At 45.7% G+C, this 72,089-nt stretch overlaps 1 long non-coding RNA gene and 1 other non-coding gene across 2 annotated transcripts; both read right to left on the bottom strand.

Moving 5' to 3' along the window:
• Positions 1-3,820: 3,820 nt before the first annotated feature.
• On the bottom strand, positions 3,821-3,948 carry LOC125115352 (U6atac minor spliceosomal RNA). The gene has a single exon (XR_007132063.1). It is a non-coding gene; the product is annotated as a U6atac minor spliceosomal RNA (small nuclear RNA).
• Positions 3,949-23,961: 20,013 nt separating this feature from the next.
• Positions 23,962-54,785, bottom strand: LOC125115062 (uncharacterized). Its single transcript, XR_007131975.1, has 6 exons — positions 54,153-54,785; positions 52,776-52,931; positions 46,312-46,453; positions 46,028-46,117; positions 36,237-36,300; positions 23,962-24,569 (listed from the first exon to the last, which is right to left on the bottom strand). It is a non-coding gene; the product is annotated as an uncharacterized LOC125115062 (long non-coding RNA).
• Positions 54,786-72,089: the final 17,304 nt, after the last annotated feature.

Below are 72,089 nucleotides of genomic sequence, written 5' to 3'. Positions count from 1 at the left end.
TGTTAATTTCTGCTGTACAAAAAAAGTGATTCAGTTATAAATAGACACATATTCTTTCTTTTTCAGATTCATTTCCCATACAGGTTATCACAGAATATTGAGTACAATTCCCTGTGCTAAATAGCAGGTCCCTATTGACCAAAAAGCTATATTCTGTGAAGGCTGGATGTTAATTTTTCTTGCTCATTTGTTCTTTTACAAAGGCATCAGTGCTATCTTACTGAACGCATCTTATTATTTCTCTGCATGCTGGTCATTTCTGCTTGTTTAATCTGTCAAGAATAGAGAAATACATTAATATCTCCAACTGCTATTGCGTGCCCAATGTTTTAGCGTTTTTTAAAATGTTGTCTTTCTATTTAATTAAATTAATTTATTGATTGCTTTTTTTTGGCTGCACCCATGACACGCAGGGGTTCCTGGGCCAGAGGCCAAAGCTCCACCACAGCAGTGAAAACACTGGAGCCTGAACCCACGGTGCTATTTTATTCATCTCGTGCGTGTTTGTCACGTTCATCAAAAGCAGTGAACTTTTGCTCCCCTATGTGATTTTGTCTGAAAGTGGGGCTCTGATTCTTCAGGCTTGCACCTGTCCTTTCTTTCATTTGAATTCGCCCAAAGTGCTCTGTCCAATATTTATTTCACTTTCAACATTCTGCCTGCCTTTGTTGGGGGTCTTCTCGTAGAGAAAGTGATTGGCTGGGTTTGGGGAAAACCGCTCAAGAGTCTTTGCCTTTTAAGAGGAGCACTTAACACCAGTGTTTATTAGCACAAAAGGCCTCTTTCGTGTTCTGACATATAGTTTTATACTTTAAAAATATTGTTTTGTGCCGTTTCATTTGTTACCCCTATTTGCTCTAGGCAACCTGTTTGCTTTGCTTTTCGTTTCTTTGATGTTTATCTTTGAATATTTCAAAAGCCCTCTTTGGCTTTGCGTGAACTCACTCTCGAGAGTCAAGAAGGAAGCGGTATGTTGAGGACATGACCCTCGTTCTCCTCCTCCTCACACGTTTCAGTTTCTGTGACTATTAGCTGATGTTTTCAACACATTTCTTTTCCCCCTTGAAATCATGAATTCTACATTTTTCTTTGCAAGGAACCGATGTTTTGACTCTAGGTTGATTTTACCGCTAGATTTACATTTGTCCAGGAGAGAATTAGATAAACATAGGCCATGGTCTCCCTAGTTTTTCGTGCTAAATCCAACACCTTTATGGAAAAGATGACTCTCTCTCCCATTTTTTTTTCTTTTTTTCTTCTTCTTCTTCTTCTTCTTTTTTTTTTTTTTTTTTGCTTTGTAGGGCCACACTTGCGGCCTATGGAAATTCCCAGGCTAGGGGTCAAATTGGAGCTGCACCTGCCTCAGCCACAGCCACAGCCACAGCCACGCCAGATCCAAGGTGTGTCTGCGACCTACACCACAGCTCAAGGCAACACTGGATCCTTAACCCACGGAGTGAGGCTGGGGATCGAACCCGCACCCTCATGGATACTAGTCGGATTTGTTTCTGCTGAGCCACAAACGAACTCACTCTCCCATTTTTAAGCTTGAAATATTTTACTATCCTCCAGTCGCCTGGAGACAATCTTCCAATAATGGTTTTCCATGGATCTTTTTCAAGCTCTGGTTTAATAACAGTATCTTTTAATTTCCTCTATTTATCAAAGACAACTTATATCTCAGTAGTTTGGACCCCACATTCTATTGGTGTTTCTCTGTTGTCTTATAGTTTGAATGCTGCAGAGGAGAAGTTAGCGGCCAGACTGGTTATTTATTGTTTTTATTTTATGCATAACCTTTTCTTTTTGGTGGAAGACTTTTAAGGTATATTAATCCGTTTAATTTAAACATTGCTCCAGAATTAAATGAACATTTTCATGTTGTTTTGCTTAGAACAGAAGCTTGCTTTCTGTATGTAGCTTTTTTTTTTTTTTTAATTTAGAGTCTTGAAGATGAATTTGTATTTTTTCTTTGGTAATTACTTGGGCTTCATTTCTTCCATGCTTTCCTCCTTCGGCCTTGGCTCGTGGTCCTCCACATCTGTCACTTCCTTTCTCATCATTTCCTTTTGGATCTTTCCCTCCCCATCCTCTGCATGGATTTAATTTCTTTTGCAGTATCAATTATGTTTCTCTCTCTCTCTTTCTTTTTTTTTTAACTCCCCAAAGTATAATTTCTAGCAGACATTCGCCCAGGGCGGCTCCACTCTAAAATTCCCCCTGCTTGTGCTATCTTGATCTTGGATTCTCATGAAGAAAGAGAATTTGTGGCCACTCCAGCCCCCTGGCTCTGCCCATCTCTGTGTCTTCCTCCAGTCCTTTCTGTAGCCAGATGGACTCTTCTTAGAACAAACACATTGCACATAAGCAGCCATTTCTATCACTATCCGCCCCATGCTTGCACAGACTCAATGTCCAAGAAGGTTTTAGAAGGACAGAGGGTGAAGTGGGATGAGGGGAAGGACACAGCTGTACTCCTGATGCCCCCACAAGAACCTCTTGTGTGCTGTCCCCCCTACCCCCGCCCCAATCCAGGTTTGGGTTTGGCCCAATCCTGGACCCCTGATGGCGCATCTCTCTGCCTTTGCACGTGAAGCCTGTTTCCAGTTCATCTTCACCTGCCTCTTAAGTCCAGAATTCCTCCCAGCGTGACTGAGCATGCTTCCTAGTCACAGGAAAGACCTCACTTAAAACCCAAACCACCCACTGTGCCATCGCAGTGGCCTCCCAAGGATTTGGGGAAGGCCTTTCCTTTTCCTGTCCTTTTCCTACTCCTTGTAAAGTTCAATTACATTTTTGGTTAATTCACTAGATTGAAGTTAGGCGATTACAAAAATGTAAGTATTATTCGTTGCTGAGCCAAGTAATAGACTATTAATACATGTTCCTTCTTTTCCCTCCTCTAAGTTTATAATTGCCTTGTTTTTTTTCATTTAAATTTTTAAAATATATCTCTATTACTGATACTTCCCAAGCTCTCTAATGGAATTATTAAAAACTCTGAATTTTGTCTTTCCACATGCTCAAGGTTTGGTGCTCAGGAAAGCTCAGACATCATAGAAATAATATAATTTGGAGAGAAAAGCCTTTCCTGGTTCCTCAGAACTGGAAATAATTTATTTTTTGAGAATTCCCACTGATCACATGCATTTCTCACGTCATGGAGAACATTCTGCCTTATCAGCTATTTGTTTGCACATCTTCTCTCTTCTTTTTTCTCTTTCTTTACTTTTTTATTTTTTTGGTCTTTTTAGGGCCACTCCTGCAGCTTATGGAGGTTCCCAGGTTAGGTGTCTAATCGGAGCTGTAGCTGCCACCCTACACCACCACCACAGTAACATGGGACTGAGCCGTGGCTGCAATCCACACCACAGCCCACGGCAATGCCAGGTTCCTGACCCACTGAGTGAGGCCAGGGATTGAACCCGCATACTCATGGATGCTAGTTTGGTTGTTACCTCTGAGCCACGATGAGAACTCCTTACCTTTTCTCCTAGACTCTTTTCTCCTTGAGGGCAGGGTCTGTGTCTGATTTCTTGTTGCTTAGTATTCATTGCTGTGCAGTAAAACCAAGTGAAAGAATGAATGGATAAATTCTGTCATCCACTCTGTAGTGTGTTTCTTTCGTGTCCCTGTTGAATGAGTACAATGGGTCTGATGGAGTGAGATTGGATTTCATGGACTTGATCTGTACACTGTGTTGAAACACTTAAGCAAATGTTATATCAATGAAAATAAGGGCTTTCAGTTACTTCTTTAACGAGTGGCAGAACTGGGGTGCAAAGCCAGGTCTGATTAGCTGCTGGGCCCCTTCCACCACCCAAAACCATAGTCCAGGCTCTACCAAGCCCGGGGGGCCACTCCTTAACTCTGTATGTGTTCCTTGGTCACTAAGACTTTTCCCATTTCTACCCAGGAATGCTAGCCTTCTTTTCCTCCATACCACTTCAAAGTCCATCATGTTTACAAATAAACATCCTTAAGTTCTAATAATTCAATAATTCATTAAATGCAAATAATTCATTTTCATGGGCGTTCTGATTCTGTCTGAAAATCTAAAAACAGTATGTTCAGTTTCTGAGCATAGGGGGCTCTCTGTTCACTTCTAGTACAAATTTCCCAAGACCACCTCCTGGATGTGTAAAGGCATGAAAAGATTTCTCTCCGGTGAGGTATGGCCCAGTTCAAGCTTGTTTTCCGTTTGGAAATCCCTGAAGACAAACACCTGCATTCCAGGTCACCCGTAAGCATCCCAGAGCCAAAACATCTCTCAGCTTCTGACAGCTCCCTGCCAAGTCCACCAGCAGAGGGCGCCTGGCCATCAGCAATAGTGGCAGAAACTTTTCTAACGGGGTCGGGGTTTGTTACCTTTTATTCTGAGCTGCCAATTAGTAGCAGAGTGTGCAAACTCTTTTTCTCCACTCTTTGCAACTGTCTTGCATCATGTAAAGGAGACTGCCCCCTTGCAAGTTACACGTGGTGGCCGGGGTTTGAGGCTGGGACGAGGGGCCCCAGGAGAGAGGAAAACAGGTCTTTCCCTGTATCCCAAGGACCAGAAAGGATTCTAGGCAGGCTGTTCATCCTGGCTTGGTGTTTACCTGGTTCATCTCTAACAAGGCGGCCACCGGCGTGTGGCTTTCTCAGCTACTTAGAAAGTCTTGTATGTGAAAAGAGCGAATGTGTACGCCAGATGTCAGGGAACCACATAACCCCAGACTGTTAGCAGGGACTTGGAAGATTCTGTAGGACACCGCTACTCTTATTTATACTAAAACCTAATGCTCTACCATTTGGAAAAGTGGGCGATGTCTTCTCTTTGCTTCCTGCCTAATCTTGTGGGACAGCGGGTGTGGCTAAGCTAGGCGTCAGGGAGCAGTTTGAGAGGGGCTGAAACGGGAAGGCAGTCCACTCATCAAGACCACTGCCCAGCCCCCGTCCCCTCCACACCAAGGGGCGGAGCTAGGCCTGGAGTCTGTGGGTACCAGGAGGGCAGCAGCAACAGCTAAGTCAAGTTCATCCGTGACCTATTCTGAGCGAGAGGCTATGTCAAGGGCTTCTCGTGGCAGGTTTACCCAGTTCCCACAACGGCCCCATGAAATGTTAGTTTAGTGACTCACAGGTGAGAACAGAGCCACAGGGAAGTTTAAGATGCATATCCAGTGTGACTTCGGCGGGGATGCTGCGATTCAAACTTGGACCTTGTACACTCTGACGCGAGTTCCCTTCCACCAGGCTGCGCTGCCAGGGACCCTGGGCCACGTCTCTCTCTAGGCACGGCTGCCTTAGGGATTTTCATGAAACCAAACAAATAAAAGCTCGTGTGTCATCCAAACGGAAGTCTGCCTGCTGGTTCAAGTGTAGGTGATACAGGCTTCATGGTGATGGGAGATACTGCCTTTCTTTACTGTCTAGCTTGGAAACTCATTAGTCTGAGTTTACGACTCCTTTTACTTGGTTTATTAATTTAGCAGATACTTGGTGTTCAGGCTGGATGTCAAGCCCAGGGCCGGACACTGGCAAGAGACGAATAGACCAGGTTGGTACTATTTCGTGCTCTTAGGGAGATGACCATGTAGAACTCTCTCACTGAAGGGAAATAAAGGGAAAATATTTCCTTTCTTTTTTCTTTTTTTTTTTTTGCTTTTTAGGGCCACATCAGTGGCATATGGAAGTTCTCAGGCTAGGGGTTGAATTGGAGCTGCAGCTGCCGGCCTACCCCATAGCTCACGGCAATGCCAAGCCCCCGATCTACTGAGCTGGGCCAGGGATTGAACCCGAATCCGTATGCATGCTAGTCAGATTTCTTTCCACTGCACCACACAGGAACTCCAGAAAGGGAAAGTATGTCATATCTGTGTCACCTATTTTTTTTTTTTTTTTTTGGCTTGTGAAACTATCTCATCCTTAGCAGCCGTAACTGAAAAATGGCTTCTTCTGTCCTGTTGGCCCTGGCCCTTCTGTTCCTTGACTTTTTCTGGTATCCATCACCAGATTCAGAATAAGAGGTTGTCCTGGAGGTGGAGGACCTTGGACAGGGAGGAGGGCAGATGGTAGATTTACCCACTGGCTTGCAGTCCACCCTGAACCAAAGACTGATGCCAAGAACCCTACTTGACAATGATCTTCATGGGACCACCGAGCCGGGTCCATCCATGTTGCTGCAAATGGCATTATTTCACTCTTTTTTATGGCTGAGTGATAGCCCGTCGCATGCATGTACCACATCTTCTTAATCTGTGCATCTACCAATGGACATTTAGGTTGTTTCCATGTCTTGGCTGTTGTGAGTAGTGTTGCAATAACACACAGGTGCCTGCATCTTTTTGAGTTAGAGTTTTGTCTGGCTAGAGGCCCAGGAATGGGATTGCCAGGTCACATGGTAACTCTATTTTTGAGGGAGTTTCTGGATAGCCGGGGAAGTACTTGGAAACTGGGAAGTACCTATCCCGCTTATGTGAGTCAAAAGGGGTAACCACCTTTCCTGAAGTATTGGAATGGAAAATATATGTAAGCACAAAACAAATGGATGCTTCATGAGAATAAAGAATTGAATCTTCAGCTGAAAGAATCACTTTGGGGAAAAATTCGACATACGCAACCAACAGTGGACATATGTCAGGTTGTGCTGACGGAACTTGATGCTCAAGAGGAAAAACTATACAGGAGGGAGTTCCCATTGTGGCTCAGCGGTAATGAGCCTGACTAGTACCCACTAGGACGCAGGTTCTATCCCTGGTCTCACTCAGTGGGTTAAGGATCCGGTGTTGCCGTGAGCTGTGGTGTAGTTCCCAGATGGGGCTTGGATTCTGTGCTGCTGTGGCTGTGGGGTAGATGGGCACCTGCAACTCTGATTCGACCCCTGGCCTGGGAACTTCTATAGGCTGAGGTGTGGCCCTAAAAAAAAGAAAAGAAAGCTATCTAGGAAAAAAAAAAATGTATCTGGAAAAGAAAAGAAAGCTATCTAGGAAAAACTAGTATGCCATTTATAAATCAGAAAATTGTCGTGTTGACCTCAGATTTCTCCTCAAATAACCCTCATTGTCGTAAGAAAATTGAGAAAGGTGTAAAGTCTAAAGGAAGATGTCTGAGCCAACAATATTCTACCCGAGTAAGTGGTTCAAGACCAAAGGTGGGAGCTGTATTCCTCCAAGATGAAAGGATCAAGGAGGGATTTTTGCATCCAGGACCCCCACTTGGAAAAACCCCCACATCTTTCTTGATGCAATTCAGCAACTGGTGATGATGAGAGAAGCTGGTAGCTGCTCGTGCCTCTGGTCAGTTCCCAGACCTAGGAAACTGCTGTGGTTGACTGGTTATAAGACTCTGCCACGTTTTATGAAAACTGTGTGGCACCGCAGGGATGACCCTGCACTTGGTCCCTTCTGTCGCCATCCTACGTGTGTCCAGGAGGGAGTCCCTTAACCTCTGAGCCTTTGTTTCTGCGTTTGAAGACCTTGGACCTCTCCAGAGATGTCCTTTTCCATATTCAGTGAAGGAAATGACCTCAAACATCCCCAAATGATGGTGCCATTTCTGTCCCGCATCAAATTCTGCTTCTGCCCATCACGGGTGGGTGCTCTTTCTAGAGGCTCTCCATGTTAGCGCCATTTGGGACACCCCACAGTTGGTGGGGTGGTCTGGTCCGTTTCCTGCTCAGTCAAAGCTTTTGTTAAAAGCCGAGGCTTATTCGGTCGAGGGCTTGTCTTGCTGGCAGGGACATCATTAATCACAGACTTGGCCGGACAGCCGTGCCAGGACCTGGCTGGGCCCCAGCAGCTGCATCGTGAGCAGGTTACCCCGCAAACTGGGATGCTGCTCCTCTTTCTGGGTCTTCAGCAGAGGCTGGTTGTTCTGACCAAGGGCTTTTCTGCTCCATGGCTTTTTTGCTCACCTTTCCTCGGAAGAGGATGCCTACCGCTCCATCACTGCCTGACTCCCCTGTCACAGCGATGGGAGAACAGAGGTCACCCCCATCGCTGAGCAGCCTGCTTCCAAGATACAGAGATAGAAGCGGTGACAGGGAGGATGCGAGAGTGGGTGATGACACAGCTGCCTGTTCTGGGGGCTCCCCTGGCGTCTCGGATTCTTTAACTCAGAGCTCTTACACGGCCTGTAGACCCCGGGCATCGTTCTTCCTCTTAGCTGTGTTGCATCACTAAGACCCCATTCCTGACACATCAGAGTCCAGTGAATGTTTGCTAAAGAGCTGGACCAATTGATGCCCAGGCAAGGGGAATTGCAGGGGTGGGGTGCAGGTAAGAATTGGAGTGATCGAGGACTTATCAATCCATCGATGCACTGATGCTGGCTACCGAGGGCACACACAAAGTCAGATCCCAGTGAGCCTTCTGCCTTAGAGCTCCGTGCTTCCCCTCACTCTCTCAGACCCCACCAGCCCAAGGATGCATGACGTCCCCAGAGAATGTAGGAAGATCCCTTCCTATGGACCAGGAGCGGTCTGTGTGTGTGTGTGTGTGTGTGACTCTGGGTTCCGACCCAGCCTCACTGATGCCCTGAAGCCATCCCCGATTGCAAGTGCTCAGGTTGCCCTCCAAGTGGCAGCCTGGCCACACGCTTCCCCTTTACCTCCTGCAGTTTTGAGTTCCTGCTGCCGCTCACTTACAGAGCACCTTCTGCGTGCGCCACGCTAGGCTCTAGGACGTGACGGTGGGTGAGACGCAATTTCCGCCTGCGGGGGCATCATGCCAGCTTCTGACCCTGGCTCCCTCTTAGGACTTTCAGCCATGCGTGGCAGGGCCCTCTGGCTCACCCTGCTTTCCGGGGTGTCTTCCATGTAGCAGTGGCATCGCAGGAGGCATTCTGGGTACACATAAGAATATGTGTTGACTATTTAGAATGGCCAGGAGCGAGGTCAGCAGGGACCCCAACAGGCCATTAAAACCCATCATGTAGCTGAACAAGCAGGACCCATGCAGCCACTTTAAGGCACAGAGCTCCAGTTCTCCTCTTCCGAGGCTCATCCTTAGTCTGCGGTGCAAATCCCGTCTACATTGCTCCTTCCCCGGAGCGAGCAGCCTGGGCCATTACTGCCATTGGGACTCCTGCCACCCTGCTCAGGAGGAAGGGATGCTGCAAGGGTAGCCCAGGGTGCCCTGCACATCCTGGGCTTTTGGCGGAAAACATAGGGCGGCGGGTTTACCCTCCGAGGCTGTTCTCCCAATTCCTGCCTCCCCCCAGGTCACAAGGATGGGGGAGGGGCAGCGCCTCCTCTTTTTCTGGTCTTTTCTATGAAGGCGTCGTAACAACCCATTCTGAGACTCCTGTTGACCACTTCATTACATTCCCATCGCCCAAACCTTGAGATTTTTTTCCCCCTCCTCTTATTTAACAGATGGGTCTTCTGCACAGTTCAACCTCCAACATTTATCACCTCGTAATTCTGCGTGAGTTAGATTAAAATATGCTTCCTTCTCAAAACGGGGACTTTCCCCCCATCCCACTTTTCCTCCCACGGTGCTGCGACACTGCGATTTCCTATGATGGGAAACTTCGAGTTTTCTCATCTCTTCCTTCCTCTCTAAGCTTCAGTTCCAGGCAGCCACAAATCTGCCGTATATTCCTTTTTTTTTTTTTTTTTCCTTTAAGGGCCGCATCTGTGGCATAGGGAGGTTCCCAGGCTAGCGGTGGAATTGGAGCTACAGCCGCCAGCCTACACCACAGTCACAGCCACATGGGATCTGAGCCGCATCTGCGACCTGAACCACACCAGACCTGAACCAGCTCATGACCACATCAGATCCTTAACCCACTGAGAGATGCCAGAGATCGTACCAGCGTCCTCATGGAGACTCGTTGGGTTCATTACTGCTGAGCCACAACGGAAACTCCTATCCCTCATTTCACTCTTTGGAGTCACACACTTGCATTCTGGGTTTGGAAATGCCCCCTGGGGACCCAAAGGATTCCATTCTCCCTGGGGCCCAGCCGTCGGCCGCCACACCCAGTCCCGTCCTGTCTGCTCTGATCTCCCTCTGCTGCCCCGGGCACAACCTGCCACCTTCCGCCCCCACCTCCTCAGGACCCAGTGCCGCGGAGCAACACAAACAAACAACTCATATTTATTTAGTTCTAAGTTTGTCTTCAGACTGCATTAAGCACTTTCTCCCATTTAATCCACACACACACACACACACACACACACAAACCCCCTCTGAGGTAGGTGAATGTTTTCTGGAAGGAAACCACAGCGGGCCTGGGCCACTTCCATGGAGACAAAGGCTGTTTTCAAACACCGTTAAGAGACTGTTTCTATCTTAGGCTTTCAATGACCTGGATTGTCCATGTGTGGAGGGGGGGAAAAAAGTGAGCGAGAGAGAGGGAACAAAATAGAAAGAGAGAAACAAAGAAAATTCTAGAAGTTCTTCTTTTAATGCATTGGTTAATTAATCAATGAATTTTGGGTTATGCCCAGGCTGGGGCGTCTCTGTAATTAGAAAAAAAGCAAGTCTTTGTGCTTTGGGAGAATGTTCTGATCCTGGAAGGTACAGGCCTTTGCTGCTTAAGTCTCTCTTTTCTCCCCCAGACCCCGGCCGGCCGTAGGTATTTCAGTGTTGAATAAACAGGCCTGTGCGTTGTGAGCCCGGCTCAGGACACCCTGCTGAGAGCATGTCCTTAATGACAACAATGCCACACATTTATTCTACGCTGACCCCACTGACCCCCAAAAGTTTGTTCCCTCAACTGGGTCTCCTTGGCCCTTTCACGGGCCTGAATTCCCCACACAAAGCGCTTGTCACATCTACAGGCCTCTTGAAACTCAACGGGGATGGGAAGAGAGGGGGGTTTGGCAAGAAGCTGAAAGTAGCCAAACCTTCATCCTCCACCTAAAAGCCAGTGGGGCATTTGCATGTTAAACCATCCAGCACATTTCAGCTTCCTCTCCTCCAGCCCCACCCCCGGCTCACTCAAGCTTTTCTAAAATCCTGAGAATAGTCCCCCCCCCACACACACACCCCCACCCCGAGCATCCCCTGCGGAAGGAGCTGATCAGTCAGCGCAGATGAGAAACCCCACTGGGAAGAAAGCGCTTTTCTCCTCCTTACATTCGTCATTATCCAAAGTTTTCAACATTTATATTCCAAAAGGAAGGCTCTGGGCCGGAGGAGGAAGAAAGGAGGCTTTTGTCGTTCTGGAGGGTCCCCCACACCCCTGTCCCGCCCCGGGGTGTTTGTTTATCTTTGATCTTGGATCTCAAGGAAGAGTGACAACAGGGGCTGTGAAAACATATTTTGTTGTATGCTTTTCCTCATCTTTTAATGATCAGATTCTTCTCTGCCACTCACACTCCACGGCAACGGAAAGGGCCAAAGATTTGAGGATGAATCGAGGCATTTAGAAAAAAAAACAAAACGATCTGTGCTAGTCTGCCTCTTATTTTTCTTTCTGTTCAAACCCAGTGTCACGAGAATGTTCTCCCACGAACAAGAAAAGCAGATCGAGAACTCGGAGGGTACGTTGGTGTTTTCCACACGTCTCCTTGAGGGGAAAATAATTGGCTCAACCAATGCTTCATCACCTCCCATCACACATGAGCCTCTGCCTTTGACTCCAGAAGTCACCCCTGAAGATGTGTCACAGCAGGGGCGAGGGGTTGTGATATTTGGGAGAATTTGTGGCAGAGGTGAATTATAGATTGAAGATGTCTGGTGGACCGAGGTATTTTTGACTTCATTCAAAGTCACAGACCATGGATTTGACTGTTTAAAGGGAAGAGTTCAATGGCATATGGTACCTTCTCAATTTTATGCACACACCACCTCTATCTAGTTCCTAGTTTTCTGAGTGCTTTTATCACAAATGTCATTGGATTGACTTAAATTCTCTTGCTGTAGCATTTGAGATAATAATTCTGTTTTCTTTTCTTTAGTTATATCAATGTGGTTATTCCATTGAGTGACTTTCCTTCCTTCCTCCCTCCCTCCCTCCCTCCCTCCTTTCTTTCTTTCTTTCTTTCTTTCTTTCTTTCTTTCATTAAGGTATAGCTGGTTTACGGTGTGGTGCCAAATTCCAGAAGACATCCAAAAGTATTTGCTTCAAATGATAATTGGATCATGTTTTCCCCTAAATCATTCAATAGCCTTGAATTTTATTTTGTATTATGTTAGTGTCTCCACATTTAATTTCTTTTTTTCAGACTTTTTTTTCAGAGTAGTTTGAAGTTCACGGTAAAACTGAGGGAAAGGCACAGACATTTCCCACATGCCCTCCGCCTCCACACGTGCAGGGCCTCCCTCATCAGCAGCATCAGCACCGGGACGGTCTCCTTCCTAAAACTGATGCATTTTAAGGGACACTTTATTCTCTTCCAAAGTCAGCAGTTCACATTACACTTCACTCGTGGTGGTGTTCATTTCATGGGTTTGGACGAGTACAGAATGACACGTGTCCATTACTATGGTATCAAACAGTGTTTTCACTGCCCTAAAAATCTTCTGTGCTCCACCTATTTATCCCCCAGCAAACCCCTGTCGACCGCTGATCTTTTTACTATGTCCTTAGTTTTGCCTCTTCCAGAAGGTCACATAGAGGGAGTCACACAGTCTATAGCTTTTTCAGATTAGTTACATTCACTTACAAATATGCGTTTACGATTCCTCCTTGTCTTATCTGATTTTGTTTTTGTTTGTTCGTTTTTGGGTTTTCATTTTTTTGGCATCATGAAACCCTTATTTTCAACCAAAGTCATTTTGTTTTAACTGCAGTAAACGTAGCATGCTCTTTCTAAAAACAATAGGATATTCTTCCACAAAATATCCAGAAAAGGCAAATTTATAGAGACAAAGCGGATGCATGGTTGCCTGGGGGTGGGCGGGGCTGTGCTGGGCTGTGCTGGGGAGTTACTGAAAATGGGGATGAGGCTCTTGTGGGAATGTTGGAAATGTTTTAAAATTGACCACTCTTGGAGTTCCCGTCGTGGCGCAGTGGTTAACGAATCCGACTAGGAACCATGAGGTTGCGGGTTCGGTTCCTGGCCTTGCTCAGTGGGTTAAGGGTCCGGTGTTGCCGTGAGCTGTGGTGTAGGTTGCAGACACGGCTCGGATCTGGCGTTGCTGTGGCTCTGGTGTAGGCCGGTGGCTACAGCTCCGATTAGACCCCTAGCTTGGGAACTTCCATATGCCACGGGAGCGGCCCAAGAAATGGCAAAAAGACAAAATAAATAAATAAATAAATAAAATTGACCACTCTGTAGATTCTCTAGAAATCTTTGACTTGTGCGTTTTATGGCATGTAAATTATACCTTGATAAAACTGATTTTTTTTTTTAAAGCCTAACCAACTCTCTCTTTTGTGTGTGTGTGTGTGTGTCTTTTTGCCATTTCTAGCGCCGCTCCTGTGGCATATGGAGACTCCCAGGGTAGTGGTCTAATCGGAGCTGCAGCCGCCAGCCTACACCAGAGCCACAGCAACACAGGATCCCAGCCGCGTCTGCGACCTGCAGCACAGCTCACAGCAATGCCAGATCCTTAACCCACTGATCGAGGCCAGGGATCGAACCGGTAACCTGATGGTTCCTAGTTGGATTCGCTAACCACTGAGCCACGACGGGAGCTCCACCAACTCTCATTTGTTACAACAGATTTTTACGTCTTCTCCCATCCTGTTTTGGATTTGAATTTATTCATTTAATTTTCTTGGAAATAATCTTTCCTGCCTTTGTTACATGGACAAACTTTTCTTAGTGCTTTTCCTATAGTGATCTTAGTTTTACATATTATGAACTTATCTCTTTGTTATACTTGCATGTTTTTGTTTATTTTACAAAAAATGGGATATTAATCTACAGCTTGATTTATCCACTTGATATATCCTGTATGTTTCTTCCCTGTCCCTACATATAGACCTTTCCCATACACTTTTGCATGACAGCATACTATTCTTACGCATCATTTTGGCAAGAATCCAGCTTGGGAAGGAATTAAATATATGTACACGATTGCCACATCTCCCAGAAATCTGTCCCACGGTCTTTGTTTGCAGTAATCTTTCTTTTTGTTTTAATTACGGAGGTTGACGGCATTTCAATTTCCAGGGTGGGCGGGTGGTTTACATGGCTTGTGACAGTTCTGCTGTCCTCAGGAGCGCCGAACCCTTTGGTTTTGGGTAATTAGTTCTCATACCTCCCCAAATGGGCTTGATTCCAAGATTCCCATCCCAGAAAATTCTGTTTGGGCAGGACGTACGTGAATTTGGCTTTCCACGAGGTCCCTTCCTCTTACTGGTGACAGAAGCCATAACAACCCACACCTGCAGTCTTAAGGGTACATGGCAACACTGGGGCGACAGAGTGATACCCACCTCCCCTGGAAGCCTCAGCGTCTATATTCTCATCCTTCTACAGATTGAGCTAACTCTGCCGAGCCTCTGAAACACAGAGCCCCCACCACACTGGGATTAGCTTCTCGCTGCTTCAATCTATGTTGTTATTTCACTGGTTTCATAATAGAGGCCACTCAGTTTTTATACCTCATGTAAACAGCCCAGCGATGGGGACAGTGAAAATAAACACTTCCACTTAATGCCAAAGGTGAACTTCAGTTCACAGCCAATTAAAGGACCTGCAGACAATGGACGCGCTGTTTGCTAAAGAGATAACTTGTGGTCAGTCTCTTTCTGCTTCCCTTTGGCTCCGTATTTGGCGGCATTCCGGGCTTGTCTTCTCAAAACTGTGCCACAGGTGAAAAGCATTTGTCCTTACAAAGTCAAGTCCGTGAGAGAGTCCATTTATTTGTGACCATAATTTCACATAGTTCTTGTGACAGGGACTTCAGAAAACTTTCTCATGGAGTCCTCCTCCCAGAAACTCATGTCCTCATGTCACCCCCAAATCCTCAGCATGATCCCCTGTGGGGACCTCCTAAGCTCACAGTCTTCAGCTCGTTTATGCATCTCACTTCAAGCCCATCCCAATCAACCCACATCCAGACACACCTGCGCCTTGCTCTTAGTTTTCGAGTGAAATGTCACTAACCTGATTAACGAATCCATGTTGCCCGGCAAGACGTCTGTTGCTCTTGTCACCAGCCACAGTCATAAAAAAAGAGAGTTTTAAGACTGTGAAATCATGCTCTGGATTTTCAGCCTTTAGAAAATCTGTTTACTCATCCACTTCATATTTCACTCGCCTTTTAGAGTGCAGAGACGAGTTTATTGTACCCATGGAGCCGCAGCTCGAGTCATAATTCACATGCAGGTGGAAAAATGGTAGATACCATGCCTCGTCCTTCTTTGCTCAACTTAATGTGTAAGATTGTTTCTCAGTCAGGACGTGCTTCATACCTTTACCTCTAGATTATCTCCTCTTTTCCCATCGCTCTTGGTTCTGGAGAGGAACAAAGGGGAAACTTTATGGCTGGACTTAGTCTAGGTTTAATTTAAAGAACAGGTTCTCTGGGGCCATCGGAGACTCGGTTATTGCCTGTTTCAACCTTCCAGGTGTTGTTACCAGGGATCTCTTATCTCCTTGTGGGGTCCGTGGCCCCGAGTCGCCTCCACCACACAGATCAGATCCATGCTTGTCCTGAAGGCTCCCCCCTTTCTGTCCCTTTCTTCCTGGCTCAGATCTCACAAAACCCTCTCCTTCTTTAGGTCCTTCTTTTCCCACTTTGGTGCTTCTCTTGTCTGTTTCTGCTCCTCAGACATCCCAGTGTCCACGACTATTTAGCCGTGATCCAATCCAGGGTGTCCACGGCTATTTAGCCGTCTAGAGGAGGGCTGTTTTCCGTCACAGGGTGACTTCATAGCCACTTGTTTTTGTTTTCTTGTTTAGGGCCACACTGGCGGCATATGGAAACTCCCAGGCTAGGGGTGGAATCAGAGCTGCACCTGCTGGCCTACACCATGGCCACAGCCACAGCAATGCCAGGTCCGAGTTGCATCTGTGACCTACACCACAGCTCATGGCAATGCCAGATCCTTAACCAGCTGAGAGAGGCCAGGGATTGAACCTGCGTCCTCATGGACACGAGTCAGATTCTTAACCCATTGAGCCATAATGGGAACTCCTCAATCTGTATTTAAAGCAACACAGCTTTCCTCTATTACCCACAATAACTCCCAGGCTATGCAGAGCTTATGATGGCTGGTATATAAGTGGTAGAACCCTCACTGTTGACTAGGCTTTTCCTTCCCTTCCCCGTTCAGGAGGGGCTCCCTGGAAGTAGATCTTGGAGGAAACCAAACAATAGAAGAATAGTGAAAAAAACTGATGAAGGTGGCCTATGTCAAAAATTCTGTGCCTTATCATTTGTAAGCAGCATCCTCCATCTCTGTATACAGGTCAATTTTGACACAGTCTTCAGCAAACGACACTGGCTATTCTCACTCAGACAATATAGGGCCTTGATCTTTGGACTGAAGCTGGAATAAACCAAGAGTAAAAAGAGTTGGATTGAGACATTAGTCAACCTATCATTGCTGACTGTGTACAAAGCTCGAAGGACCAAAAGCATATAAGGAGCTGCAAAGGACATTCTGACTCCCTTCAGGACATATATGCTTAATTGAGGAGGTATTTATGGAGGAAAACCCTTTAGCTTCAATGCCATGATTAGGATTATCTAATATTTGAAATGTGTAGGACTCAAAAGGGAAGGTCTGCTCTCTGAAAGAAGAGAAGCTGCTGGAGAAGAGTGCACATAATTGAACTCCTTAAAAGCAAAAGAAATTTAAAAATAGACAACTTGGATGTACACCGACTAAACGTAATTGAAGAAGAAAGACGGCCGGAGCTCCAGGGGCCAGCTCGGGGGGTGAGTGGATCTGTCCTGTGGGTGCGGTCACACCCACACATAAAGCTTCAACCTGGTGACACCAAAGGTCTGCCATCACATGACTTCCCAGCCTCTTAGAGATGGTGCCTTTGCCCCTCTGATTGCTTTTAAGTGGGGTGGGTCTGGTCAGGGTCATTCCTAGCTAGACTCTCAACAGCGTCCAAATTACGGAAATTCTGGGATTGGATGGAGCTCCTGGTATGGATAGTGAAATCAGAGAAGGAGATTTAGAGTTATAAAAGTCATTGGTGGAGTTCCCGTTGTGGCTTAGTGTTTAACGAATCTGACTAGGAGCCATGAGGTTGCAGGTTCGATCCCTGGCCTTGCTCAGTGGGTTCAGGATCCAGCGTTGCCGTGAGCTGTGGTGTAGGTTGCAGATGCGTCTCGGATCCCACATTGCTGTGGCTCTGGTGTAGGCTGGGGGCTACGGCTCCAATTCGACCCCTAGCCTGGGAACCTCCATATGCCACGGGAGCAGCCCAAGAAATGCAAGGACGTGCTGGACCTTGAAGGCAGGTGTCCAGCGAGCGGCAAAGGAATCTACCAGGGCAGACAGCATGTCTGTTAAGGACACAGAAAATCACAGATGCTACCAACCCAGAGCAATCGCTTATCTATGGAGAAAAGGGAGAACTGATAGAAATAACTGTAGGACAGCCAATTTTGGAAACGGGTAGGGGGCAGCGGGCGAAGCGGCTGCTCCGGAGTCAGATGGACAAATGTTTGCTTTAGAGTCGCCTGTTTCACGACAGAGAAGGTACATGAGATTGGTGAATGGGCGGTTTATCAAAGGAGGAAATGAGGCTGGGAGAGGATTTAATAACAAAGAGCTACTTACAAATAGGTCTCTGGACGATGAGAAAGACAGGAAATGAGGGGCAGAGAAAGAAACCTTCTAGAAACTGTCTTTCATCCACTGGGAATGAGAGAGAGAGAGAGAAAACTAGTTCTCTATGGAACCGTTGAGTACCTGTGTATTTGGGGACAACGTAAAACGTTTGATGTGTGGAGTTCCCTGGTGGCCAAGCAGTTAAGGATTCTGCATTGCCCTGGCTGTGACACAGATTCAATCCCTGTCCCAGGAACTTCTGCATGCTGTGTGGCCATGGCCACAGAAAAACTTGATATGAAGGGAGGTTCACCCTAAATTGTGCAAAGAGAGAGATATTCAGATTCTGGGAGAATGTATTGCGATGATCCTAAGCCAGACAATATGAGTTATGAGTTCGGTGCCATGAACTTTTGATGTGGGAAAAACAAACAAACAAAAAAATGTACAACTAGATTCCTTATCCAAGAATCAATGACATTGATGGAATTTGATGAAATAGAAAAAAAACCCCAGCCTTTTCCTCACGTTATTTTAAGTGAAAAGGCAAGTCAATTTGCTTTCTTTTTCTCTCCTGTATTGTCAGCTCATCAATTTTCCTTCACATCCGACAGGCTCATGGTAAGTCGTTTCTCACGATAGCTGAAGGTTATACACGTGATAAGCTTTTAAAAATATTAATTTAGTTTCGAGGGCTATATTCAAGGAATTTTTTTTTCCCTCTTTGAAGATTCTTTGGAACATGTAGTCTAATGAAATCTTTTGTGTTTGTTCCTCCTCCAAACCAATGGTAAAACCTTAAAGAAAAAGAAATTCCTTCATTTTCTTTTGTTACTTCTTAGAACTAAATTTCTTTTGTGATTTGGTCATGCAAGCTTCTTTACTCCTACAATAAGGCTTTTCTCTAAGGGAACAAAAACAATAAAAATAACTTTTTAAATGTTACATGCAAGACATTGAAAATGAGATTTTTTTAAAAGGAGAAAGGACCTGGGATACACAGAACACAAGCCCTCCCAGGGCCATTTGCATCATAAAATGTGATTCATCAGCCATTATATCTGCTTGGTTCTCCAACTGATGGACACTGATTGCAATAACCGGGGGACGTTGCTATTCATGGGGCGTAATGAGCAAATTTCTGAGGCTCACTGCCAGCCACGGGGCAGGCAGAGGGCTGGAATTCCCAAAACCTCAGACCCCTAAACGCCACCACCATCACCACCACCTTGCTTTTAAAAAACCCCACATCGAACAAAAAATGCTCCCTCCTTTAGTCCCAGTTTTATCTGAATTTAGAGAGTTGTAATAGCTCTTACGTCCTTGCTTATAGAATGTACCTTACATAAGCGTGCAGATGATTTCTTTCTCTGTAATGAACGGCATGGAATAGTGGAGTCTGAATGAGATTATCGTAATCCATGAAGAATTTAAAGGACTGAACTCCAGGTCTAACTGGTCCCTGACAAAATTAAATCCTCCAAAGATTAAATACGGTGACTAGTTCATTCCCAACACTGGAGCTTGTCTGCATCACCTACTTTCCTCCCTTCTTCCCACCATTGGCTTAATATCTACATGGTCTAAATACTTCAGCTGGAGATCATCACAGACTCTGGAATTTTAGCAGCACTGAACTGTAGGTGTAGGGATCTCCGTGTCTACACATCTAATTCCGAGGTTTGCTCAGTTTAACTTATGCAAAATGCTCCGTCATTCCTGTGGCTGTAGGTTGTTTTTGTGGCCCTCCATTAAATTTTCACCTTTTTAAACTTATCATAAAGCATTACGTTCACAGCATGGGGCTGAAGGTTAAGAGGAATTGGTCTTCTAATATCTGGTACATAGACTTAGCTTTAGGAGCACCTGTTTTTGTTCCTGGTCCTGGCGAACTACCATGCACTGAGAAGCAAAAGACGTTTTTAATCCGTTTTGTTACTTTTGGTGGAAAAATTCTCCATCCATAGTTGCTAAAGCATCTGTGATAATCTATACGAGAGAAGAATCTGAAAAAGAATGGATGCGTGTCCATGTGTAACTGAATCACTGTTGTACAACAGAAACGATCACAACCCTGCAGATCAAGTCTCCTTCAATAAACCTAAAAAAAATCTGTTGTGAATAAAGTGAAATAGGTAGGTCCCTGACACCTTCAAAATGAAAGATTTACTTGATGTATAAAAGGCATTTTGCAAATTGTTTAAGGTTTTGCAAGCCACCTTCAGAGTGTTGTTCTACAAATACACAGCCAGGCAGAAGTGTGTGTGTGTGTGTGTGTGTGCATGTGTGCCCGCGCGCGCGCACACACACAAAGTATGTATCTGATTACATTAAACAGTCAATTTAGGTAAAGAACCAGTCATTTCAAAGAACAGCTTGACTGGTCTTATATTCTTACTGATTAATAAAAGTTCTTGTTTTAATTAAAGTTGATTAATAAAAATTCTTAAGGGCCTTATTTTGAGAAAAACGATGTGTATTCCTGCCAGCTCGTTAGAAGTTACGGTGCTTCCATCACCTGAGGTTTTTTTTCCCCTTCAATATTTTCTTTTAAGGGTTTTTAAATCAACAGACTTTTCTTTTGCTGGTTTCTATTTTAGCGTCTGATCCTTAAAAGGAAAGTCATCTCCTCCTCTGGACCTCAAAAGCTCACCTCTTTAAGGCGCTGACTGACAGGGCCCCCAAAGGGAGTTTCTGTGTAGAGACAACTGCTCCCCATGCCCCTGGATTTGTTTTTGTCATTATGCAAAGGAAAACATAAAAGAGATGAACGCGTCCTCAGCGCTTTGGGACATTTATTGATCCCGTAAGCCTTGCTGGAGGATGTGCTGCCACCAAGAAGTCATCCTCGGAAGGCTCATGGTTTGTCAGGACCAGATGCTTTTGAATGTGTGCATTAGTCCTGCTTTACCATATGGATGATTGATGGGTTCACTCTGAAAGCACTGGGGGCCCCTGTGAAATTTCTGAGGTCCAGTGGTGTTGGGACAATGGCAACTCTTGGGCGCCATTGATTTTGCCATGAATCGAGTTCGTGTTGCAGTCTGTGCCACGTCAAGACATGGACCCTAACAATCCCCTCGGTTCTTTCAGAAAAATCAGCAAGTCTCCTCCCTTTAGGCAACGCAACGTCACCAGGACAGAGAGAAAACCTTTGCAGGGTGAGCATCCTTCTCCCGTGTAGCCACCTGTGTCTGCAGCACACACATCAGAGCGCCTAGCCTGCCAGCAGGGTACCCATTAATGTGGAGATGCCAAATTCATTTCTACATGGGTACTTTTTTTTTTTTTTTTTGCTTTTCAGGGCCACACTCACAGCATATGGAGGTTTCCAGGCTAGGGGTCCAATCGGAGCTAAAGCTATCGGTCTACACCACAGCCACAGCAACGCCAGATCTGAGCCAAGTCTGCAACCTATACCACAGCTCACAGCCACGCCGGATCCTTAACCCACTGAGAGAGGCCAGGGATCAAACCCACAACCTCATGGTTCCTAGTCGGATTCCTTTCCTCTGCGCCAGGACAGGAACTCCTATGCGGATACTTCTAGTATTTCTAATTCTGATTTATCTTGTATAATGTACCTAATGCCTTGTATCTTGCTTTTCAATGGGCTGTTACAGTTTGATAAGTTCTGAGACGCGTTTTCGGCATCCTCTCATCGCTGCTATAAAGCTATTATTAGGCTCCTTGCTATCTTCATCCTATAATTTTTTGTGTGTGTTCCAGCTTCCGGACACAATTTGGTAACTGGTACCAGACTAGTCCTCCCACAATTAACCAACAATAAAATTTTTACAAAATGTGTGAGGCTAACTGTTCTGAGACGGTGAAAAAGAGGCAATTGTTGAGAAAAGGGGACCCATGGGATAAGTCAGCCCTAGAATTGCCTCGCTTTTTCCCCCAGGACACTTTGCTGACTAAAGCACAGAAAATGGGGCTCCGAGTGGAACCTCGTAGTCTCGCTGAGCTCAGGAAGATCATGTTAGCTTTCAGAGCTGCCGATGTGGATGGAATCTGTGGGTCGGAGCAACAGGGGATGGGACGCTACCAATCAGCCCCCCAGGACTGGATGGTGCGATCTCCTGGAAGTCTTGCTGAGGAATACACCACACGGAGGTCGGGGGGGGGGGGGGTCCATCCAGGGCTTAGCGAATAGCAGATGCTTTGGGGGCTAAGACAGACCAGATACCAGAAGTCAAGCACTGCTGGCAAAGAGCGCCACCAAAGGGATGTGAGATTTACGGCTCTCACCGAGCAGACAGCTCGCCTTTATTCTTCTTTTTTTTTTTTTTGTCTTTTTGTTGTTGTTGTTGTTGCTATTTCTTGGGCCGCTCCCGCGGCATATGGAGGTTCCCAGGCTAGGGGTTGAATCGGAGCTGTAGCCACCGGCCTACACCAGAGCCACAGCAAGGCGGGATCCGAGCCGCGTCTGCGACCTACACCACAGCTCACGGCAACGCCGGATCGTTAACCCACTGAGCAAGGGCAGGGACCGAACCCGCAACCTCATGGTTCCTAGTCGGATTCGTTAACCACTGCGCCACGACGGGAACTCCCGCCTTTATTCTTAATACCTTGGCTTCCGCGGAAAAGCCACAAAACCTCGGCTTTGAGGATTCCAAACTACACTTTGGAATAAAACTGACTCTAAATCCCTGCGCGTCGCGCACTCGCCCGCTGACTTTAGTGAGGCTGCGCGGGATTTTGTGGAGCGTGGGGGATGCTTGTGGATTTGGGGATGCAGGCAAAGAGCGCTGGGGAGGGCCTCAGGCATGGGGTGCACATCCGAGGCTGTAGTGAGGCCAATTCTGTGACTGCAGTTCCCTCCGCAAAGGTTTGCCTTACAGAGAACGGTGATCACCAAAAGCTCTTCCAGAAATCTGGGGCGAAATCTCCTTCTTACAGTACGTGAAATGGACGTCTTCTAGACCCTCCCAGTGGGCGGGGGGGGGGGGGGGGTCCTCAATGACGCGTCCACTCTCCCATTCCAATCTCCCTAAGCCTGGACCCCCCTCCTCTACATGGAACCAAGGCACAGCCAGCATTTCCAGTGAGCTCACTCTGGGCCGACTTTTGGTCCACGTCTCAGCCAACTGAGCAACCAGGGAGAGCCCTCTGCGGCTCCCAGGGTTGCACATTTCCATGTGGAGTCTCTGCTTGGTGAGCCCATATCCATAAGTTCAGCCTGATCCAACTTTATGTTCCTTTCACCATCATCCACTCCCATGCGTGTTCTGTAGATTTCTTCTGTGGCAGTGGGAGTGGCGCACACTTCTTGATGGGTTGTACCCTGTACCCGGCCCTTCAGGAGCTTGCTGGGATGTGACTCTAGTTGCTTATGGGTCTAGAAGCAAAGAGGGCGGGTGAGAGGGGGTCCTGAGGAGAACCAGGTTTGTCTTGAGTGGCAGATGTCCTATGGGGAGGCCATTACAGTTTTGTTGGTGGCCTACGCAGGCAGGATGGGCCAGTGGCACAAGGGATGACATGTCTGACTATGGTAGTAGCAGGTGAGTCTCCTCCACAGAGGTGGAGATGGTACTACCACTGGCGTTAAGGATGCTGCCATCCCTGGAGGCAGGGACCTTGCTTCCTCTCAGGGTGGGGTGGCTGCTTCCACTGGCAAGAAAAGATGCATCAGCGTTTAGGGGCTCAGTAACCCCAGCCTCATCAGTGTCTTCCAACACTTCCATCTCAACGCCTGGGATCCCATCTTTCTCTGTCAACACCCTCACTTGAGTAGTAGGCACTTGGAGAGGCTGGAAGTTCAACCTGTTTTGTCATTCACTCATTTGCAGGTCGAGATGGGGTGTGTTTGGTTTTGTCGTCTTTGTCTCAGAGCTGAAAGAGAACGCTCTGGCTGTTTGGACATTGAACAATGAGGATTGAGGGTTTGAGTCTCCAAGATGAGTTTCCTTCTGTTCATAGATAACAGCCTAGGACTTTGTGTCACATTTATGGCTATAGATGACCTTGCCAGTGTGGGGAGGACTCCCGACTAACTTAGTCCTCTCCTGGAGAGCCAACAGCACCTCCTAACTATGTGCTACCCTCTCCCCCTTTTGTCTAAGGGGCAGCAGATAACAGAGGGGAGGGTTATCCAGCCCCTGCAGCGGGCAACCTGAAACAGGCATCCTAGCTGCCCGCCTCATCCTCCCGACTGACGGACTACAAAGACTATACTCTCTGCTTTAAAATTCCCCAGACCTTTAAAAAATCCAGCCAACTATTTAACTACCCTGTTGTAAAATCTGACATTAAACCACCACCAAAAAGTTTGAATTACACAAGTTTCCATAAAAGCATTTTTCTCACCAAACATTCATTTTATTACCCTTTTTATGGGAAGACCAAAAGAGTCAGATCTCAGGCCCTGCCCGCCGTTCGGCCAGAAGAGTCTGAGACCCAGGTCAAGGTTTATGCTGACAGTGGGGCAGGCACATTTCTTAAAAAGCCCCTTTCTCTGAGTCTCTCAGGAAGCGAAAGGTGAATGTTTGATTCGGGGATGATGGATGAGAGAGTGCTGTGCCTCAACGTCCACCCAGTGGGTATGAGGAGCAAGCAGAGCCTGCCGTGGTATGGAGACGGACATGGGTCAGAATGGGGCGGGGGTGGGGGGACGGGGCACAGGTGTAGCCACCAGAAGGGACTCCATCTGTGGCTCTGTGTAAGGAGGTGAGATGGCTTTCACTCCCATCCCCAACCGAGTGAAGAAGTGGCTGAGTAAACCCAGAGTGTGGACCCTGTGCCAGCCCCAGGCACGTGCTCTCACGTGCATTTTCTCAGTTATGGTAGATGAACCCAGAGGGCTGGGGATAATTTTCTTCCATCTGGCGACTATGGCTGGCATAATATTACTTACTGAAGAGCTGACGAAGACAAGCAGGCCTTCTTTCTCTATCCCTTCATAAAACCTTGTTACAACTCTCCACGATGTGTCCACAGAGGGCCTAACAGATGTTAAGAAAAAAAAAATGCTACATTAGTCATTTTAAGTGGGGGTGCATTCTATTGGAGTTTCCAAGAGTCAGCTGTATGATTTTGACTTTCAGCTTACGGATGTTACAGCTACATCTGAACTTTCCTCTAAATAGCTTCACACCTGTTTCCTTTTCTTTTGGGCTCTGCCAACAGGTAGTTTTGTTTCTGAGGCGAAAGACAGATGTATCTTTTTGGATAGCTCCATCGACATGGGTGAAGATGCAACATCAAGAAGAGGACTAAACTTTTCTGAGAATCAGAAAATCAAAGAGAAAAGCTGGAAGTTTTTACCAACTTCTGAAACTCAAATGTTTGAAAAATAATAATTTAGGAAGACATCACGATATCTAGTCAATGAGTAAAAAAATGCTAGGAGCAGGATATTCATTAAGGTATTTGTAAATTTAAGGAAATTTTCTTGTGACAGATATTCATCTTTTTGGGGGGCCGGCTGCACCTGCGGCATATGGAAATTCCCAGGCTAGGGGTTTAACCAGAGCTGCAGCTGCTGGCTTACACCGCAGCAATGCCAGATCTGAGCCACATTTGTGACCCTCGCCACAGCTTGCAGCAATGCTGGATCCTGAACCCACTGAGCGAGGCCAGGGAGCGAACCCACATCGCTGCGGACATTATGTCTGCTTCTTAACCTGCTGAGTCACCATGGGAACTCTGAGATAGTTATCTTTACACAGGTTAAAGCAATAAGAACAAAATAAAACCCTGGTTGGCAGAATTATTATTTGAAAAGAGTAAACCATTCGTTTTATCTCCAAATTCCAGAGACCACGAGTTTTAAAATGCAAAGGATTGAGTCTGTCTCTGGTGTTGTCCGATGACCTGGGTGTATTCTTACTTTCAGCCAATATTTGAGTGCCTATGTGAACGAGGGATTTTCTCAGTATTGGAGGTACCGTATCAGATATGATCGTGATACTAAACAGCCACTGCATGAATAAATTACAGCTGGCTGAGCACCCCACATGAGCCGTGCAAGTGCCGCGAGGGCAGGCAGGATGGAGAATGAAGCATATTAGGGAGGGCAGAGCAGAGGAGATGGGTGTGAAAATGCATGTCCTAGTCAGTTCAGGCTGCTAACAGAATCCCATAGACTCAGTGGTTTATAAACAACAGAACATGGCTTCTTGCCATGCTGGAGGCAGGGATGCCTGTGGCCAAGGTGCTGGAAGATTCGGTGTCTGGGGAGGACCCCTTGCTGTTTTACAGATGCCGTATTCTCACTGGGGAAGGGCTAGGAGAGCTCTGTGGGGTCTCCTTATAAGGTGCTAACCCCATTCACGAGGGCTCCACGCTCACGACCCCATCACCTCCCAAAGCACCGCCCCCCTCCCCACTGGGGGTTAGGATTTAACATACGAATTTTTCTGGGGATGTAAACGTTTGGTCTAAAGCAAAGTGCTGCTTAAACTGAGATCTCGAGGAAGAGGAGTCACCAGGCAACGGGTTGGGGGAGGAGGATGGGGCGGTCCAGCACCGCACATACGTGTCCCAAGTTTAGAAACATGTCATGTTTGTACAAGTAAAAGAGCCCACTGGGCTGGATCGCAGAGACAGAGCGGAAGGAAGCACGGATCAAGACAGGGCAAGAAAAGTGGGTTCAGTCAGGTAAGGTTCTGTGGTCTGCACTGACATTTTCTGCCTTCCTCTAAAGCCTAGGAGACATTTCAGTATGTTTGGAGAAGTTGAATGGGCAAACATTTCCAGTTATAAAGTTAATTTTAAATTTCCCCCAATTCAGAACAGCCGAAGACTTAACCCCAAACTATTTATTAATTCTCCTCTAAGTTTTATGGATCCAGTTGGTGAGACAGAAAAGAAAAAATATTTAAAGAGTACATTGCTTAAGCTATGAGTCATTCTTCCCCAAATGGACAAATCATTAAAGCTTCTATTTCATAGATTTCTTGTTTTGGAATGATCCCAATCCTTTTTAGTATATGCAGTCCTGGATTTCAGTAACAGTTGACAAACCTGAATAGAATTTTGTTAAGTGTAGGGGAATAGTTAGGTCTGTGACCCAGGCTGTCAAGAGCCTGGACCAAAATCTATCTCAACTCACTGCAGTTAACTACAAAGAAAGTGAAAGAGAAAGCTGGTGGGGGGAAGATGGGGGGGAGAGGACACTCCTTCGTGCATATTGGCTATTTGCGTACCTTGTAAAAATGTCTATTCAGCTCCTTTCCTTTTTTTTTCTTTCTTTCTTTTTTTTTGGGGGGGGCCATCCCTGGCCCTGCTCAGTCGGTTAAGGATCCGGGGTTGCCTCAGCAGTGGACACACATATGTCTCTATGGAGACAAAGGGACCAGTACTTGAAAATATGAGGCCCTTCATTCTCAAAGATATTTGTATGAACTTTGAGAATTCATTTAGTCTGTCACTTGACACATCAATATCATAAGACTGTAGAGGGTACATAGAGGGCTGGTGGGGTGAACATGGAATCGATTTTCCTGGAGGGCAGTGAGATATTCCAGAAGTCTTTCAAATGTCCTTCCCCTGCCCCAGCAATTTGAACTCAGGAAGTTGGAACGGTCACCATAGCTTGGATTTATTTATAGAAATGGTCAGCCTAGTGTGGTTTGCACAGTAGGAACTGGTTGAAAAGTTCAGCGAACTCCTGTATAAACACCCAGGAGCTATTAAAATACGGCCGATGACTATTTGATGTTCAAAGTAGAGCTTCAGGATCAATTCAAAATCCATCTGAAGGCGTCGTTTCACCCCCACCCCCGCCCCCAGAGGCCCAGCAAGGCTGATATAGCCTTTTCTCTTGGCGATGCATTTTTGTTCCTTTAAGAGCAGAAGTAATAAAAGTGCGTAAATACATTAAAATGGAACCAGTATTGTTCAGGAGAAGGGGGCCATGGCAAATGGAAACCGGCTCTTTTGGCGGGGCCAGTCTTCGGGCTCCGTCGCGATCCGGTCAAAGAGTGTCCAGACTTCGCCGAGGGAGGAATTTGTTTGGTTTGGACGTCATTCAGTCTGTCAAGAGATCTACTTACTCTCTTTCTAAGTGGCTCTTCAAGCTCAAACCCAAAATAGGGAGGGCCGTCTTTCAGATAATGCCCTGCTTGCTCAAACGCTTACTGACTCGAGCCTGTTGCTTTGCACTGTGGTGCCCGTTGTTTGGACTGTAATCAAATCGGCCGTGAACAATGCACCTAAGCAAACAAGAGGAGGAGGGGCCAGCTCTAGCTGGGAGAGGCTTCCTGGTGATGGACGTGTCCTTGTCTGCCTCTTCAAGGCAGCTGAGACCTCTGCAAAGGGCAGGAGAGATGGAGGAGAGGAGGAGGAGTTTAGGGGGGTCCTGGGTGGGGAACCCCGGGGAAAAATTGTGTGTGCGGATGTGAGTGTGGATACCAGCCCTGCCTCGCTCCATTCTGAGCAGTGGAATGACAGGTGTTTTATAGATAGAAGCATGGGTGAGGCTGCCTGCAGATCTATCTCATCAGGTGAAAAAGAACATAGTGTAGGCCCCTAAAACCAGTAACGCAAAGCATTTCAGGTATATTACCTTAAATCTTCATAATAACATGATGAAGAAGACAAGGCAGAATTATTGGGGGGGGGGTCAAAATTTGCAAACTTTACAAAGGTTTTAAAAATACGTGTTGCCAGTTATTCTTCAGAAAGATTACATTTCATATTCTCAACAGCAATATATAGGACAGTGCTTTTATCTTTTGGTACCTAAACCTTAGCCAATCTAGTAGTTAATAGGTTAATAGATTGAATGATTAAATAGGTTAAAGTGATATCATTCGTATCCACATCCACATTCTGATTTCTCTGATAACTGGAAAATGTCCTGTGTAAGCCCTTATATTGGCATCAATGAGATCTTTGTATAAGAGATATGAACTCCTTATCATGTGCAACAAATACTTTTGCAAGTCTGACATTTACATTTTGCTCTCTTCATTTGTTCTCACCAGCCTTTTCTCTCCTCATGACTATTAGTTCTTATTTCAGAGAAAACAGAGCTTCTTGTTTTTTGAAATCTAAAATATTCCCTGTTCCCAGGCACACAGTTCTTTAAAATGTCCAGGTGTCATGTCCTTTTCCTTCTCTGGGGCTTCTTTCTCTTTTCCTCATTTTTGTACCCACTGTCATCTGGATTCTTTTGACTGGCCAAATTGAGCACCTTGCACTTTGGCCCCATGACCCTCCTCACCTCCACTTTCTGATTCTGCTTTTCGAAGCCACAGGGGAAGGCAGGTTTCTGTTCACAGTTCTAAGCCCAGTTCTTGGTTTCCAACAGGATCTGTTATGTCTCTGCACTAGACCTTCCAGGAGATACATGCCTTTAGAAGGGTACGTGTATTTTTCATTTCTTATTAATTGGTCCTCTTGTCCTCTGGTTGCCTATAGGCATGCAAACCTACAGTCATTGGCCTTCTTGTCTCTTCCCCCACCCCTGACTTGCAGCTCTTTTCTTCCTAGGGGGCACTGAGAAATCCTATTTTGCTGCCCCTATTTTCTTGCCAAATGCCATGTGGGCTTCTCAATCTCAGTCTCTAGCTATAGAAATGAGTCAGGGCTAGAGAGCAGGGAAGAAGACATAAGAGAAGCAGAAACAGTCATATCTTGACAGCCCCAGGGAGCAGCCCTGGAAGGACGGAGAGGCCACCTGCCCCACGTTCTCATCAATATTCACCCACCACCTGCCCCACGTTCTCATCAATATTCACCCACCACCTGTCCATGACTCAAGTCACCTCCTACCACTTTCCATGGCCTCTTGTTTTCAGGATATAAAGTTCAACCATGAGCTGAAGGTCGAGTGGTATTTTTCTTAATCCAACCCTTTCCATCCTATCATAACACCAGTGCTTCTACACTCCAGGTATCCTCAGTGGAGAATTTAATGCTCTTCATGGGTACTTCTGAGAAAAAGTAGGGAAAAACTGGTGTGTGAAAGGCCCCCTGGGATGCAAGGCTCATACATCCATTGGTGTTCCTGGTATTCAGGAAATGAATGAAACGATGTGAGCAGACTGCATGGAAACGAGCCACACGTCGATGCGCAGGAAAGGGTGACAGGCAGGAGGGCAGACAAGAATAAATCTGTTAGGGCCAAGGCCAGAGGGCTCTGCTTGAGCCAGGCAGTGGTCCCTTAAGGGAAGGCAGGGCCTGTGGCCATGGGCCTCAGGGAGGGTTGACTTGACATGGTTGAGGAAGATGGTTTCAATCAAATTATGTGGAACTAGAGCTGGGATCTCACCTGAAGTGTGTCATCTTACCTGCCAGCACTGAAGGAGCCACTGTGCAGGATGTGACGGCAGCGATTATGGATCTAAAGGCCCCCTGGGATGCAAAGCTCGCACATGGAACATCCTTGAAACAGACCCATGGCCTCCATTCCACGTCTGGACCCTTCTAAAGTTAGGCTTGTTTTGGAAAGCAACCCCATCCTCTCTTCCGAGGCTGTTTCCTGAAGAGCTCAGTGAGTGTTCACTGGGACTTGTTTGCTGATTATCTATCTGCTTGCAAAAAACAGCACAAGCCCCTGACATTTCCAGGGAGCACACCGACTGCGAACGCTGGGCTGGACCTGGGGCTGGGGCGGGGTCGAGTTGATCTTTCAGAGGTGATGGTGCGGGGCAGGCTCTATTACCTGCCTTTCGTTTAGAGAAACTATTCTTTAAATGGAAACAGATTGAGGGGGCAAATGGCAAGGCTGCAGCTTTGGGGCGTTTCTTCCCATTCGCAGAGGCTAAAAGGCAGGCCTGGAAATCCTTTTTCAAGAGCTGCCCATGACACAGCGTCATGTTAGTGCATTACGAGTCCTTAAGGGCTCATGCTTGATTTCACTTTTTCATCTGAATTTCTGATGTCGAGGGACCCGGAGCAACTTTTCCCTTGGCCAGCGTCTGACAGCCAGGCCGCGGGATTCTGCAGCGTGCCAGCAGAGGAATGCGTCCTTTTCATCTTTGGTCTCTAAATCTACTTTTTATTTGCCTGCATAAAGGGGAGAGAGTCCCTTTAATGTTGTGTGGATAAAAGCCACAAGAAAGAGATAAAGGATGGAGCATGTACCAGGCCCTTAGGGTAGACAGAGGGAGGAGTTTGGGATGGCTCTTCTCACTGAAGAAAGGCGCTTGGCTAGTTGAAACAATTGCAGACAAGACAGGGAGGGTTTAATTTGCATTCACAGAGGACTGTCCCATTGTGTGGGAAGAGATTTCGGGGAGGACATGGGAGGACGGCTGGGTACCGCAACCCACAGGCAAACAGATGATGCCGACAGGGATGCACAAACCAAGAGCTTAACCGCGGTTGGAAAGCCACTCACTGTTGGCTCCAGGTATGCACCAGGCAGGGCATTTGCTTGTCTTCCTGCTTTTCTCCAAATTCTTTATCCAAGGCCAAGCACGCATTGCCATTGGGCTGATGCCCTGTCAGCCCTGCCTGCATCCTTCTACCACCTGGGCGTTAATTTTAAGGGGCCTGACTGGGGCTGTTATCAGTGTGCCCCCCTTTGTCTGGCTGTACCCTCTCTGGTCCCACTTAGTCCTTTTACAACTGGCAGAAGGCATATGGCATCTCTCTTCTTGTTCAATTGAGGACCGTGTTATTTTTCATATGACAGCAGCCATAAGCGTGAAGAGAATCTTATGAAGGTGGTCAAAGCAGAAGGAGAATTTTACGAAGGTGAACAAAGTCCTGCTTTTACCTCCTTTACTGCCAAAGCTGAGTGGAGGGAACTGAGATCATTTTCTATGCAGAGAAATCGGTAACACCTTCACATGTTTTCCCAACACCTACCTGGGTCCCGAGCTTGCAAACTCAACCCATCGCTCAGATGGGCAGAGACACATGGAACAGCAACGCCAGGCAGCCTGGAGGGACATTCCTCGGTCTGACCTCCAGGAGACCCTTCTAACATCCTCTTAATGAGCTGTAAGCCTGAGGCTAAATGAAAACCAAGCCCCAATAACTTATACCTCGCATTCACATTAGGGAGATGTTTGGGTATGAGTTTTAAAATACTATTGGACATGCTCCATTGAGTCTTCAGGTTTGGGCAAATTTTTTTTTTTTTCCCCAAAACAGCCTGAAAACCATCCTTGCAGAATCAAGGCTGCTCTGTGAAATCACCTTGCCTTTCCCCCAAGCCTTAGTCACATGCGAAAGTAAAGGAGACACATCAAAGGACTTAGACCACAAACCAGAGTCGGGGGGGGGGCGGCGGTTGGTGCCTAGAGAGGCCACCTTCTTCCCACATTTCCATATTTCCAGATTTAGGGTTCGGTGGTCAGACCTTGCACTCTGGGCAATGGGCTGCTTCCCGTCGGTCCGCTTTTTTGAAGCGGGGGCGAGATTTGTTGCTGGATGATTCTTCATGAGCATCGCCCGCGGACAAAGCCATCGCATTCAGACGTGGGCCGATGAGATGGAAAATGGGGTGGTGGGGGCAGATTTCAGGAGGTCTAATAAATCTTCCGTAAATTACAGCCCATCCCCCGCCCCGCAGGGCTCTTTGTCTTGCTAATACACATTACGCCCTGGCTCGCTTCACACTTTCAGGCCTCTCGGAGGTGAGGCCGCCACAAAGCTGCAGATGTGGAAATGGAGGGGCCTTTGCCCTGAGTGTCGTCCATTGACATTAGCCCACAGAAGATTTTACTACGGTTTCGCTATCACAAAAGCGCTCTCAACTCGCAACTTGGGAGCTTAAAGCCACAAGAAGAGAGATGGGGAAAAAAAAACAACTAGAGGACATCACTGCATCCCTGGGTAAAGTTCATTGGCGTAAAAATCCCAAGCGATACAGCTCTAGAATTTAAAAATGATGGTACAGATGATGCTAAGGGGACGTTGGGTACCTTATTTCTCTACATTTTGGTAACTCAAGGTCTGCAGACAGGCTCCAGGAAAATTTCTAAGCACATGAAAGTAAAAGTAAAAAAAAAAAAAAAAGCACGCTAAAGAACGAATTTCCTGAATGCGTAAAAATACTCTTATAACTCAATCAGGAGATGACTAATGACTCTACAGAGAAAGTGGGTGAGATACATAAAGCAGAAGCTTATAGGAAAAATGTGATCAATGGAACGCTGCCCGCTCAGTGGAATAAATTTGATATTAAACGATGAGCCACCACCGTATTTCGCCTATCAGATTGGCACGAATTTATAAGCTTCACCATGCCCAGTGTTGTCAGTGATGCAAGGAGACAGCTCTGTTCTGGTAAATCGGGCAGGATTTTAGGACAGCAGTGTGGCTGCTTCCTGAGTGAAAATCCTTGGACTCAGCACCTCCCCCACTGGGGCGGACCATGCTGATGGAATTTGTACAAATACACCCACCCTTGGCCATCGGGAGAGCTGATGCTCATCAGACGTCTTGGGTCAGAATCTCAGGAGTACCACTTTATCTTGCTGTGAACCTGGACGAAACGCTTCAGCAAGGCCTTAAAAAATATAGCAATGCCTTCCTCACACGACTCTGTGTAGTACATGAACCATGTCTGGGAAGTGGCACGCACAGTGGCTAGATTCGAATTTGCAGTCCAGGCCCCTCTTTTGAACATGAGGATCTCAACTGCCAAAGCCCCATCTCAACCCTGACCACCTCTCCACGCTCAGACCTCCACTCGGAACCTCATCCTCCCTCGTCTCTTCTGACTCTGCTGCTGCCTTGACTTCTCCATCTCAGTCGGTGTCACGCCCTCCTTCCAGCTGCCCAGACCTGGATCCACTGATGCATCGTCTTTTTTTTTTTTTTTTAAGTTTTTTTCATTTTTTTAGTTTTATTGGCATACAGCTGGGTTACTGCTGATTTATAGCTGATAATTTCTGCTGTGGTACATCAGATTCAGTTATACACGTGCACACAGCCATGCCTTTTCAGGTTCTTGTCCCACATAGGTGATCGCAGAACATTGGGCAGAGTTCCATGGGCTGCTGGCCAGTTGTTCTGTATACTTGGGTGCGCGTGTGCTAATCCCAAAGTCGCGAGATGCGTTTTCTCTCATTTATCCAAAGCCTGGAAATGCATGTACACACGCACGGGGGGGAGGGAGGGAGAGAGAAGGACTTTTCTCCAACCTCGTCTCATTGCTCACCTGGACCATGCTCCCATCTTCATCCCTAGTTTCCCCTCAGCATCCCTAGGCCCGCTCCGCGCTCCTGTCTCACAACCAAGGGATCACCGAGTAATGCAAAGCAATACAAAGTCCCTCCCCTGCCTACCCCTGCCCAACAGCCCCACGATGCTTTAAAGCTCAGTCCGAAATTATTTCCATGACAAACTACGCTCTCTGTGATCTGGCTTCTGCTTACCTCTCAAGCTTCGCCTTCAACACCTGCCTAAGGATAACCTCCAGCCCCCCGGGCCTTCCCTGCTCCTCGCATGTGCTCAGGACCATCTGGGGATATGCTCCTGCTGACAGATCTCCTGTCCCTCTCTCTTGCCACCCCACTTCTGAGCCGGGGGGGCCCCAGATAGAAACCCTCTCTCACTGAGTCTCGTCGCACCCTGAAATTCTTCATAGCACTTACGACGATTTTCAAAGGTTATGTTGAGTCACATAAATATGTGTACTGTTCGTCATTCCCCCAAAGACCGGATGCTCTCTGAGAGCAGGGCACGGACCCCTTGCTAGCTAACGTCTGCATCTGGAACTCCACACCGGGCTTGCAACACGGTTACAATTCAGTCACGATTTGTTGAATGCATAAGTTGAACAAAGGTAGGACGGCATGTCAAGCAGAAATGTCAAAGACTCGAGCAAAGTCTAAATCAATGGTTCTCAAATTGGGGTCCCCAGATCAGTTTATAATGATGCTGCTTGTCCCAGGGCTTGCAGGCAGGAGATTCATCTGTAAAATGGGAATAATTTCTGCCAAACAGGGTTATGGAGCGAGTTTAATGCAGCCTATATGAAAAAGCACAGTTCTCTGGAAACAGCTGGTGCTCAATGAATGTTAGTGTTCTTTCTCTGCCTCTATGAGTACTCTCCAGAAACTGCCGCTACGCGATTAAAAAGGTGTAATAAACAGACTATTTAGAAAAGTATTATCTACACTGTGACTTTGAAGCAGGAGGTGGAATTAAAGGCCTTCCCTTGACCACAGTGGAATAGCCAAGGTCTTTTAGGACGCTTCCGACCAATTTCTTTGTTTGAAACAAACAAACAAACTTCCTTTCTTCTCTCTTTTCAACTGGAGCTTGGCTTAAAAGTCATCGAGGAGATCTAAGCCAAATTTAAACCCTGGTAAGTAGATAATGGTTTCCAGCAACTGTCAGAATTTCTGCAAAAGGAAAAGATCAAAACCTGAAAGGATTTTCTCCCCGAAAGCTCCCATCTCCCGGCTCTTCTTCTACAGCGTCCTGTTGGGTAGTTACAAGAGGTGGGCTAGCAGCCTCCGTCTGCTTCTCAAAGATAAACCTAAGATAGCGGGGTTGAGTGTGGATCCCCCCTGGCCCCCATTAGCCTTGTCAGATCCTGGCTTCCAGATTTATGGGGGGAACCACGGACCTCTAATGGTTTTAGGAAATGTCGTCTGGAAACGTGACCTCCTGGGTGCCGGCCTGGCCTTCAGTTAACTACGAATTTAAGATTCAGCAAAGGGAGATAAATTCAGATCCCAGTGACAAACATGGCCTCTGAGGGCTTTCATCTTTGTCGTTAATGCTCGTGGCTAATAAGGGGTGCAGACCCCTTAACCCACCTCTGTCATTTTTATGGCAAAGGGCAGATGCAACACCCTGGGGTTTCAAAGCCGAACCTCTTCGGGGACTGTTTGCTCTTTTCTGTTCCACTGCTTTCCTCGCTTCACGACCATGTTTCCACGGACCTAACTTCTCATCACGCCTCTGCTGCCCCCCCGCGCCCGTGCCTTCTTTTCCCAAGGAAAGCCAATCCCTGTCCTGACAAATCCCCATGTATTTCATTCGCCGAGATAGCATCTCAAGGACACAGCCGGCATCTGGTTACTGAGTTATCGAGAGTGAGGTTTTAGAGATAAAGACCTTGGGTTTCTATTCCACTCCCACAGGGGGAAGCCACCTCCGAGGTTAGAGCCTGCTCATGGCAGAGAGGAGGGCGGGTGACACGTCCCATTCTGTCGTCAAGATGGTAAGTCAGAACTCTTCCCCACCATGTAGACGGAAATCACGAATGCCTCTTATAATGATAATGAAAATAGAGATTTTAACGTTAAAAATATCATATACGGTACGGTGGGGGCTGGTTACTTATCGACTTTGCATGTGGTCGTGTGTACATGCCAATCCCAACCTCCCAATTTATCCCTCCCGGCAACATTTCCCCTTTGGTAACTAAAAGTTTGGTTTCAGGTCTTTCAGTCTGTTTCCAGTTTTGTAAATAAGTTCTTTTGTATCATTTTTATTAGATTCCACATATTAGTGATCTCATATGATATTTGCCTTTCTCTCTCTGACTTATTTCACTTAGGAAGATCATCTCTAAGTCTATCCCTGTTCCTGCAAATGGCATGATTTGTTCTTTTTTACGGCTGAGTAATATTCCGTTATGTATAGGTACCACATCTTCTTGATCCACTTCTCTGTGAATGAACATTTAGGTTGCTTCCACATCTTGACTGTTGCAAATATTGCTGTGATGACCATTGGGGTGCACGTACCTTTTCAAATTATGCGCAGGGAAATCTACTCCATACTCTGTGATGACTCATATGGGAAAAGAATCTGAAAAGGAATGGATATATGTATATGTGTAACTGAATCAGTTGCTGCACCGAAGAAATTAACATAACACTCTAAGTCAACTCTACTTCGATAAAATAAATTTTTAAAAATATGTACATGTTCTATATTATTGTTATTGTTACATATTAATGTCCTAAAGAATATGGAAAAACATAGAATAAAATTTCAATGTCCTGATCCCTGGTCCGTATCACTGCAAGGAAGCACTGTTAGCCATCCATTGCGTATCTTTTCCAGAAAAGTTACCCATGTGAGGAGAGCCTGAATTTCCTGCACAATCCTACATCTGAGCAGTAGGAAAAGGAAAGGAATTCAGATCTCAGTGACAAAATTTGTCCACGATGACCTTTACTTTTGGTTTAGGATAAACTTTGATTTTTCCTAAACTAGGTCCATATCCTTGGACATTAAATCTGGATCACGTGTTGAGGATCTTTCTCCCTCCCTGTGTTGTGTGTCTTTGGCATTGTCTGTGGCCCAGAGCACGTGGGAGAAGGGTGCTATGGTCTTTGGTCCACGCTGGTCACCCCGATGTGTTCATTGTCCAAGTTTCTGTGTTTTCTTGGAGGCAAGAGAAACTGGTCTCCACTGTGGGCTCAAGGGCTGTGTCCAACCCTGGGATCCAGCCTGCTGCTTGCCCAGTCCGCTGGCACCCCCTACCGCCGGTCTTGTCGGGAAAGGGACCCCCTTTGTGGGGAAGGGTCTGTGCAGGAGAGGAACTCTGAGTCCCTACTCTCCACGGACCCTCTGCACTTCTAGGATTGGCCACTTCTGCCCTGCAGACTCCAAACAAGGACCCCGTGTTCACTCACTTGGAGCCTGAGCCTCCCATAGTGTTTGTTGGAGAGACTATAAAGAATTCTCTCACATCTAATTCCTTTAGACACATATTCTAAATTCTTTGTACTTGCAAGAAGGATGGAAAGGGAGCTAAATACCATTTAGCTTTTTTTCTTAATAATCTATATATAATTCATAAATATATGTACATTTAAAAGGTGATATACACTCATATACGGGTGCATCACCTTTTCAAATTTCCTAAACAGGAGTTCCCATTGTGGCTTAGCAGGGAAGTACCCAACAAAGTGTCCCTGAGGATGTGGGCTGGATCCCTGGCCTCGCTCAGTGGGTTCAGGATCTGGCATTGCTGCCAGCTGCAGTGTAGGTCACAGATGCAGCTTGGATCTGGCAGGGCTGTGGCGTAGGCTGTGATTCAGCCCCTAGTCTGGGACCTTCCATGTGCCACTGTTGCCACCATAAAAGAAGAAAAGAAAAGAGAAGACATTTCATAAGCAAATTCCTCCCCATCCTTCATAAGAATCCCTTGCCTGGTTTGGTCTCACTCAGAATACATCTGAGAACTTTTTCTGTCCGTCCATGCCCAATAATTCCATTCTTTTGGACAGCCACGGTACCCTCCAATAACCACTTCCGCCGTGACAGGCTGTAAATGAAAAAAGTACGGACAGGCAGAGTTGTTTCCCATTTTGTGAGTGAGGGCTGACCGTGCTGCATGAGCAATTCTGTGCACAGCATACAGGGCGCATTCGTGAGAAGAGCCATGGAGATAAATCCTAGCCGAGGAACTGCTGAGTCATTGTTTAAAGTGTGTGCGTTTTGCACATGGTTAGATCTCCATAACTGGCATCCAAGAGGGTTGTTCTGATCTGCGCTTCCACCAAACACAAGTGCTCCTGTTTCTCCCCACAGCCTTGCAAAGTCTGACGTTTATTTCCTGCACCTTTGGTGTCTGGCTCCGTTCTGAGTGCTTCGTGTATACGGTCTCATTCTACATTCCTCACTACTTTGTGAATTGGGCGCTAGTATTTCCACTTTACAGGCGAGGAAACAAACACAGAGAGGTTGAGTAATTAACCTGCGGACACACAGCGGGTCGGTGGTGAAATCAGAATTTGCACCTGAGTGGTCTAATTTGGGAAGTGTATTCCTTTCCTGATAGAAGCCTTAATAGTTCCCAACCTGATAGGTAAAAACTGGCATTGCATTATGAACTTAATAAGCGTTCCCTTAACTGCAAATGAGGGGTCACGTATTTACTCTCTGCTGGTACTTACCTCTGTTAACCACACACTCACCTCTCTTGGTCTTTGGACTGGGTGATGTTTTTAAAAAATTGATGTGTATGAGCTCTGAATCTCACAAAAAGTAGCCCTTCATCACATGGGCAACTTTTTCTTCCCTTTATATTATGTGCCCTGACGTTGCATATGATACTTTGAAAACATTTTGCTATGTGTTATGCAAGAGTTTTATGTGTTTAAGTGTATCGATTTGGGTTCAGAACATTTCTATAAAGCTTTAAAAGCCCTTCCACAAGAAGATCATAAAAAATAGTTTGCCCGGGCTGTTGTGTAAAATACGTATGCTTTTTTCAATCGATTTGGTGTAATAAATAAAGTGATACTACATTCTTTTCCTTCAATGTCAATTCACCTGAACCAATATTACCTCTGAAATATTTCAAAAGCCCCACCCTTATCATTTTTAATATATATATATATTCAACATTCAATATATATTTTTCAATATGAATATATATTCAATATATATATATTTAATGTAAAAGGAAGTCTTTTTTTTTAGCATAGTCACAGTCGTGCAATTATCACCACTAATTCCAGAACCCTGATATCGGTTGAGACTAATTCTGAACTTGTATTCAATCAAAAGTACATGTGTCTATTGGTGTGTTAGCACCAGAATCTTTTTTTTTTTTTTCCTTTTTATGGCCACACCTGGGGCATCTGGAAGTTCCCTGGCCAGGGATTGAATCTGAGCTGCAACTGAGATCTGCACCACAGCTGTGGCAACGCTGGATCCTTTAACCCATGCACCCGGCTGGGACTCGAACCCGAGCCTCCACAGGGACCTGAGCCACTGCAGTCATATTCTGAACCCAGAATATCATGGTGGGAACTCCCGGAATCCTTTAACTGGTGGCGCTTGACAATAGATAGATCAATAAACTTACTCTTCTGCTTTTTTTTTTTTTTTGCTGTAAGACAGGGGAAGAATGGATTATTCAGCAAAGCACTAGTCATTTCTGGGATATGAGAGCCTCAAACATTTCCTCTTTGGTGAAAACAGACTTTGAAGGTGTTGATTCGCTCTGTTAACCCTTACTGATTCAGATTCTATTAATTCAAAGTCCATCATGATTGTTACGTTTCCTGCTTTTTATGAAAAAAGTGACCTCTTTCCCTGTATACTTAGTTTCAGTGTTTGCCTTCTGCTTCCTGTCCCCTCATCTCGCAAGCTAATCACAGACATTTTCTCTGTGAATTAAAGCTTGATCCTCCCTACAAAGCCTTCTGCTAACATGTGTTTTTATCCAGGTATCCCCACTTATTCAAATCGGTACTGAACACCCAGCGTTCCCCGGGCGCTGGGTGCCAGGACATAAAAGGACAAAAGAGACAGAATCCTTGCTCTGAATGTGGGTCCAGGAGGCGCTTCTTAGAAGAGGATTTCTTTGACAGAGGATGCGAACAAGTCGGAATGTCAACTGCTCACCCTTCAAGCCCTCATTGCTAACTTAAGGGGGCTCATTCTGAGCAGAAACTGGTTTCCAGTAACTGAGGATAAGGAGGTGGTCCTGCCTTCCTACTACTCCCCCTGTGCATCATGCATCGGCCACAAGCACAACCTGAAGCAAACACATGGGTTATGACCTCGGCATCATTGAAACAGGAGGCCCCTACGTGTCTGAATTGGTCTGACTGCTGGTGCAACCTCGTCCCCTGTGCAGATTGAAGCTGCTGATCTCCTTCCTCCCCCCCTCCCTCCCTCCCTTCCTTCCTTCCTTCCTTCCCAATCTCCTTTGGTATAGTTTATGTTTAGCGCATACAGAAAGAAAAAAAATGTATTTGTTTAAAAACTATATTTCATTCCATTAGATTAATCATCAACACTTGATCAAAATCAGGTGCATGGAGTTCCCTTTGTGGCTCAGCGATTAATGAATCGAACTAGGAACCATGAGGTTGCGAGTTCGATCCCTGGCCTTGCTCAGTGGGTTAAGGATCCAGTGTTGCTGTGGCTGTGGCGTAGGCTGGCAGCTACAGTTCCGATTTGACCCCTAACCTGGGAACCTCCCTATGCCGTGGGAGCGGCTCTAGACAAAGGCAAAAAGACAAAAAACGAAAAACAAAATCAGGTTCGCATTCTGGATCGCACCTTCTAGGAAAGATCACAGCCACTTGGCCATTGTCACTGTTATTGTCTCTAACCCTAAAGGGCCAGTCCTAAATTCCACCTCTAACCCTTTAAAAGTCCCATTCCAAATGATTTTTGATATTTTGGGTTTTTGTTTTTCGGGTTTTTTGTTTTGGTCATAGCCTTATTCTTAAAAAAAAAATTTTTTTTTAATTTAAATCAACGTAGAGTCGATTTACAATGTTGCGTGGGCACTGCTGATTTTCGATGTCATGTTCTTAGAGAAAAGGCAAGGCCCTGCCTCCCGGCTCCGCCAGTCCCCACGACAGCCCTGCACAGGTGGGTGCTGGCTCTCTGATCGTAAAATAGTAACGAGCACCTAATTATGGATAATTGCATAATGAAGGGTGCCTTTGCCTCTGCCAGTTCCTGGTCGCCGCTGGTACCCAAACCTTCTGCTTGTGGCAACAGGCTACTCTCTTCAATCATTGGAGGGGGAAAGGCAGCGAGCCAGCACACCGGCATGGATTCAATTACCCCCAACAAGTTGGTGCCTGATTCCCGTTTCTCCAGGGCAGGATGGGAACTTGACTAGTCATTCGCCTAATTATCCAGGGAGATCAGCTTGTGCAGCCGGGCTGTGGACTGATGAGGACGGCTGCCATTTGGAGAGGACCCTAAATATTCTGGTGATATACCCACACCCTCCTGGATTTCTGGTAACAAGCTGCCTGTGTGTCCTCTGGCAACTGCAGGGACAGTGAGAGATAAATCCCAGCCTGATGTTCCCCAAAGTTGCCTGTTCATGCGAATCATCGTGGAGAGTTTTTAATGGAGACATTTTCAAACCCTCATCCAAACCCAACCCACTGAACAAAAATCTGCCGGCTGATGGCGGATCTGCCACTAACCATGACGTGGGAAAGTCACAGCTTTTATTGGCCTGAGTGGTCTTGGTTCCAAGATGAGGCAGATAACTCCAAGATCTGAGCATGTGACCCTGCACTCACTGCCCACTGGATGGCAAGTGTTACGTGGCTTTTGTACGAAATCCATCCAATCATAGGCTGCAGGTGGCAGATTGCATTTCCCCAAAAATGACTGCAATGGTGTCTCCCGTTCTGCATGACTCTTTTACTCTGTGACTTGACACTCCTTCCATTGAAGGATGGCGACCATGTCCCCTCCCCTTGGATCTGAGTGGCCTCGTGGAAGTGACACTGCTTAACTCCGGAAGCTAGGTCATAAAATGTGGCACAACTCCCTCCTGGTTCTCTTGGGATGCTGAGCCTGGGAACCCCCGTACCATGAGGAAGCCCAGCCACTGGTGGACATGAAGAGGTGCCTGTCCATAGTCCTGGCTAAGCAAAAACTGCCGTCTTGACCTTGGGTCAGACTAGTCGGCTCCACGGAGATCTTCCTGCTTCAGTTTCGTGAAGAAAATAAAGGCCTGTTGTCTTGGGCACGGAGGTGTGGGTTGGTTTATTCCTCAGCAGTAGATCCCTGATAGACCACATGACCGTGAGCAAGATGAGCAGGCGGTGTGGCCCAAATTATGGATGACTTCACGAGGAACTGGACGTGATCTAATCGGCAGTAAGAGAAGTGCCAGACGGAGGAGGTTAGAAATGACAGCGGGGGGCGGGGGGTGGGAGGTTAAGGGGCCACTGCATGTGTTCCAGCATGAGCTGATAAAGTCCAGAAGTAGGTCCACGAGGGTGGGAAAAGGGACGTGAGACAATCGAGGGGTTGGAAAAAATCAACAGGACATATTTTCCGACTAGAAAGGCCGTTGGGATGAATGCTGCTTAGGCTTTGCGCTCGGCTCACGGCAAGAATCCTGGTATTCTCGACAGAAATGGGGACGTTGGGAAGCTGGTGTAGGAGACATCCCTTTTCTCATTTGTAATTTTAACCGAGGCATGGCTAGTCATGTTTTTAACTCTTTCTTGTAAGTACTGAATTTTAATATCCAAGTCAACGTGTGGGGCTAAAGAACCAGCAGCAGACACCATGGAGAACTTCTCTCCAGAACAAAACAGTGATGTTCATTCTTCCAAACAACCGAACTCAAAGTCTGCCTAAACAAACAGGCAGGCCTACTCAGGAAGAAAAAAAAAAAGTCACGTTCTAGGGATTCAGTGCATCCACAGCCTTGGCTTGGCCGTCCAGTCATCCCTCAGATGACTTGCAAAAAAACCACACCATCCTTCATCAAAATATACATCTTCCACTTGTTTTTTAAAAGTAAAAATAATAATTAAGAAAGGAAAACTTTTTTTTTTGGTCTTTTTGTCTTTGAGGGCCACGGCCGAAGCATAGGGAGGTTCCCAGGCTAGGGGTCCAATCGGAGCTACAGCCTCCGGCCTACACCACAGCCACAGCAACTCGGGATCCGAGCCGTGTCTGCGACCCACACCACAGCTCCCGGCAATGCGGGATCCTTAACCCACCGAGCGAGGCCAGGGATTGAACCCGTGTCCTCGTGGATGCTAGTGGGTTCATTAACTGCTGAGCCATGTCGGGAACTCCCGAGACACGACGGGAACTCTAAGAAAGGAAAACTCGAAGGAGCTCACAATCAGTCACCTGGCCTGTTTCAGCATCCTGCCCAGTGCGTGAAAGTCAGGAGAGCTCTCTGCAGCTCACGTGATGCGGGGTTGTCCTGCTTAGTGAATTAGTTGGCTGCGTTTCTCTCCCCTTCTCAAGCTTTTTGTGTTTTCTTTTTTAATTTTTTTCATCTCCTGCCCTGTTTAGTCTGCCAGTGGAACTCAGACGTTTCCCAGTTTCACCAGCGGGTGTTCATTTTAGGGCCCAGAAGATAAGGGCTTATGTGCTAAGCCAGACGAGGGTTCTAACTCAGAATCTGACTTCCTAGGGGAGGATCACTTATTTATTTTTAAAATGTTCGCATCTGGCTGAATCCTTTCTCTCTGTGGGTGGGGTCACCCCTGAGCAAAGCACTGGTGATCATGCGATGCTCTGGGCAAACGAGGTCAAGACTTCAGAATAAAGGGCTTAGAGGATGTTGTAGAGTTTATCACAAGAGTTAGGACTTTTTCTTCCTTCCCTCTCCCCCCTTCTCTCCTCTTCTCCCTTCTCTTCCTCCTCCTTCCCCCCGCCCCCAACCCCAGCACATGTCTTGTCATAGACAACCTCCACTTTCTCATTACTGGGCACCAAGCAGAGGAAAGTCAAAGTCATTATCAAATACACATCCCAAAGGCTACGTTGGGTGCATTATGGGAGGTTTCCAAACTGTAATATTTCAAAGTAGGGAGGAAAGAATTCAGTGGAAATGGCAAAGGGACCATTATCTAAAAGCACGTGAGAGAGATGATTTCTTCTAGGGCACAGTTGTTTTTTAAAGCAGTATCTTCTTTCAAAATTCTCCTCTCAGTCTGACGGTTCTTACTGTTAACCAACACTGCTTTCTCGAAGTCGTTACCCACTTTGTGATAACCCCGGATTCTTTCTTCAAATTGTAGGTGTCCCTGGTGCCCCGTCATTTGGTTTAAAAATAATGTATCTGAAATGAGTGCTTAAATGGGAATGTTTGTAGGTGTTCCGAGGGTCAGCTTCCCTCTGCATATTCTGGTGTAAACTTATTTTTTTTTCAGAAGTCAGTCATTCAGTGTGTTCTAAAAAGAATTGTACTCTTCTGGTCCAGTCAATGCCCTGCCTTCTGGAAGCCCATCAACGCCTGTCACCTGTCCTCTCCCTCCCATCACCTGCAGTCTGGATCAAAATCAGAAGGAAGGGAGGTCACTAAAGGGTGCTGGGAAATTTGCAAGAAGGTGGAGAATTTCCATCTGTCCCCAGACGGGACTCGTCAGCAGGCTCTGTGGGGTGGGGAGGGTCTGTGAAGTCGGAAAGGACCTCCCCGCTCCCACGTGCCCTGGTTTGGACCCAGCAGGGAGGGAGGGAATGGAAGTTTTGGGTAAACGGATCCGTGGCTCAGTGAGCATCCCCACTCCTCTGCCATGTCTTCGGCAACCTCATGAGCGATGAAGTGGAATTTTCAGAGTATGCCAGCATGTTCTATTAATGCTGCTAGGTGTATTAATTCCTAGAAGCAAATTGTTCTAGTGCAATACCTCGCTCATTGGAGCACATTATTAAAGGGGGAAATTTGTGAAAGACAGGGCCTCTCTGGGGAATGTGATAAACACCTGTTCTCCTAGGCAATGGAAGGGGTCTGGAGGGTGACCCAGGGCTGCCCTGCTCCAAGTCCCTGCCTACACTGAGCAGGCCGCTTCAGGAGGCAGAAGATACATTTACAGGCCAGCTGTATGAGTTTCCTGTTGCTGCTGTAACAACGTATCATGAACTTACTGACTTAAAGCAACACTGATCTATTTTCTCAGAGTTCTGGGGGCCAGAAGTCGAAGATAGAGCTTTAAGTTTAAGGGACACAGAGTTCCCCTGGATGCAGACTGTGACTCAGTGGGTCTACAGTGGGGCGCCGGCCCCCACTTAGAAGGACCCTGCATTTGGTTTAAGGCTCTCCTGCTGCCGTTTTGAAATTCTTAATTCGTTTTAAAACCAGGGGCCTGTAAATGATGTATCTGGTCCTGATTCAGCATCAGAGCTGGGTTCAAATGATGACTCTGCCCAGCACTCAGGCCATGTGTTGGAGGAAGGGCCTTGACTCCCTTGTTCACTTCCTTTGCTGATAAGTAGGACGAATGGCAGTGGCTGGGAGGGTGAGATGAGATGGTGAGGCAACATGTGCTGATGTTACCCATACGGTTCCCACTGCCCTTCCTGGCAACCCTGAGTGCTAATTTGTGCCAATACAACACCATTAGTATTCCTCTTATTTTGGCTATTTAACTCTTAGTAATCATTTCCTCTTTAATCTCACTTAATTGGCATGAAAGCCCTGTGGTTACTTTTGGTTTAATACTGATCCGGTGCCACCGCGTGCTGGAAGGAAACGGGAAGGGCCTTTCAAAGGGAAACTCTGTGACCCCGAGGCCAGCCATTTCCCCCTCTCGGTGTCAATCACAATTCTTTTCCAATGTGAGTCTCACGTCCTCACGGACTAGCTGGTCACACCATCAGATGTTCTAAATTTCCCCCCAGATCCACTGCCAGGAGAGCGATGCTTCCTGGCCAGGTAACGTAGGAAGCACAGAGTTTAGGTCAGAGGGTTTTGAGGTCAGAAGTTCCAAGGTAAAAAAATCAAGGTGTGTGTGAGGAGTGGTTTTCTTCTGTGTGGATGAGAAGGGGTACCAACCAAAAGTGCAAGCAGAGTACGGCTGTGAGCACGAAGAGGTCTGATCAAAGCCACGGGTAGGTTAATCCGACGACCTGATAGAATTCACTCGCCTGATGGGTACCACTCCGCCTGCTTCTTTCCCGGGTCTGGCTTTTTGCAGCTGTGTCCCTGGAGAAGAGCATCAGTGTCCGTTCCCCTTTGGTGCTCCCCTCTCCCTTTGTGTATAGAACAGCCTTGGGGGGTCCTGTTCTCCCCCCAACTTCTCTCAAAGAAACAGCAAGCAGGAAGTATCATTACGGTCACCTGTCATGGTAGCTTGACTGCTCCTACCAGCATCATTGGCGTCATCATCATTGGGGGCACCTTTAAAACATACCAATCCTGGGGTCCCACCTGCAAAGATATTGTCAGTTAGTTGGGGAAGGTCCAGGTATTAGCACATTTTAGAAGTCCCCCCCACCCCCCGGTAAGTCTACTGTGTAGCTGGGTTTTCAACAGACTAGTGAGTCTGAATCTGAGCCAGTTATCTAAGAGCTCAAATGCTGAACCCATAGTGCCTGGGTTGAAATCCCTGGGCTGCCCCTTACCAGCTGTGTGGTCTCGGTGATTTGCTGAACTCCTCTGATCCACGGTTTCTCCATCTTGTAAAGCGGGGGGAAGAAAAATGCCTCCTTCATAGAGAATTCAGTGTAGTTTCTTCTGCAGCGCACTTTGGATCACAGCTGGGCCCTGGTAAGCACGGTACAAGCTTTTTATAATTAAACATGCTCTGTATACAATAAAGCAGCGTGATTTATAAGAAAGGCATGCTATTATCTTAAGGAGTTTTGGCTAATTACTTAGACGAAGTGATTTAAGAATTTTGTGAGGCGTTCAACTTATTTTCTGATTCTAATTTTGAAGACTTTCTTAGGCTAAGATTCCCCCCCCTCCCCCCTTGTCTCTAGTTTGCCTGTGTCCACAAAATTAAAAAAAAATGTCAGATGTTCTTCAAATCTCCTAGCACAGACTTGACTGCTAACAGATCTGTCCAATTACAGCTAATTAGCCAATGTATATTTTTCTTTTGCACAAGGGTGTAGAGAAAGGCTGCTCATCATTAGCAAGGCTTAAGTTCCAAAGACTGATCTTTGTAGGCGGTTCCTGCTGGTAGAAGTAGCGGGATGAAATTGGGCTGGGAGTCTAGCTCCTGCATCCAGATGTAGCTCAGGGCAAAGGCTGCAAATCGGAAGGGTCGAGTTTGTTATTCCAGAGCGTCGATTCTCAAAGTGTGCTCCCTGGACCAGCAGCATCTACATCCCTGGGACTTGTTAGAAATGCATCCTGGCCCCAGCCCACACCTTCTGCATCAGACACTCTCCCTGGTCCAGGCCCAGTGATCTCTGTTTGTCTCTCATGCTGCTCAAACTTGAGAATACCGTTGCAGTATGCTTTCTCCAAACCCAAAATGACACAGTTCTATTTTTCCAGTACATTAAAACGAGAGACTTCCTGCAGCAATTTCTACCAAATTCTTATCTTCAACCTTGGAGAGTGTATTAAAAAAAAAAAAAAAAAAAGCTGTGCCATAAACCAGAACTACTGTAGCTTTAATTAAAAGTATTAGTCAGTGATTCATTTGGTTGACATGTTTTGAAAATATCAAGTTTAGTTAATTTATTGTCAGTGCTTCTGTAGGTCAAAAGGGCTAAATTGTGTAATTATATCACCAGAGGCATTTCCCTTCTTTTATAAACTTCTGTGTTTTATTTATTTGTCCTTTTCCCCTCTTTAGCTGCTTTCACTAATTTTGAGTGATTTTTGTCTTATCAATAGAACGTTTTTAAAATTTGATTCAATTATGTTTGAGTAAGAAATCTGAAATGGCCTATTATAGGTAACTTTTTACCTATCCTATAGAAATCCTTAATAGCTAAAGAAAAGTGAGATGTATTTACCTTCTGTGAGCTGTGCCTTGATATTTATTTTTATAATTTTCCCCCAAAATGATCTATTTTTGGCAAAATAGAATTGAATAGTCATAAAAATAAGGAGTTTTACATAGTATGTTTTCCAAGATATTGTGATTTCCCCTTTCTAAGGCATGAAACAGTGTAAATTAAATCTTTCTTTGTTTGTTTTCTAAAAGACACATCTCAGGGAAAATATCAAGAAGGAATAGCTGTTACCTCTATTCTTATGTTTATAATTCTAATACTCACTTCTGTGTTTTCGGTATTATGATTTCCTTAAAGAAAACAAAAGGACATATTATTATCCTAATGAATATGAGATTGTTACCCTAGCGATATCTGAGATTGAAATAAAATTGACCCTTCTTTAAAAGAATGAGTTGATATGAAATTCTATATAAGTAAGTTAAAAGTTTTAGTGTTGTGGCTTCTCTCCTATATGGATTTCAATGTAGTCCTCGATATGGACTGTATATTCAAGCCCAGACATTTAAATTTGAAAGACACTTTCCACATATAAAGAAACTGATCTCTTTAATACACAGAAAAGTTTAAATGCATCGTTTCCATAGGATTCCATGAATTGTGATAGAACAGCACATTTCCCTAATCAGTCTTCTGGGACGGAGGACACCCTTTTAAATTTGTGCAGTGCTTGATAGTTTTCGAAGCTTTTCATATAGACCCACTGAAGAGTCTCCAGAGGTAAGGCAGGGTGGCTCTTCATTCCTTTTTCCCCATATGAGAAAACCCAGACAAAAACACTTGACTCCCTTTTCAGGGCTGGGACTGTGGCTGGCGGCGCCTGACCATGAGATGGGGAGTTTCTACTTTCCCTTATGGTACAGAGCTATTCCTCTATCTGACTCTTACTACACCGAGATGTTCTATCCAGATCAGAAGCATTTCCCTGAGGCTTCAAGAACAGTAACTTTGCAGGACAGATGGCAGTGACTTCCTAAGAAAGCTTATCCATCCATAGAGCATCCACTGGGAAATAGAAACTTTCCTGAGCCAGCTGCAAGGGTCTTTACAACACGCTGCCTCTGGGTGACCTTCTCTAGCCACATCTGAACATTGATCAAATGGCCTTTGACTCATTGATTGAAACATACTGAAGAAAATTGAACTTCTGGAACTTGGTGAAAGGCCATGGAGATGGTGTAGTGAGAACATCTCCTGGTTCTACTTGGGAGTCTCGTGAGAAGAGAGAAGGACCCTAGACAGCCTGAGTTATTGGGGATCAGGGTGGAAGTGGGGGTGCACGACGGGAGGCTTTGAGGAGAGTGAGGTCTTTGTTATGTAGCCATAATCTGGAGAAATATGACAGTAAGGGAATGAATCAAGTGCAGGGTTAGAAGGGAGGTTTGTGGTCAGTGAATGGACGGAAATGTTAGGCTTTTTCCCAAATGTCAGACTGCCAGCCTTTAGGGAGGGACAGTGAAACATCATGATTAAGAGCCCAGGTTTTGGAATCAGGCTACCTGGTGCCAAGTCTGACTGTGACTTGTACCTGCTGTGTGTCTTTGCCAAGCTCCTCTCTCTGGATCTTCATCTTTGCAATGAGGATAAGAGCTGAGTGGGGGTAGGGAGTGTGTGTGGGGGGGTAGTACCAGCTTCCTCCTGCCAGTGTGAGACCCTCATACACATCTTTTCCCAGCTCAGCATTTGGTGATGTCATATTGGTAGCTTGACATTGGTCACCAGTGGGAGTCTTTACACCATGAAAATTGGCAGAAGCTGCAGAGTACAGCCTTTTTTTTTTTTTCCCTGTTTAACATATTTCTACAGAAATACACATGGAGAGCTGGTTGTTTTATTTACCAACACTGAGCATAACCTTCCCCAGTTGTTGACAGCGTCGTTCACTGAGATAAGTCACATCATTGGCTGGCATAGTAGCTGGGACACGGGAGGGGTTGAATTATTGCATCACTGCTGATTTTAATCATAGCAGAAATAGAAGTTATAAAAATGACCCCTTCCTTTGTCTTTAGGCAGAGGTGGTGTCAGACCCCACATCCACTTCTGTGTCACTTTGGTTTATCTCTGCATCTCACTGTACTGATTTACCTGGGACGCTACTTTGTTCCAGAGGGGTGCAAAGATCCCAAATCTGTGTCCCTCTTTGCTTCCTCCAGAATCCCTTGTTCATCTCCCTGGATGCCCAGAAATTTCCACCGAGTGGACTTCTAGCACAAACTTCCATGAGAACACACTCCAAAACTTCTAAAACTCATCCACCATATAACTATTTGGACCTGACACCACAGCTTCTGTATTTTGACTTTCAATCCAATGGCTCACATTTAAGGCAAATCTCATCAGACAGCAGGGAACACCCCTGGAGGAGGATATTTCCTGGAGTTGGTCCTCATTTAGACTGAGATGATTTCTGTTTCAACACGGCTGAAGCACACTGCATGCAAAAAGATGAGAGACTCTCAATTTCCCTCCAAATTCGGTAGAGGAATTTCAGAGACTGCATGGAAAATCCCACGGAGCCAAATTATGGGTGCTAGAGCCCTGAAACGTCCCTCCAAGTTTCCAGAAGTCAAAGAGGATTTCCTGGCATGTCAGAGCTGGAAGGGACCTTCAGGGTGATCTCGTATAATCCTTCCCTCTCGCAGATGAGGAAAGAAATGCCGGAGACTTTAAATCACCCGCCTGAGGGTGCACAGCTGGCTGGAAGCTCCAGCAGAAGGGGAGCAGGTCTCTCCACCGCACCCTGGTGCAGAGGATGCTAATCCATTTTTCAAACTCGAGAGTTTTGACATCAAAGCAAATCCTGTCTGACCTCAGGGGTATCTTCTGTAAACATCTACTAATTGGTTTGGCCAACCTGAGACTTTTATGGTCTTTCCATCTAATTTCCCTTGTTCAGTGTATTTCTTCCTCCATAAAAATATCCGTCTTCCCTCCCTGTCACACAGATACTCATGGCACCTCCTCTCAGCTCCTCCCTTCATGGAGGATGTAAAGCTGTCAGGTCCACAGCTGACAAGAGCCAGGCGGTTGACCCTTGCTTTTCATCTTCGTGTGGGGAGATGTGCGTGTGTTCTGCAGGCTGGCTCTCTCTGGGGGCTGATGAACCAGAGAGAGCACTGAATGGTGTGGAATCTGCTATTCTTCTTGGGGCTGGGGTTCCCATCAGAACGGATTCCAGCCTCACTCCTACCACCCAGTCTTAGGTCTACCTCTGGGGTCCAGAAAGACATGGCTGTCAAGCTCTCAGAACCTTCCAGCAATTTTTGAAACAAGATGGGACAGTGGTTTTCCACTCTTGAGTGACTTCACATCATTATAATACTTCTCACCTCTCAGGAATCCCACAATGGGCTGGAATGGCCTCCCTATCAGTGTGCGTTAATTTCCCCTCCTTTTGGAAACATTATTTTTAAAATTTATTTTAGTTAAATGTATTATGTATGTATTTTATTTCTATTTATCTTATACAATTTTCCACTTATTTTCTAAAATAAAAATTTTCTCTATTTGATAAAATAAAATTGTTCTTTTTATTTAAAAAAAATTTTTTAGGAAAATGAAGACAATTGTGTGTAGGATGATGCTTCATGAGAAGACTGGATATTTGTATGATTTGTCTCCCCAGATAGAGAAGGGCTGCCCTAACCACCATACCTCCTTATTGCCGCTGCAAGGACCCAAATGCTATTACAAACATATTTGAAACCAGTAGTTCTCTACCTTGAGCATGTGTCAGACTCAACCAGATTTCTGGTCTCCACCCCCAGAATTTCTGAGGAGCAGGTCTGGGTTGGGTCCCAAGACTCTAAATTGGGTACCAGTTCCTAGGAGATGCTGCTGCTGCTGCTCCAGGGACACTCTTTGAGACCCACTGTGCTACACTTAAGGGCCAAGTTTTCTTCTTGGTGCTCATCAGCCTTTCTGAGAATTGGCCTCTTTTTGCTGTGAGCTACATGCTTGAGCGGATTGGTTCAATGCAGGACACACACACACACACACACACACACACACAGAGTCAGACTCAATTTCTGAACAGGCATTGTGCTTCTGAATGTGGCTGAGCGCTGCCACTGTGGGTGCATCTTAGAGAGTAATTCGCAGCCCAGCCCTGGCCTGAGCACACACGGCGTGGTCAGAGAGGGCTGGATTCCTGGGTCCAAGGATGGCTGTCCTCTGTGAAGATTCCACAGCCAGAGCAGCATTTTATTCCAGGCCATTTAGTGTCTTCTTAAAAGAGGGTCCCCAAGGAGCAGGGGAACTGCGACCTTCCCAGAGAATCTGTGCTACTTACATATTCAGCAGAGAAGAGCTGGAGTCTGTGTTCCTTCAGTCATGGGTAACATGTTGTAGTGGAAAGCTTGCGGTTTTCAGAGTTCAAAGCCAAGAGTTTATGTCTTCTTTCCACCACTTACCAGCCTTGTGGCTTCAAGCCTCGTTGTGTAAAAAGGGGGACTTGTAATCAACCCACAGCATCGGTGGGAGAGCTGGCAAGTAAGTAGGTGTCAATTCACACCAGGGAACAGGGCTGATGTGACCCCCAGGAGGCCAATCCCACCATCCAAGTTTAAGAGCAGGGATGGTGAGTCTGCAGCCTGAGACTCAGCATTCCTGCTCTGTTGGGGGCCTTTGGGGTCTACTTAGCCTGATGACCTGAGCCAGGCGGGGGGGGGGGCACCCACACTGCATGCAGCTGGCACAAGGGGATCTCGAGAAAGTCTACCCATCATGGATCCTGAAGCATCTTTGGGGTCCAACCACAAGCACATGCTCTCCTAAGAAAGACAAATCAACACCCACAAACACATACACCTAAATCAACCAGCTGACCAAAAAAACCCAAATGGCCCCTATGCACGTCCACGACCTCCTCCGTGGTGCCTGGTTGGATGATTCCATGTTTTTGAACAGCTGTTTTCCTCTTTTTCTGACAAATGGGCCGGGCCCACGACATCATCAACACAGCTTTTCACCACCCCTTAGGCAAGTCACTCTGCTTCCGTTCACTCTTACACCGGAAGCAGTAGTAACTTTGACTTTTTTATTATTCTGAGTCTGTACAGAAAAGGACAGGACACCCGTCGTCCCTCCTCTAGACTGGACACCGACTTTACCTCCTCAAAGAAATCGGAGCGTTGGACACACTAGGAAAGTAAATGTCAGAGGCCCCAGGGCTGGAAGGTACAGCAGAGAGCAACGCACGGCTCAAGATGTCCCGACTGCGGAGAATGGGCCACATACAGGATGTCTTCCTGAGAGTCTGTCTGCCGCTGCAAAGAGAGGGAAACAGAGGGGCTGAATGAGGAACAGTCCAAACCCTCTTTCCGTAAAGGGAGATGATCACGCCGAGCGAAGCGAGACAGAGAAGGACGAACATCACATGGCATCACTTACAGGTGGAACCTAAGAGAAAGGGTACGAGTGCCCTTACTGGCAGAACTGACGGGACTTTGGAAACAGAGTTCTGGTTACCAAAGGGGACCGGTGGGGGGTGGGGGATGGACTGGGCATTGGGAGGCATGTGCACAGTGAGGTATGGGGAGTGACTGGCCGACGGGGACCTGCTGCGCAGCACAGGGTCCTCTACCCAGTATTCTGGAATCGCCTGTGTGGGGGAAGAACCCGCAAGAGAACGGGTGGCTGTCCATGTCTCACTGAATCACTGCTGTGCAGCAGAAAAGACCGCAACCTTGTAAACCCACTGTGCTGCCGCAACACCTGGAAAAACAGGTGTAGTGTATCGGTCATGGTTCCACACATTCTCTAGTCTGAGTTTGAGACCAAAGGCAGGAGAAGACCAGTGTTCCGGCTCACAGACCGTCAGGCAGGGAGCTCCTCTTGTGGCTTGGTGGTAAGGAGCCCGACGAGTATCCGTGAGGACTCGGACTCGATCCCTGCCCTCGCTCAGTGGGTTAAGGATCTGGTGTTGCTGCGGCTGTGGTGTAGGCCGGCAGCTGCAGCTCAGACTCGACCCCTAGCCTGGGAACTTCCCTATGCTTCGGGTGTGGCCCTCAAAAAAGACAGACAGGAGTTCCCGTCGTGGCGCAGTGGTTAACGAATCCGACTAGGAACCATGAGGTTGCGGGTTCGGTCCCTGCCCTTGCTCAGTGGGTTAACGATCCGGTGTTGGCCGTGAGCTGTGGTGTAGGTCGCAGACGCGGCTCGGATCCTGCGTTGCTGTGGCTCTGGCGTAGGCCGGTGGCTACAGCTCCGATTAGACCCCTAGCCTGGGAACCTCCATATGCGACGGGAGCGGCCCAAGAAATAGCAACAACAACAACAACAACAACAAAGACAAAAGACAAAAAAAAAAAAAAAAAGACAGGCAGAGAGCAAAGATTTCATCACGGGGGCAGGCTGAATAACCCTCCCTGTCCCACCCCAAAGACACCCCTCTTCTAATCTCTGGAACTGATCAATAGGTCACCTTGGACAGTAAAAGGGACTTTGCAGCTGTGATTGAATTAAGAACTTTGCAATGGGGAGATTACCGTGTTAATTAGGAGGATCCACCGTAATGCCAAGGGTTTTCTTTTCGGGGCCGCACGTGGAAGTTCCCAGGCCAGGACCCAAGCCACAGCCACTGATAACTTCCGATCTTTAACCGCCATGCCCCCAGGGAACTGCACTGTGATGACAAGGGTTCTTAGGAGGGAGTGTAGAAGGCGGTGAATCGGAACCAGAGCAGGAGGTGTCACCCCAAGGCCGAGGTGAGAATGAGGCGAGGCTGTGAGCCAAGGCGTGTGGGCAGATACCAGCAGCCAGAAATGCAAGGAAATGCATTCTCGTCTGGAGCCTCCGGAAGGAACGCAGGCCTGACGACCCCGTTTAGACTTCTGGCTTCCAGAACTGGAAGAGAACACATTTGCGTTGCTTGAATCTGCGATAATTTGTTACAGGAGCCATCGGGAACCAATAGATTCAAATTGTTCTACGGTAGTGGCTGGAAGATGAATCGTGGCTAATAATGGTTCAGGAATATGCTAACCATTTGGGAAGAAAGGAAATGAATAGGCAGCATGACTTCTCTCCTTCAACCCAAATAAATTGCAAATGTATTAAAGATGAAAGAGGAGTTTTGAAAACACTCTAGGAGCAGAATTAACAAGGAGATATTTCACGAAAATTATCTTGATGGAATGAAGGAGGCTTTTTGAAGCAGAGGGAAGTTCATAAGCTGTCAAAGAAAAGAGTCATAACACTGGATATGTAACAAGAAACGTTTCTGAATAAAAACATCATCACAGGCAAAGTCAAAAGCAATCAGCTCTTGCCAAAGTTTTTGCAACTAAATTTCCTAGAAATACAAACAAGTCTAACAAACCAAAGTTATCCACTGTTCAATAGCCAGAAATTGGGAGAGAATATAAACAGGAAGTTCACAGAGTGAAAGACGGATAGCTGATAAACATGAGATCATCGTTCTTGATTAGACAGAGTTTAGAAATTCAGTTTTAGGAGTTCCCGTCGTGGCACAGCGGAAATGAATCCGACTAGAAACCATGAGGGTGCGGGTTCAGTCCCTGGCCTTGCTCAGTGAGTTAGAGATCTGGCATTGCTGTGACTGGGGTGTAGGCCGGCAGCAACAGCTCCGATCAGACCCCTAGCCTGGGAACCTCCATATGCCGCAGGTGCAGCCCTGAAAGAAAGACAAAAAGAAAAGAAAAGAAAAGAAATTCAGTTTTAGACACAGACATCTCTTTTGCACCTAGCATGTTGGCAGATATATATAAAGCTTCGTAACACACAATGTGTGAGCTGAGGTAAAGGAAAGATCACTCTCCCACATGGCGGGTAAATTCCAACCGGGATATCGGACCAGTTTGGAGACCAATTTGCTGATGTACTTGTGTTTAAGACAGACATTGTTCCAGTGATTCTATGTCTCATAACTCAGCCTGTACTTGGGTTCAGAGAGATTTACACTTGAGTGTTCATCACCCCATTGCTTGTCATTGAAAAACTAGGAGACGACATTTGTGTCCAGTATTAACGGGGGCTGGATAAAGGAATACGTTACACCTGCATACGCAGCCAAGAAAGGAAGCAGACTGACATTTAGAAAACTCTATATAAAACATATAAAATATATGTTCAATATATATATAAACATTTATATAGAATATAAATACATATTCAAGATAGAATATAAATCTTCAAATGTTTAAATAACAAAAAAAAAAATCACAGGATAACACAGAATATACAGCATAGTCCCATTTTGTGAAAGATGGACTATGGATATTAAAAATCACAGCATTTACCCATATGGTACATGGGAACTAATATTTATCTGTTTTACTGTGTGCACAGTAGTTCTGGGAGGTTTACGCTGGCCACGTAGTTACTTCTGGGAAAAGGAACTAAGGAAATTCATATTCAAGACACTGTCTTTTGTATATATTTTGTGTTCTGATTTTTTTCCTGGAAACAGTATTAATGTTTGATTAAAAGCAGTTAAATCAAAGAACCCCATATTGAATAATGAGTCACTGAGGTTTTTTTAAAATTAGGAATGAGTCATAAACCTCTCAAAGGCAGATGCTATCTGTTAGTGAAGCATTCTTTTCATGTCTCTGTCTAGGAAATGTAACCGCTTCTGTTTTCCACACATAGAAATTAGTACACACAACATGATCTCAACACACATGCGCGCACACACACACACACACACACACACACACACTCATATCTGGCCAAAAAAAAAAAAGCCTATACATAAACCTAACATTTCAGTAACGGAATACTCTGTTTAGTAGGTTATATGAGCGATTATTTTTTCTTTGTATTTTTCTCTTCTCATATTTCAACAGCTAGCCTTGCATTACTTTTATAAAGACAAAATGGAGTTTCAAAATTACTGAAATAATTGAGACATAGATAATCTAAGTTATATTTGAAATATATACGAGTGTATATTTAAGTGAAAGGAAACACCCAAAAGTATTAATAGTAGAAAGACTTCTTCTTTTTTGTGTTTTCCAAATTTTCTGTGACAAGCATTATTGTGCTCTAAGTAGAAAAAAAAGTCAATGCTTGGCATAAAAATTGGGAAAATCTCCTTAAGACAAAGCATTTTTTTTTTTCTTTTTTAGGGCTAGGAATTCTTAGGATACTAAGGATTCTTAATGCTGGATCCTTAACCCACTGCGCGAGGCCAGGGATCAAACCTGCATCCTCATGGATACTAGTCGGGTTCCTAACCCACTGAACCACAACAGGAATTCCCTGGGTTTTTTTTTTTTTTTTTTTTTAAGAACCATCAGGAGTTCCAACTGTGGCACAGTGGGTAAAGGATCCAGCACTAATGCAGCTATGGCTTAGGTTGCACCTGAGGCTCGGATTTGATCCTTGGCCCAGGAACTTCCATGTACCGTGTGTGTGGCCAAAAAAGAAAAAAAAAAAGAGAGAGAGAGAGAGAGAATCGTCAGATTCTAAGCCTTCCTACAAATAAACCAAATGCAAACTCCTTTCCTTTTTCAGAAAGAATGAGGAAAATACATAGAGTGAGTAAATAACCTATGAAAATCTGATTGGAAAACAGTCTTTGGAAATAAACTGTGGAGTATAAATCTACTTTGGGGAGTATCTTTCCACTTGAGCGCAGGGGGTGGCAACACTAGAGTGTTTTCTGTATTATGCCTTCCTATTGATGGCAATGAAACACACACACACCAACACCTAAAGAAAAGAGAGCCAGGCTCTACTGCAAACCAAAGCGTTACCCTTTGTGATTCAAACCAGAAGTGATTGCGAGGAAAGTTCTGGCAAGGGGGCTCAGGGACGTAGATGTGGGGAGAGAGTCAGAAAGAGAACTTAGACCTTAAAAGACTCAAGGTAGGATAGAATAGTCCTGCTTTTATGCTTGAGAGAGAAGGGAAAGGGGAGAGAGAGGGAGGAACAGAGGGAAACGCACAATCCAGTAAGAGTTAAGATTCTGCAGAAGGGGCTGACTGCATTTGTGGGCCTTTATTTCTTTAAACTTTGTTTCATAGCCTGTCTATTCCTTTACATGCGGATTAAAGCATTTAGCAACAACCAGTTTTTTTTTTGTGGAAGGTGCGTGCGTGCACAGCAGAAAACCAGACCAAAAAAAGAAAAAAAGCAAGTTTTTTCAAAGCCACATTAACATTTGATTCTCCCAGCCTTCCTGACTCACTTGGCAGCTACATCTTCATGAGAACAGAGGAGAAGGGGTGAGGCACAGGCAAAGGAAAAAAAAAAAGAGCTTGTGGAAGGCATATTACATCTTATGAAGATATGTGTATTACATTGGCATGCTTCAGGGGAAAATGGAAAATAATGACACTATTTTTTGGCGAATATATTCTTATTAGGCAACATGGAAAAGAACAAGCCTGTAGGTACCCAAACACCCAGATTTAGCAAGTGTCAACATTTTGTCACGTTTGCTTCATGTTATTCCTTTTAAGAAATGAAAGGTTGTAAATAGCGCCGGAGCCTTTCCTGTACTTCTGTCCTGTCCGACATCCCGCCCCTCGGTCCCCAGACATAACCACCTTCCTTCTCAGTCAGGTGGCTGTACATGTAAATTTCCATAAATACTGTACACTGCTGCTGTGTGTGAATTTCGAATGCCTCTAAAAATGCCGTCTTGTATTTCTCCTCCCATGAACTGTTCTCTCCATCTCACACTGCGTTTACAAGACTTAATCAAGTTGGTACCTGAAGATCTGGTTCATTCATTTCTGCCGCTTTACAAAGTGTTCCCTGGATATAACACAACTGATGACTTCGTCCATTGATATACACTGAGGTTGTCTCACGTTTTTAACAGACGACACTGCCACACATATTCTTTATCTCAATGTGTGTGTCTCCTCTAGACTTTCTTTGTGAAAGGCTGAGTCTTAGGCATTCTACAGCTTAGACTTCATCGCCATTGTCCAACAGTTCTTCAAAGCCTTTTTATAAATTTATGACATTCTTCCATCAGCAAGGTCTGTGTTTTCCCAAGTCCTTGCCAATTAGAATTTCAAACATCCTCATCTGTTTGATTCATTCCTTCTATTGGGAATGAAATACGGTTTACAGATTGGGCCAAATATATTTCAACCATTCCATCCTTTTTGCTTGTTTTAGCTTTCATTGTCCTGGTTACAAGTGACATTCGTATCTTTTCATATGCTTGTTGACCATTTAGAGTTTCTCACCTGTTCAATGTTTGTTCATTTATTTTTTGCTTTTTTTTTAATTTGTAGAATTTTAGAAAATCTATTTTCTGAACACTACTTCTTTGTCAGTTACATGGGTTGAAATATATTGGCCCAATCTGTAAACTACATATATTTGTTCACATGGTATTTCTTTTTGCCTATTATCATATGGAAATACTTAAATTTAAATGTAATGAAATTTATAAAAGTATTTCCTTTCATGGTTTGTGTTATTTCCTTTCAGCTGAGGAATCCTGCCCTCTCCTGAATTATGATGATAATTCTCTTACATTTCCTTTGAAAACTTTTGTTGTTCGTATTTTCATGTTTCACTCACTCATCTATTTGGCTGGAATTTAATTTTGTGCCTGGCATGAAGTAGAAAACGAATTTCATTTTCCTGCTCACAAATGGCCAATTTTTTTGGTGCTGCTTAATGAATATCCTGTCATTTTCTTACTCATTCATTATGCAAACCCTGTCTTTTATCACATTTTCGTGTGTGGCTCCCAGTTCCTAGATTACTACCAGGGCTTTGTATGATTTTAGGGGAACTCTTAATCCATAGAAGAGCCGATCCTCCTTCCCGCATCTTTCAAATCTCTGCTGGTTGTGTTGCTTTATTGGTCCACATGCATCTTAGCCTCCACCTCTTGATTTCGGTGAAAGGCTAATTTGAAATTTGGTGTGTGTGGCACTGAATTTCTGGACTAATCGTATACCTATTTAACAACTATTACTGAGTGCTTGCCAGGCACGGATCAAGGCATCAGCTATACAGCAGTGAAAAACAAAATGGACCAAAACTCTGCATTTGTGACGCTTGCATAGATAAAGTGACCAAGTGAGAAGGTGAATAAATGCATGATAAATCACTAAGGGCTATGGAGAAACTGGTACCAAATTCAGGTTCTGCTGCTCACGGCTCAAGAATTCAATCCTGAGAGATAAGTGTTGGGTAAAAGGAAAGGTAGCCATGTTAAGGAAGACTGCAGTCCTGGGGAGAAGGTAGACTCATGTCCCAAAGAACCAACTCCCTGGTGTCCATCAGGGGACAACGGTTTTAAAGGAGAGTTTCAGGGGTGGACAGGTGGGGGCGCTCTATGCAGAACAGCACAGTCAGGTGCAGCCATCACCGTGGAACTGCTCATGCAGTGGTCTGATCAGTATCATCTTCAGTGTTTTAAGCACAGTTCATCTTCTGTTCCAGAGTCAGTTCGTTTCCGTTTTCTCGAGGCCAATTCTCAGAACTGCATACGATGGACCACCTGACATCATGGCTACAGTCTGGTCAGCAAGCAGTTAGCTTTTTCCTTTTGGTGGCAGTTTGAGTATCTGTAGAACAACTCAGGAATGAGCATCAGACACTTTATCTGTGTCCTCGGAGAGGAACTAAGGATTCTGTGATGCTCTATGGCTGACTCTCTGTTTATACTGCCAGCACGCGTAATCAATAAAAGCCAGAGCACAGCTCAGACACAGGTACCATCTCAGTTCAAAGTCTCCCATCCGCCTAATTTTGTGTTGATCCCACAGATGCTGTGACATGTTCACACGCACCCCTTCCCAAGGGGCAATGAAAAAGGTGCCCCCAGCCCCGTACGACTAACATTCAGGTTAACCTACAGTGGTAACAGCAGCCTTCTGCTTTCCGTTAAAATATTTTTAAACCTTATCTGGTTGGGTGCAAGAGACATCTTTTATACATTCACCAAAAAAAAGAGGTTGTATAGTAGCTATAGGACAGTCCCTAGTGGATCCTTTTTTCTCCAGCTCTATTGAGATCTAATTGACATGTACTATTACGTGAGTTCAGGATGTACAGTGTGAGGATTTGACGCACTTATATTTTGTCGCAAAATGATGGGCAATGAAGCATAACCTGCCCCCTCTGCTGGGTCGCATAATTATCATTATTCTTAATGGCCGCACCTGCAGTGTATGGACATTCCCAGGCTAGGGGTCAAATCCAAGCCGAAGCTGCCAGCTTATACCACAGTCACGGCAACATCAGATCTGAGCCACATCTGTGTCCTGCACCACGGCTTGTGGCAATGTTGGAGCCTTACCCACTGAGCTTTCAGGCCAGGGATGGAACTTGCATCCTCATGGATACGAATGGGATTCCTAACCCCATGAGCCACAACGGGAACGCCACCATTTCTTTCTTGTGGTGAAAACATTTAGGATGTATCCAGCAACTTTCAAGCATGTGATATAGTGTTGTTAGTTATAATTGCCACGCTGTACCACGGATCCTCTGAACGGATTCACCTTATGCTGGAAGTTTGGACCTTTTGAGAGGCAGACCCATTTCCCTCACTGTCATTTAGTCTTTAATAAGCTAGAATACTAGCTGATGTCTATCCCTCTAGACTGGTTTTTTTTGAAGACAAAAATGATAGACTGACATTGTTCGCATGCACCAGAAAAGTTCCCTCATCACTTTTTTTTCTGCCTTTATTCATTTTTCCTTTTGCTTTGTCCAAATCCACTGTGAATAAAAGGCCAGGGGAGAGAATGAGAGAACCCCTCACACATGCTTGGTCTCCATGAGATGTTCTGTCATCAGCATCCTCGGACTTGATTTGGTCACAGAATTTCAGGTCAGTGGCAGCCCCACGAAGCCTTCCGAAGCCATGCCCCTAGCCTCCCACCAACTGGAACTTTCTTCTGATATTCAGCCTCCATGTTTTGGTATTAAGTTCCCTCCAAAAATCTGGACTCTTACCCTTGATACCAGCCACAGATGTATTTCTCCTTTGGTTGTTTATTCTATCGGCTGTTACCGCATCATCAATCCCTCTCTTTCACTTGGTGTTAGGAAAGCAATGTGGTTTGTATTAATATCTTCAATCGTCAATACTAGGGTCACTTAATTACCTGTGTTGCTTTTCTTTCAGCCTTCTGCTATTTACTCTATTTATTTATGCTCTGCTTCTCCAGACACACCTTTTTTAAGACTGTTAGAAGTGTCAAATGGAACGGCCATCGGCATTTCACAGCAGTCTCCAAAGAAATCTTTACTCATGAAGTTGACAGTGTGGGAGGAAGAGAGCAAGAAAATGAACATTTTTGGTGCAGAAATGAGTTGGGGCCAAGAGGTTGTCCTCAGAGAAGATTAGAGGACACAGGGGTATAAAAACCAGCAGATAATTTATGTCAAGATATTAGCACACTTTCCTCTTTTTTTTTTTTACTTTTCCTTTTCTTTAATGCTATTTTTCCATCAAGTTGTTTTTTTGTTTTGTTTTGTTTTGTCTTTTTTTGCCATTTCTTGGGCCGCTCCTGTGGCATATGGGAGGTTCCCAGGCTAGGAGTCTAATCGGAGCTGTAGCCACCGGCCTACACCAGAGCCACAGCAACGCGGGATCCGAGCCGCTTCTGCAACCTACACCACAGCTCACGGCAACGCCGGATCGTTAACCCACTGAGCGAGGGCAGGGACCGAACCCGCAACCTCATGGTTCCTAGTCGGATTCGTTAACCACTGCGCCACGACGGGAACTCCCAGCACACCTTCCTCTTATCTTGACCAAAAGGAATTTTTTTTCTCCCCCTCTTTTTTCCCTAAAAGCTGCACCTGTGGCATAAGGAGGTTCCCAGGCTAGGGGTGGAATCTGCAGCTGCCAGTCTATGTCACAGCCACAGAAACGTGCGATCCAAGATGCATCTGTGACCTACTGCAGCTTGCAGCAAGGCTGGATCCTTAACACAATGAGCGAGGCCAGGGATCAAAGCTGCATCCTCGAAGAGACTATGTCAGGTCCTTAACCTGCTGAGCCACAGTGGGAACTCCAGAATGAGTTTTGACTGAAATAGAATGTGCCCCAAGAAATTCTCTACTCAATCAAGTGTTTGCTCTTCAACTTACTATGTCAAGCCCTACCAAATCAATATGAAAAGGGGAGTTCCCGTTGAGGCTCAGTGGTTAACGAATCCGACTAGGATCCATGAAGTTTCAGGTTCGATCCCTGGCCTTGCTCAGTGGGTTAAGGATCTGGCGTTGCCATGAGCTGTGGTGTAGGTTACAGACGCGGCTCAAATCCCAAGTTGCTGTGGCTGTGGTGTAGGTCAGCAGCTACAGATCCAGTTAGGCCTCCAGCCTGGGACCTTCCACATGCCGCAGGTATGGCTCTAGAAAAGGCGAAAAGACAAAAAAAAAAAAATCAGTATGAAAATATGAGTGCCTTGGTATTAAAATGAATGGGGACGCAAGCAGAAAATTTACAATGGAAAAGAAAAATAGAAAAACCAAACCAAACCAAACCAAACAAACCCACGAGGAGTTCCCGTTGTGGCTCAGTGGGTTATGAACCCAACTAATATCCATGAGAATTTGGGTTCAGATCCCTGGCCTTGCTCAGTGGGTTAAGGATCCAGCATTATCATGAGCTGTGGTGTAGGTGGCATATGTGGCTTGGATCCTGCATTGCTGTGGCTGTGGCGTAGGCCAGCAGCTGCAGCTCCTATTTGACTCCTAGCCTGGGAACCTCCATATGCTGTGGGTGCGGCCCTAGAAAGCATTAAAAAAAAAAAAAAAAAAAAAAAAGGAAGAAAAAAATTTAGCCTCATCAAATAAAAGTAATTAAAAAGACACTATTTTTCAAAGATCAAATCGACAAATTAAAAGAAGATAATATGCAGTGTCTCCAAATATTTCTTACATTGTTCTGATGGCTAATTTGGCCTTATGTGCCCCCAATCATTAGCGTATTTGTTAGCTCAGAACCTTAGGATATTTCTTTTTTTTGTCTTTTTGCTATTTCTTTGGGCCGCTCCCGTGGCATATGGAGGTTTCCAGGCTAGGGGTCGAATCGGAGCTGCAGCCGCTGGCCTACGCCAGAGCCACAGCAACGTGGGATCCGAGCCGCATCTGCAAACTACACCGCAGCTCACGGCAACGCCGGATCCTTAACCCACTGACCAAGGGCAGGGACCGAACCCGCAACCTCATGGTTCCTAGTCGGATTCGTTAACCACTGCGCCACGACGGGAGCTCCCTTAGGATATTTCTTAGAATGGTCATGAGTAAATGGAAAGATTTATCTAAAAATGCTTATTGCACCGTTGCTTGTAACAGAGAAAAGCTGAATTGAACACAAATATATTATAATAAAGGATTGAGCATTACATCTATACGATAGTCATCAAAAGTCATTTTCAGTAAGAATTCTTGTTGGCATGAGTAAAACTCTAATCTAAGAACTCTAACTCTAAAAAGCTCTAAACCTTTTTAAAAAAAGAAAACAAACGCACATACACACACGCAGAAAGTGATCAAAGTAGTTATGCCAGCACAACATTGTAAATCAACTATACTCGGATAAAAATTTTTTAAAAAATAAAAAAATGAAGTCATTACACCAAAAAGCCACAGTAGTCATTACCAGATTGTAGGATTTTGAATTTTTTCCTTTTTGTGATTTCCCCATAGTTACATTTTCCATATTCTGCTTTTACCACATTTACCATCAATTCTATGATTTTTTTAAAAAGCCATTTTGAAATAAACTATAAACTGAAGAGAGTGTTCCACTGAGCATTTCCTGCATTCGGGGGTTAAAAATAAATCCTTTTAAATGGTCTTAACACCACGTTGGAGTGAATAAAAGTATCCTAATGGCTCTGTCTCTGCCAGGTTCTCTGTGCTCATTTGGGCTGACGCTGGGCGTGCAGTATTTCAGACGCCACAGAATCACCCACGTCCAGTTATCACAACAGTCGTGATAATTACGAGCATCCGAGAACACCGCGATGAGCCAAGGCGGTGCGCTGACAGTTACTCTCCTCCCCTTTGAAGGATGCAGCAAAGTGATCCCCAGAAGCCTTGGGATCCACTGATTGAATGGCTGGTGTGAAAAAATCGCTCCATCACATGAGGAAATTTAAGTGCTAGAATATGATTTACAAAAATTAAATTGGCAAGGAATGTGGCAATAAAGTTGTCTAATGTATTCCAGGGTGATGGTGGAGCGATGATTGAAAATAGCCCAGGGCGAGAGCCATTTAAAATCGGCAGCTGAGCGGTGAACATTTTCAGGGTCTCGGGTTGGGTGGACGACCGGCTTTTTAGTTCAAAGGCTGTAGTCCATTTCAGGGTTTGACAGGAAGAAGTAAGAGGCCAGCTGAATTCTTGCCAGAGGATAGAACAAAGAATTCAGGATCCAATACCCAGCCCAGCTTGCAGGAAACAATGGTTCTTTCTGCTGTTGTTTGAAATGCGAACCAGTCACTTTTCTGTTCCCTACAGTTGTAACTAATGAAATCCTCTTGGCTGAGCTCTGAACAATGGCTTCTCTTTCCATCTCTTGGGTCACTCCTTTCTTACTGCTCTTGTTTCTTCTTTCCTGGAGAACTCTAAGACCTGTCCTGGTGGCTGGTCACTGCCAGGGCTCAGTGCTCTGGGTTACTTTATTAGCCTGGCTCCTGGTGTAGGATGATGATGGCATAGGGCAGAGCTGGGATGTGTAACATGCGTCAAAAGAAACCCCTGGAGCTCAAGCCACAGTTCTTTGCAGTTGTTACTGCAGCGTGATTTAGCCAAAGCTGACTGTTCCAGGGGAGGTATACCTAGGGCTGGAGTGGAGACAGGTGGGTGCAGATGTGCTCCTGACATGGTATCTGGCATGCAGGTGGTGCTCAGTAAGCGTTCCAAAGAATCAAAATGCCAGCTTTGTCATCCGAAGGCTATGAGACTATGTCATCCAAAGCTATGTCATCACTTAACTCCATCCGTAATTGTGGATTCAGTGAGCGGCTCTGGTTGCCGTAAGCGCTGATGTGTGATGATCCAGAATGAAGGGTGTTAAACAACAGGACAAGCTATAGGGTGTCCTACAGACACACGGACCCGTGCAAGTCAGCGAACACAAGGGGTATTTCTACCCAATCTCTTTGGGGTGAGGAGCAGCCATTTATTTTCCAATTACACACAAGTTGAGATTTTCTCTCTCGTTTCTAAACAAGGCATAAAGAAATAGAAGTAAGTATAACTAGGGGGAGGCAGTGGGACAGACGGGGAGTTTGGGGTGGGTAGATGCTAACTATTCCATTTAGAATGGATAAGCGATGAGGTCCTGCTGGACACCACAGGGAACTCGATCCAATCACTTGGGATAGACCAGGATGGAAGAGAGTATGGGAAAAAGAATATATATATTTATATAGAATAGAATATGTATTAAAAAGAATATGTATGTGTCTATATAGATATATGTATGACTGGATCACTTTGCTGCACAGCAGAAATTGGCACAACATTATAAATCAATTATACTTTAATAAAAAAGGAAACAGTATAACAACATTGTAAATCAACTCTATTTCAAGAAAAAATTTTAAAAAGGAGTAAGTCTGGAGGATGTCAGGATGCCTAGAGTGACACCTGGATGACATCAAGGAGCTGCCTGTCCTTCACCAAGGTCCCTCCCTTCTGTGGACTTTGGCTTCTCTATCTATAAAACGAAAGGTTTACACTAGATCGCATTCGAGTTCCTTTCCAGCTCTCATGGTCTGGGAGGCGTTTCATGGGGTCACGACGTTTTGTGGTTGGGCTCCACCAAGCTGCAATGGCAAATTCATCTCCATGTCTTGGGTCGGGTCAATCTGTCTGGCCAACATTTCTAGGTGAAAAGCAAACCATGGTTAATTGCCCAGATGCTTTCAAATGTCCGTATGTTTGGCATGGAGACCTAGCGTGTGTGTGATGGACTCAATTGCTCCGTTGTTCATCCAGACATTTTGGCTCGGCTCAGAGGCAGCCCCTCTCTCTCCAGACCTGAAGACAATCCCACACCCATGTGAAGACCTGGGGTGAAGACCAAGAGGCAAATATGGATGTTGAGCTCTTTCCTCCGCACCCAGATTAAAGCTCACCCAGTATCCTTGCTGATAAGAGGGCCAAAGATGTTTCATGCCGTCCCTTCAACTGCTCTGCTTTAATGTTTCTGTCCAAACATAAGATGCATGATGCTGGATGCTGTTGGCCCCTAGAAAATATGGTGACTAATGCAATCAACAGGCAGATTCACTTCAGCCCCGCCATCAGGTGAGGGAATCAAAGTAACAGATGATGGAACAATCATCTGAAAAAAATCTCTCTCCTGGAGTCCTTCCTCTTTCTGCTTTCTCTACACTTCCCTGTGGGCGTGCCCCCAAGCGCCTTGTCTTACGCAGAGCTCTTCTTCATCTTCTTCAGAAAGAAATCCGTCCTCAGAGATTAGCCATCATCCCGTGCAGAGGGCGTATGGGGACGCACCCAATCTGCCCAGACGCCAAGGCCCTTTGTTTTCCAGCATTGACCTTTATTGTGCTAGAATTTTCAAACACCCACAACAAGTCACACCTAGTGTGAAGCGTAGGGTTTTTGTTGTTGTCGGGTTGTTGTTGTTTTGGTGAAAGTAAATATTGTGAAATTCTGTTAAGATAGGACATCAAGTGAGGCCACTCATTAAATTAGCAAATATTTTGCATCTGCTATGACGTTGAGAATGGATGCGCAATGAGGTCCTGCTGTACAGCACAGGGAACTAGGTCTGATCACTTGGGATAGACCACGATGGAAGATAATGTAAGAAAAAGAATGTATATGTATGTATGACTGGGTCACTCTGCTGTACAGCAGAAATTGACAGAACATTGTAAACAACTATACCTTAATTAAAAAGTTAAAAAATAAGTTAGCAAATATTCTTTGATCACTCTGCCCGTGTGTCCGATTAGTAATCTAGCACCATCACGCTGCATAACAAACTACCCCAAACCCAGCATTTAATGCAATAGATTGTATTTTAGTACATGATTCTGAGGGTCAGCAGGTTGAGCTGGGCTGGGCTGGGTAATTCTAGTCTTGGCCAGAGTCCCTCATGCAGCCGCAGTCCATTGCTGTGTTAGCTGAGACTAGCTCATCTTCTACAGACTCTGATGGGACAGCCTCTGATGGGACAGCCTCTCATCTTCCAGCTGGCTCTCCAATGGCAGGCAGCAGTCCGGAAGGGCTGAGAAATTAGCAACATCTTGGGAACAGCCTTCAGCCAATGGCTGTTGGGGATCCGTGGACAAACTCCCCCTAGATCTCTTGGTTCTCAGATACTTATAAAATGCTTGGGTTATGCTCTTTTCCAGTTTTCTCGTGGAAATAGCTTTAGTTGCTCAATGGTTGAACAACCAATAATCTTTATTGGTTCTCTTCCCTCCATCATTTTCCCCACCCTTGCAGGTAATCCTTGCAACTCCTGGGTCAAGTTCTCCTTTTGGGGGAACCCACACAAAGGCCATCCCAGTAAAAGACCACAGAAGAGCCTGTGATGAAAGCCCAGAATCCCACCCCTCAAGGGCCACTCTTTACTTATTTCTTCAGTTCTGGTTCTTTTAATGGTGCCTTCATTCCTGGAGATAAAATGCTGATCTCGGAGTTCCCGTCGTGGCACAGTGGTTAACGAATCCGACTAGGAACCATGAGGTTGCGGGTTCAGTCCCTGGCCTTGCTCAGTGGGTTAATGATCCAGCGTTGCCATGAGGTGTGGTGTAGGTTGCAGACGCGGCTCGGATCCCGCGTTGCTGTGGCTCTGGCGTAGGCCGGTGGCTACAGCTCCGATTCAACCCCTAGCCTGGGAACCTCCATATGCTGCGGGAGCGGCCCAAGAAATAGCAACAACAACAACAACAACAACAACAACAAAAAGACAAAAAAAAATTTTAAAAAAATGCTGATCTCTTTGTGTTTTGGTTTAACCATTTTAGGGATATTTAGAGACTCTCTGCTATGAAAGACGATGATGTAATTACTGATGATTACACCCAAAGTCTTCAACAATCAACATGCTTTTTTTTTTTTAAATGTTGGCTTTGTTATTGGCTATACTTAATTTTCAATAATCTATTTAAACCTCTATTTCTATAAGTCAACCTCAGACTGTATATAATGACTCAAACATTAGTAAGGTTAGAATGGATCCACTACCTTCTCCTTCCCTGATTTTGATCCACTACGCCCTTCCTCTTACTGGGTCAAGGTTTTTGTTTTTGTTTTTGTTTTGCTTTTTTAGGGCTGCACCTGCAGCATAGGGAAGTTGCCAGGCTAGAGGTTGCATCGGAGCTACAGCTGCCGGCCCGCACCACAGCCACAGCAATGTGGGATCTGAGCTGTGTCTGCAAACTACACCCCAGCTCGCGGCAATGCTGGATCCCCGACCCTCTGAGCGAGGCCAGGGATCGAATTCACATCTTCATGCATACGCGAGTTGGATTCATTCCACTGCGCCACAACAGGAACTCCTCCAAGGTTTTTTAACATTCATTTTTTCTCCCGCAGTCCCTGGGAAGCCTTCCACACTTTGTGTATGTGTTGATTCTAAACGTCAAAAAAACCATACGGTCTAAAATTTTATATTCTAAGAGTTGAGGGGAGTTCCCGTCGTGGCGCAGTGGTTAACGAATCCGACTAGGAACCATGAGGTTGCGGGTTCGGTCCCTGCCCTTGCTCAGTGGGTTAACAATCCCGCGTTGCCATGAGGTGTGGTGTAGGTTGCAGACGCGGCTCGGATCCCGCGTTGCTGTGGCTCTGGCGTAGGCTGGTGGCTACAGCTCCGATTGGACCCCTAGCCTGGGAACCTCCATATGCCGCGGGAGCGGCCCAAGAAATAGCAACAACAACAATAACAACAACAACAACAACAAAAAAGAGTTGAAATCTCTATATACAAACACACACACTATGTTCCAGTTGTGTATTTCTTCAGCCCTTAGAACTTCTTGTAAATGTTGTTTTTGTTGGTTTTGTTGAGGTATGTACATGCTATGTATGTTTTCCAGCTCTTAGCCCTTCCTTGCCAGTGTTGTTTTTGTTTGTTGTGTTGACGTTAGGTACAGGTCGTGGATGCTTTCCAGCTCATAGAATTTCCTTGCAAGTGTGGTTTTAGTTTGCTTTGTTAACAGTTCTTAAACACCCACCCTGTGCCAGATGCTGCCTGGTGATAAAGATACAGCGGTGCCCCCACGGACGCCAAGTCTTGGCCTTGAAAGAACAGTTAGAGAAGATTAAACCAAGCAACTCAGTAAGGACCCACGTGTCCATGCTCTAAAGGAAAAGGGCAGGGTATTTGGAGAGCTTACGACAGAGGAGCCTGAATTTCACAGGACGGTCAGGAAAGACCTCTTTGAAGAAGGAGTATTTAACTGAGCGATGAAGGCTGAATAGATACTAGGGGTTAGTGTGATGCTTGGCTGGGTGTGTTTAGGGAGAGAGAGAGGAGCAAATACGAAGCCCTGAGAAAGGAAAGAGCTTGATGTCATGAACTGATGATGGTAAAATTTGGGCCTGGGCTTTTATTTTAAGCATGAGTGGAAACCACCAAGACGTGAGGCCAGGAGGCAAATGGTGATGCCAAGAAGCGAGGAACGGGATTCGGGGACCAGCCAGGGCGATGTCATGAGCAGTAAATGAGATCGTGTGGATTAAGTTCTCAGCAGAGTGTCTGGTGTATAGAAAGGGTTGAATAAATATGCGGCATGATGATTTTTAATTATAATTAATTGGAAAACGAGTTATACCCTCTGAGGCTCAACTGCCTCCCTCGTAAAATAAGGGCACTATTCACCCCCAAGTGTGACTACAAGACAGGCAGGTACAGGACGCGCAGGAGCACAAAGCCTCTTCCTTCACGGATGGATGTGGCCAGTGGAGGGGCCCGGTTCCCTGACATCCTGAGAATATGTTCACTGGCGTGGAAATTGCTCTTGGCTCTCTGAAAGTAAACCCGCGTATGTGTGCCGCTTACCCTGGAAGTGCCACCGGTTTCCTTTGCTTTGACACAAGTGCTTTTCTGCCTTAACCCTCCCCAGGCCTTCCGCGTGGGAGTAGAGGGGTCTGCCAGGAATTGCAAAGTGAGCCTTCAGCCCGGGCGCATGGGCCTTGGCCTTCTTCCCGCCACCACGGCCAAAAACCCCAGACCCGAAACCAGCGGCGCTGTAGGTTTAATGATCCACTGACGGCAGCTTTGAGAAATGTGTGGTTTCTCTTTGTGCCAACGGCGTGTTTTTCCTCGGGCTCCCATTTTCTGCAGGTGGTCCATTTAATGGAACTTCCAGTTACCACGTTCTACTTTGATACAGGGAAGCTCCTTGCCTTCCCCATGCAGCTCAATTTCCAGAATCCTTTACATTTCCTGTGTTTTCCGCCTCCTCCCTTCATCCCTGCTGCCTTGGAATGCCCGTGCAAGGGAAAAAAAAAGATTTTGAAAAAAATCCTGCAGCATAAAAAAATGTCCACGAATCTGAACTGAATCTGGCCTCATTTATACCCGAGCAGCTCTTCGCCTCTGTGGCCACAAATGGTTTGTCTCCACACCTGAGTTTTTTTTTTTTTTTTTTTAATGACCTTATTCTAATGGTCCGATTGCAACAAAGCCTGAGCTCTTGCAGATAAGGGACACCTCATTTGTCTAACTGGTGATGGGAGCTGATGAAGTCTGGGGTAGTCCGGAGAGGAGCAATTCAAGGAATGAATAGGAGTTTCCAGATTGGACAAGTCCCAGCAGGGGCGAAGGCCAGGGTTCACACATGACTAAGAGAGGAAGGCTTCCTGGAGGAGGTGATTCTTCAGGCAGCTGCTAGAGCACAAATAGGCAGGTTCCCAGGAGGATTTACCAGGTTGCAAGAGGGGCCTGGAGGCAGGGCTGTGATGAGCAGACAGAAGAGGCTTTCAGGGAGAGCTGAGGTTGCATCTTACTCATTTTTATAAGGCTTCACAACCAGACGGAGCCAAAACATCAGGAAGGTAAGAACCCCCATTCTTGGGGCCTCTTCCATCCTGAGATGGACAATTGAGAAGGAGCAATGTATACCACTCTGGTGGGGGATGTTGCTTGAAGCAGAGAGGAGAAGGAGGTATCTGGAAAGATCTCTATAGCACTGTCTCAATTGTGTTGTGAACCTAATCCATTTTGAAAAAATAAACAAGGTCTTAAAAATACACACACACACAGCAACATCATTAGTCATCAGGGAAATACAAATTGAAGCCATAATAAAATACTCCCACATACCTGTTGGAAGGGCAAATAATAAAAATATAATAATAATAAAAGACAACACTAGATGGTAGAGCAACTGGAACTCTCCCTGAAGCTGCAAGAATGCAACCACAATACACAGGCACTTTGGAAGTGAACTTGGCAGGTTCTACAAAGTTAAACATATACGAACCACACGATGAGCAATCTCTTCCTGGGCATTTACCCAAGAGAAATA

The sequence above is a fragment of the Phacochoerus africanus genome, chromosome 14, assembly GCF_016906955.1.
Source record: "Phacochoerus africanus isolate WHEZ1 chromosome 14, ROS_Pafr_v1, whole genome shotgun sequence".
Taxonomy (NCBI): Eukaryota; Metazoa; Chordata; class Mammalia; order Artiodactyla; family Suidae; genus Phacochoerus; species Phacochoerus africanus.
Note: the sequence above shows the minus strand (reverse complement) of the source record. Positions and strands in the feature narration are given on the sequence as shown.